This window comes from Arachis hypogaea, chromosome 19 (genome assembly GCF_003086295.3).
Source record: "Arachis hypogaea cultivar Tifrunner chromosome 19, arahy.Tifrunner.gnm2.J5K5, whole genome shotgun sequence".
Lineage (NCBI taxonomy): Eukaryota > Viridiplantae > Streptophyta > Magnoliopsida > Fabales > Fabaceae > Arachis > Arachis hypogaea.
Genome location: NC_092054.1, coordinates 123443953 through 123516041, shown reverse-complemented (window position 1 = coordinate 123516041; position 72089 = coordinate 123443953). Strand labels below are relative to the sequence as shown.

Sequence of the window (72089 nt, the reverse complement as noted above, 5' to 3'; positions counted from 1 at the left end):
CACAACTTCGCACAACTGACCAGCAAGTGCACTGGGTCGTCCAAGTAATACCTTACGTGAGTAAGGGTCGAATTCCACGGAGATTGTTGGTATGAAGCAAGCTATGGTCACCTTGTAGATCTCAGTCAGGCAGATATAAAATAGTAATGGAGTTTTCGTAAATAAGTAATAAAAGAAGGATAGAAATACTTATGTAAATCATTGGTGAGAATTTTAGATAAGCGCATAGAGATGCTTTCGTTCCTCTGAACCTCTGCTTTCCTGCTATCTTCATTCAATCAATCTTACTCCTTTCTATGGCTAGCTTTATGTAAGGATGTCACCGGTTCCAATGGCTACTTTCGATCTCTCTCGGGAAAATGATCCAAATGCTCTGTCACAGCACGGTTAATCGTCTGGAGGCATCACCTTTGTCGTTGGTTGCATCCTATTCCTCCCTGTGAAAATGGTCCGATACGCTGTCACTGCATGGCTAATCATCTGGAGGTTCTCGATCATACTAGAATAGGATTTACTATCCTTTTGCGTCTGTAACTACGCCCAGCACTCGCGAGTTTGAAGCTCGTCACAGTCATTCAATCCCAGAATCCTACTCGGAATACCACGGACAAGGTTTAGACTTTCCGGATTCTCATGAATGCCGCCATCAATCTAGCTTATAGCACGAAGATCCCAATATCTCGGACTCGGTCCCCTGTATTAGTAATCTAAGAGATACTCGTTCAATCGAAGGTAGAACGGGAGTGGTTGTCAGGCACGCGTTCATAGGGAATGATGATGATTGTCACGTTCATCACATTCAGGTTGAATTGCGAATGAATATCTTAGAAGTGGAATAAGTTGAATTGAATAGAAAACAGTAGTACTTTGCATTAATCTTTGAGGAACAGCAGAGCTCCACACCTTAATCTATGGAGTGTAGAAGCTCTACCGTTGAAAATACATAAGTGAAGGTCCAGGCATGGCCGAGAGGCCAGCCCTCAAAACGTGATCAATAGTCTCCTAAGATGAACAATGGATTAAAACTGAGACCAAAGATCCTAATACAATAGTAAAAGGTCCTATTTATAATAAACTAGCTACTAGGGTTTACAGAAGTAAGTAATTGATGCATAAATCCACTTCCGGGATCCACTTAGTGTGTGCTTGGGCTGAGCTTGAGTGTTTCACGTATAGAGGTCCTTCTTGGAGTGGAACGCCAGCTTTTGTGCCAGTTTGGGTGTTGAACTCCACTTTGCAGCTTGTTTCTGGCGCTGGACGCCAGAATTGGGCAGAGAACTGGCGTTGAACGCCAGTTTGCGTCATCTAAACTTGGGCAAAGTATGGACTATTATATATTGCTGGAAAGCCCTGGATGTCTACTTTCCAACGCAATTAGAAGCGCGCCATTTCGAGTTCTGTAGCTCCAGAAAATCCACTTTGAGTATAGGGAGGTCAGAATCCAACAGCATCAGCAGTCCTTCTTCAACCTCTGAATCTGATTTTTGCTCAAGTCCCTCAATTTCAGCCAGAAAATACCTGAAATCATAGAAAAATACACAAACTCATAGTAAAGTCCAAAAATGTAAATTTAACATAAAAACTAATAAAAACATCCCTAAAAGTAACTAGATTCCACTGAAAACATACTAAAAACAATGCCAAAAAGCGTATAAATTATCCGCTCATCACAATACCAAACTTAAATTGTTGCTTGTCCCCAAGCAACTAAAAATCAAATAGGATAAAAAGAAGAGAATATACTATAAATTCCAAACTATCAATGAAACATGGCTTCAATCAAATGAGCGGGACTTATAGCTTTTTGCCTCTTGAATAGTTTTGGCATCTCACTTTATCCATTGAGGTTCAGAATGATTGGCATCTATAGGAACTCAGAGTTCAGAGAGTGTTATTGATTTTCCTAGTTCAGTATGATGATTCTTGAACACAGCTATTTTATGAGTCTTGGCCGTGGCCCTAAGCACTTTGTTTTCCAGTATTACCACCGGATACATAAATGCCACAGACACATAATTGGGTGAACCTTTTCAGATTGTGACTCAGCTTTGCTAGAGCCCCCAATTAGAGGTGTCCAGGGTTCTTAAGCACACTCTTTTTTTGCTTTGGACCTTGACTTTAACCGCTCAGTCTCAAGTTTTCACTTGACACCTACACGCCACAAGCACATGGTTAGGGACAGCTTGGTTTAGCCGCTTAGACTAGGATTTTATTCCTTTAGGCCCTCCTATCCACTGATGCTCAAAGCCTTGGGATCCTTTTTATTTGCCCTTGCCTTTTGGTTTTAAGGGTTATTGGCTTTTTGCTCATGCCTCTTGGTTTTAAGAGCTTTTGGCTTTTTCTGCTTGCTTTTTCTTTTTCTTTCTATTTTTTTTTCGCCTATTTTTTTATATTTTTTTCTGCAAGCTTTATTCTTTGCTGCTTTTTCTTGCTTCAAGAATCATTTTTATGATTTTTCAGATTATCAAATAACATGTTTCCTAGTCATCATTCTTTCAAGAGCCAACATATTTAACATTCTTATACAACTTCAAAAGACATATGCACTGTTCAAGCATACATTTAGAAAACAAGAAGCATTGTCACCACATCAATATAATTAAAGTAAGTTCAAGGATAAATTCGAAACTCATGTACTTCTTGTTCTTTTGAATTAAAATATTTTTCATTTAAGAGAGGTGATGGATTCATAGGACATTCATAACTTTAAGACATAGTTACTAATTACTAATGATCATGTAATGAAGACACGAACATAGATAAGCACATAACATAGAAAACGAAAAACAGAAGAAATAAGAACAAGGAATGAATCCACCTTAGTGATGGTGGCGTTTCCTTCTTGAGGAACCAATGATGTCCTTGAGCTCTTCTATGTCTCTTCCTTGTCTTTGTTGCTCCTCCTTCATTGCTTTTTGATCTTCTCTTATTTCATGAAGGATGATGGAGTGCTCTTGATGTTCCACCCTTAGTTGTCCCATATTGGAACTCAATTCTCCTAGGGAGGTGTTGATTTGCTCCCAATAGTTTTGTGGAGGAAAATGCATTTGAGGCATCTCCGGGATCTCATGGTGATGAGCTTCATACGCCTCTTGAGCTCCATGAATGGGCTCTCTTGCTTGCTCCATCTTTTTCTTAGTGATGGGCTTCTCTTCCTTAATAGGAATGTCTCCTTCTATGAAAGCTCCAGCTGAGTAACATAGATGGCAAATAAGATGAGGAAAAGCTAGCCTTGCCATGGGGGATGACTTTTCGGCTATTTTGTAGAGTTCATTAGAGATGACTTCATGAACTTCTATTTCCTCTCCAATCATGATGCTATGAATCATGATGGCCCGATCCACAGTAACTTCAGATCGGTTGCTAGTGGGGATGATGGAGCATTGGATGAATTCCAACCATCCTCTAGCCACAGGCTTGAGGTCCAATCTTCTTAGTTGAACCGGCTTGCCTTTGGAGTCAATCTTCCATTGAGCTCCTTCCACACATATGTCCATGAGGACTTGGTCCAACCTTTGATTAAAGTTGACCCTTCTAGTGTAGGGGCGTTCATCTTCTTGCATCATAGGCATGTTAAATGCCAACCTCACATTTTCCGGACTAAAATCCAAATATTTCCCCCGAACCATTGTAACATAGTTCTTTGGATCCGGGTTCTTACTTTGATCATGGTTCTTGGTGATCCATGCATTGGCATAGAACTCTTGAACGATTAGGATGCCGACTTGTTGGATGGGATTTGTTAGAACTTCCCAACCTCTTCTTTGAATTTCATGTCGGATCTCCGGATACTCATTTCTTTTGAGTTTGAAAGGGACCTCAGGGATCACCTTCTTCTTGGCTACAACATCATAGAAGTGGTCTTGATGGGCTTTGGAGATGAACCTTTCCATCTCCCATGACTCGGAGGTGGAAGCTTTTGTCTTCTCTTTTCCTTTTCTAGATGATTCTCCGATCTTAGGTGCCATCAATGGTAATGGAAAAACAAAAATCTTATGCTTTTACCACACCAAACTTAGAAGTTTGCTCGCCCTCGAGCAAGAGAAGAAAGAATAAATGAAGAAGAAGAAGAAATGGAGGAGAGAGAGAGGGGGTTGTGTTTCGGCCAAGAAGAGAAGAGAGGGTTGTGTTGTGTGAAAATGAGGAAGAATGGAGGGTTATATATAGGGGTGGGAGGGGGGTAAGGGTTCGGCCATTTAGGGTGGGTTTGGGTGGGAAATTGATTTTGAATTTTGAAGGTAGGTGGAGTTTATGAGGTAGGTTTATGGGGAAGAGTGGATGGATGTGAGTGGTGAAGAGGTGATGGGGAAGAGAGATTGAGGTGATTGGTGAATGGTTTTGGGGAAGAGTGTTTATGGGATTTTGTGAAAGAGGGGTAAGAAGAAGTGAGTGGAGGTAGGTGGGGATCCTGTGGGGTCCACAGGTACTGAGATGATCTTGTGGGGTCCACAGATCCTGAGGTGTTCAAGGATTTACAACTTTGCACCAAATTAGGCATGTAAAATGCCCTTGCACAAAACTCTGGGCGTTCAGCGCCAGGTTGGTGCCCATTTTGGGCGTTCAACGGCCATTTGTTGCCCATTTCTGGCGTTGAACGCCAGAACCATGCTTGTTCTGGGCGTTCAGCGCCAGCAACTCTCCAGGGTGCAATTCTGGCGTTCAGCGCCCAGATGATGCCCATTTTGGGCGTTCAGCGCCCAGATACTGCCCATTTTGGGCATTCAGCGCCAGAACCATGCTCTGTTCTGGCGTTGAACACTAGGCAGATGCTTCCTCCAGGGTGTGATTTTTCGTCTGTTGTTTTTGATTCTGTTTTCAATTTTTATATTTATTTTATGACTCCACATGATCATGAACCTATAAAGACATATAACTAAGAAAAATATAGTTAGATAAAAATTGGGTTGCCTCCCAACAAGCGCTTCTTTAATGTCAATAGCTTGACAGTGGGCTCTCATGGAGCCTCACAGATGTTCAGAGTATTGTTGAGACTCTCCAACACCAAACTTAGAGTTTGGATATGGGGGTTCAACACCAAACTTAGAGTTTGGTTGTGGCCTCCCAACACTAAACTTAGAGTTTGACTGTGGGGGCTTTGTTTGACTCTGCTTTGAGAGAAGCTTTTTCTGCTTCCTTTCCATGGATGCAGAGAGAGATCCTTGAGTTATAAACATAAGGTTGTCCTTATTTAATTGAAGGATCAATTCTCCTCTGTCCACATCAATCACAGCTCTTGCTGTGGCCAGGAAAGGTCTTCCCAGGATGATGGATTCATCCTCTTCCTTTTCAGTATCTAGGACTATGAAATCAGCAGGGATGTAAAGGCCTTCAACCTTTACTAACACGTCCTCTACTTGTCCATAAGCCTGTTTTCTTGAATTGTCTGCCATCTCTAATGAGATTTTAGCAGCTTGCATCCCATAGATTCCCAGTTTCTCTATTACAGAGAGGGGCATGAGGTTTATCCCTGAACCAAGGTCACACAGAGCCTTAAAGATCATGGTGCCTATGGTACAAGGTATTATGAACTTTCCAGGATCCTGTCTCTTCTGAGGCAATGTCAGTTGATCCAGATCACTTAGTTCATTGGTGAACAAGGGAGGTTCATCTTCCCAAGTTTCAATGCCAAATAATTTGGCATTCAGCTTCATGATTGCATCAAGGAACTTGGCAGCTTGCTCTTCAGTAACATCCTCATTCTCTTCAGAAGAGGAATACTCATCAGAGCTCATGAATGGCATAAGGAGGTTCAATGGAATCTTTATGGTCTCTAGATGAGCCTCAGAGTCCTTTGGTTCCTCAGAGGGAAGCTCCTTATTGATCACTGGACGTCCAAGGAGGTCTTCCTCCTTGGGATTCACGTCCTCTCATTCTCTTACAGGTTCGGCCATAGTGCTTATGTCAATGGCCTTGCACTCTCTTTTTGGATTCTCTTCTGTATTGCTTGGGAGAGTACTAGGAGGGATTTCAGTGATCCTTTTACTCAGCTGGCCCACTTGTGCTTCCAAATTTCTAATGGAAGACCTTGTTTGATTCATGAAACTTACAGTGGCCTTGCACAGATCAGAGACTAAGTTTGCTAAGCTAGATGGATTCTGCTCAGAATTCTCTGTCTGTTGCTGAGTGGATGATGGAAAAGGCTTGCTATTGCTAAACCTGTTTCTTCCACCATTATTAAAGCCTTGTTAAGGCTTTTGATCCTTCCATGAGAAATTTGGATGATTTCTCCATGATGAGTTATAGGTGTTTCCATAAGGTTCACCCAAGTAATTCACCTCTGCTATTGCAGGGTTCTCAGGATCATAAGCTTCTTCTGCATAAGAAGCCTCTTGAGTACTGTTGGATGCAGCTTGCATTCCATTCAGACTCTGAGAAATCATATTGACTTGCTGAGTCAATATTTTATTCTGAGCCAATATGGCATTCAGAGTATCAACTTCAAGAACTCCCTTCTTCATAGGCGTCCCATCACTCACAGGATTCCTCTCAGAAGTGTACATGAACTGGTAATTAGCAACCATGTCAATGAGTTCTTGAGCTTCTGCAGGCGTTTTCTTTAGGTGAATGGATCCACCTGCAGAAGTATCCAATGACATCTTTGATAGCTCAGATAAACCATCATAGAAGATATCCAGGATGGTCCATTCTGAAAGCATGTCAGAAGGACACTTTTTGGTCAGCTGCTTGTATCTTTCCCAAGCTTCATAGAGGGATTCACCTTCTTTCTGTCTGAAGGTTTGAACATCAGCTCTAAGCTTGCTCAGCTTTTGAGGAGGAAAGAACTTGGCTAAGAAAGCCGTGACCAGCTTATCCCAAGAGTTCAGGCTGTCTTTGAGTTGAGAGTCCAACCATATTCTAGCTCTGTCTCTTATAGCAAAAGGGAAAAGCATGAGCCTGTAGACTTCAGGATCTACTCCATTAGTCTTAACAGTATCACAGATCTGCAAGAATTCAGTTAAGAACTGAAAAGGATCTTCAGATGGAAGTCCATGAAACTTGCAGTTCTGCTGCATCAGAGAAACTAGCTGAGGTTTCAGCTCAAAATTGTTTGCTCTAATGGTAGGAATGGAGATGCTTCTTCCATGTAAATTGGAATTAGGTGCAGTAAATTCACCAAGCATCCTCCTTGTATTATTGTTGTTGGGTTCGGCTGCCATCTCCTTTACTTGTTCGAAATTTTCAATAAGGTTGTCTCTGGATTGTTGTAATTTAGCTTCTCTTAGTTTTCTCTTCAGAGTCCTTTCAGGTTCTGGATCAGCTTCAACAAGAATGTCTTTTTCTTTATCCCTGCTCATAAGAAAGAGAAGAGAAAAAGAAAAGAAGAGGAATCCTCTATGTCACAGTAAAGAGGTTCCTTATTGTTAGTAGAAGAAGAGAAGAAAAAAAAATTCGAACACAGATAGAAGAGGGGGTTCGAATTTGGTGAGTGATGTGAGGAAGAGATGTTAGTAGATAAATAAATAAATAGAATAATATGAGAGAGGGAGAGGATTTTCGAAAATAATTTTTGAAAAAGAGTTGGTGATTTTCGAAAATGGTTTTTGAAAAAGGTTAGTAATTTTTCGAAAATTAAAATCAAAAATTAAAATAATTAGTTAATTAAAAAGAAATTTTGAAAAAGAGGGAAGATATTTTCGAAAATTAGAGAGAGAGAGAGAGTTAGTTAGGTAGTTTTGAAAAAGATGAGAAACAAACAAAAAGTTCGTTAGTTAGTTGAAACAAATTTTGAAAATCAATTTTGAAAAGATAAGAAGATAGGAAGTTAGAAAAGATATTTTAAAATCATATTTTGAAAAAGATAAGATAAGGAAGATATTTTTGAAAAACTATGATTGAAATTAGTTTTGAAAAAGGATTTGATTTTTAAAATCACAATTAATGACTTGATTCACAAGAAATCATAAGATATGATTCTAGAACTTAAAGTTTGAATCTTTCTTAACAAGTAAGTAACAAACTTGAAATTTTTGAATCAAAACATTAATTGATGATGTTATTTTCGAAAATTTGATATAAAAATAAGAAAAAAGATTTTTGAAAAATATTTTTGGAATTTTCGAAAATAACTAAGAAAGTTGAAAAAGATTTGATTTTTGAAAAAGATTTTGAAAAAGATAAGATTTTCAAATTGAAGATTTGATTTGACTCATAAGAAACAACTTGATTTTAAAAATTTTTGAAAAATTCAATCCAAATTTTCGAATTTGATGAGAGAAAAAGGGAGAGATATTTTTTTATTTTTGAATTTTTATGATGAGAGAGAAAAACAAGAAAAATGATGCAATGCATGAAAGTTATGGATCAAAACAATGAATGCATGCAAGAATGCTATGAATGTCAAGATGAACACCAAGAACACTATGAAGATCATGATGAACATCAAGAACATAATTTTGAAAATTTTTTAATGCAAAGAAAACATGCAAGACACCAAACTTAGAATTCTTTAATGCTTAGGCACTAAGAATTCAGGAATGCATATGAAAAACAAGAAAAGACACAAAACATGCAAATGCAAAGATCAAACAAGAGGACTTACCAAGAATAACTTGAAGATCATGAAGAACACTATGAATGCATGAATTTTTGAAAAATGCAAGATGAACATGCAATTGACACCAAACTTATAACATGATACATGATTCAAACAAGAAACATGAGATATTTTTTATTTTTTTTATGATTTTATGATTTTTTTGTATTTTCTTTAATTTTTTTCGAAAATCATTTTGAAAAAGAAAAATAAGGATTCCAAAATTTTTAATATGAATTCCAGGAATCTTATGCTCTTTAGTCTAAAGCTCCAATCAAAGGGTCAAGCATGGCTTAATAGCCAGCCAAGCTTTAGTATGTAACTCAGACATGACACGCCTGACATACCCTACAGAGGAATTAGACATGGCTTTACAGCCAGCCAGGCTTCAACATGCTTCATGAAACTCTAGAATTCATTCTTAAAAATTCTGAAGAAAAATATATTTTTGAAAACATTTTTATTTAAAATTTTTTTTTTCGAAAACAAAGGAGAAATTTTTTTTGAAAGATTTTTGAAAAATTTTTGAAAATAAAACAAAAAGAAAATGACCTAATCTGAGCAACAAGATGAACCGTCAGTTATTCAAACTCGAACAATCCCCGGCAACGGCGCCAAAAAACTTGGTGGACGAAATTGTGATTACACTTTGATTATGTAAAATTCATTGCTCTTTCTTTCCCTGACAATGGCACCAAAAACATGATGCCAATACCATGGTTCACAACTTCGCACAACTGACCAGCAAGTGCACTGGGTCGTCCAAGTAATACCTTACGTGAGTAAGGGTCGAATCCCACGGAGATTGTTGGTATGAAGCAAGTTATGGTCACCTTGTAGATCTCAGTCAGGCAGATATAAAATAGTAATGGAGTTTTCGAAAATAAGTAATAAAAGAAGGATAGAAATACTTATGTAAATCATTGGTGAGAATTTCAGATAAGCGCATAGAGATGCTTTCGTTCCTCTAAACCTCTGCTTTCCTGCTATCTTCATCCAATCAATCTTACTCCTTTCTATGGCTAGCTTTATGTAAGGATGTCACCGGTGCCAATGGCTACTTTCGATCTCTCTCGGGAAAATGATCCAAATGCTTTGTCACAGCACGGCTAATCGTCTGGAGGCATCACCTTTGTCGTTGGTTGCATCCTATTCCTCCCTGTGAAAATGGTCCGATGCGCTGTCACTGCATGACTAATCATCTGGAGGTTCTCGATCATATTGGAATAGGATTTACTATCCTTTTGCGTCTGTCACTACGCCCAGCACTCGCGAGTTTGAAGCTCGTCACAGTTATTCAATCCCAGAATCCTACTCGGAATACCACGGACAAGGTTTAGACTTTCCGGATTCTCATGAATGCCGCCATCAATCTAGCTTATACCACGAAGATCCCAATATCTCGGACTCGGTCCCCTGTATTAGTAATCTAAGAGATACTCGTTCAATTGAAGGTAGAACGGGAGTGGTTGTCAGGCACGCGTTCATAGGGAATGATGATGATTGTCACATTCATCACATTCAGGTTGAATTGCGAATGAATATCTTAGAAGTGGAATAAGTTGAATTGAATAGAAAACAGTAGTACTTGACATTAATCTTTGAGGAACAGCAGAGCTCCACACCTTAATCTATGGAGTGTAGAAGCTCTACCGTTGAAAATACATAAGTGAAGGTCCAGGCATGGCCGAGAGGCCAGCCCTCAAAACGTGATCAATAGTCTCCTAAGATGAACAATGGATTAAAACTGAGACCAAAGATCCTAATACAATAGTAAAAGGTCCTATTTATAATAAACTAGCTACTAGGGTTTACAGAAGCAAGTAATTGATGCATAAATCCACTTCCGGGGCCCACTTGGTGTGTGCTTGGGCTGAGCTTGAGTGTTGCACGTGTAGAGGTCCTTCTTGGAGTGGAACGCCAGCTTTTGTGCCAGTTTGGGCGTTGAACTCCACTTTGCAGCTTGTTTCTGGCGCTGGACGCCAGAATTGGGCAGAGAACTGGCGTTGAACGCCAGTTTGCGTCGTCTAAACTTTGACAAAGTATGGACTATTATACATTGCTGAAAAGTCCTGAATGTCTACTTTCCAACGCAATTGAAAGCGCACCATTTCGAGTTCTATAGCTCCAAAAAATCCACTTTGAGTGCAGGGAGGTCAGAATCCAACAACATCAGCAGTCATTCTTCAACCTCTGAATCTGATTTTTGCTCAAGTCCCTCAATTTCAGCCAGAAAATACCTGAAATCACAGAAAAACACACAAACTCATAGTAAAGTCCAGAAATATGAATTTAACATAAAAACTAATAAAAACATCCCTAAAAGTAACTAGATTGCACTAAAAACATACTAAAAACAATGCCAAAAAGCGTATAAATTATCCGCTCATCAGAGTGCCTTGATTTCATGAGCTTAGGTGAGAGACTATGTGGCTAACGGCAGCCAACATCGCCTCTAACCCCTTATGCTCTTCTTCTTGCTTTTGAAGGCGAGAATAGAGATCTTTTTGTTCTTGCATTAGGGGTTTGAGAGATTTGTCCATTGAAGGCGGTAGTGGAAGAGAGGGTTCATTGTTTGGAGGGAAGGTATCATAGTTGGAAGGTGGTTCATCTTGGTGAAAGCATGTAGGTGGTGTGTATGAAAGTGGTGGTCTTTGTGAGTATTCGTATTGAAATGGTGGTGACTCTAAATATGGCTCATATGGTTGTTGGTATGGTGGGTACGGATTAGGATCGTATGGAGGTGATTGGTGGTATGGGACTTGTGAGTAAGGTTGTTGAGGGCTATATTGAGAGAAAGAACTATATGCATATGGTGGTTGTGGTTGACAACCACAATTAGGGTCACCACATCCATTAGATTGGTGAGCATTAGGAGTTGGATTATACCCATAAGAAATCGGAGGAAGGTGTCGCCAAGAAGGTTGTCTATATGCTTGAGGCTCCTCCCACCTTTAATTTCCAAATCCTTGATGCAAACCTCCATTGAAGCTTTTACTTCTATTTCCTACAACATAGTTTGAACCAAACTCAAAGCCAAAGGATGAGAATTCATAGTGAAAAAGAAAAACAAAAACAAAACTATTAAGAGATAAAGAAACAAGAGCAAACCTATTCACACTATCAACATATATACAATAACCAATAACAAGCACACTGATGAGCGGATATTTTATACGCTTTTTGGGGTTAATTTCATATAGTTTTTAGTATGTTTTAGTTAGTTTTTAGTTTATTTTCATTAGTTTCTAGGAAAAATTCATATTTCTGGACTTTACTATGAGTTGTATGTTTTTCTGTAATTTCAGGTATTTTTCTGGCTGAAATTGAGGGAGCTGAGCAAAAATCTGATTCAGGCTGAAAAAGGACTGCTGATGCTGTTAGATTCTGACCTCTCTGCACTCAAAGTGGATTTTTTGGAGCTACAGAACTCGAAATGGCGTGCTTCCAATTGCGTTGGAAAGTAGACATCCAGGGCTTTCCAGCAATATATAATAGTCCATACTTTGTGCAAGGATAGACGACGTAAACTGGCGTTGAACGCCAGTTTTCTGCCCAATTCTGGCGTCCAGCGCCAGAAAAGGATTAAAAGTTGGAGTTCAACGCTAGAAATGGATCCAAACCTGACGTTGAATGCCCAAAATGGCGTTATACACGTGAATTGCTTAAGTCTCAGCCCCAGCACACACCAAGTGGGCCCCAGAAGTGGATCTCTATACCATCTGTTATAGTTTACTCAATTTCTGTAAACCTAGGCTACTAGTTTAGTATTTAAAACAACTTTTAGAGACTTATTTGGTATCTCATGACATTTTTAGATCTAAACTTTGTACTCTTTGATGGCATGAGTCTCTAAACTCCATTGTTGGGGGTGAGGAGCTCTACTGTGTCTCAATGGATTAATGCAAGTATTTCTGTTTTCTATTCAAACATGCGTGTTCCTATCTAAGATATCCATTCGCGCCTAACTATGGAGAAGGTGATGATCAGTGACACTCATCACCTTCCTCAATCCATGAACGTGTGTCTGACAACCACCTCCGTTCTACATCAGATTGAATGAATATCTCTTAGATTCCTTAATCAGGATCTCCGTGGTATAAGCTAGATTGATGGTGGCATTCATGAGAATCCGGAAAGTCTAAACCTTGTCTGTGGTATTCTGAGTAGGATTCAGGGATTGAATGACTGTGATGAGCTTCAAACTCGCGAGTGCTGGGCGTAGTGACAGACGCAAAAGGAGGGTGAATCCTATTCCAGCATGATCGGGAACCTCAGATGATTAGCCGTGCTATGACAGAGCATTTGGACCATTTTCACAAGAGGAGGGGATGTAACCATTGACAACGGTGATGCCCCAACACACAGCTTGCCATAGAAGGACGTGCGTGCATGAATCAGAGAACAGAGGAAAGCAGAGATTCAGAAGACAAAGCATCTCCAAAACTCCAACATATTCTCTATTACTGCATAACAAGTAACTTTTAACCCATGCTCTCTTGTTCATTCGCAATTCAACTGATAAATATAATTGACTTCCTGACTAAGAATTTCAAGATAACCATAGATTGCTTCAAACCAACAATCTCCGTGGGATTCGACCCTTACTCACGTAAGGTATTACTTGGACGACCCAGTGCACTTGCTGGTTAGTGGTACGAGTTGTGAAAAGTGTGATTCACAGTTCGTGCACCAAGTTTTTGGCGCCATTGCCGGGGATTGTTCGTGTTTGAACAACTGAAGGTTTATTTTGTTTCTTAGATTAGGAAAGTTTTTCTTTTTGGTTTAGAGTCTCTTATTATTGTCGTGTTAAAATTTTAGAATCCTTATTTTCTTTTTAAAATCTTTTTCAAAAATAATTTTTCTATTAAATCCTGTGCCAAACTTTAAGTTTGGTGTCTTCTTGTTGCTTTTTCTGTGTTTTTCGAAAATTTTAAGTTTGGTGTTCTTTGGTGTTTTTCAAAGTGTTCTTGAGTTTTCCTTGTGTCTTGATCTTAAAATTTTTAAGTTTGGTGTTCCTTGGTGTTTTTCTCTTTCCTCACTAAATTCAAAAATATATTTTCTCTCTAATTTTAAAACAAATTTTCGAAAATCAATTTCAAAAAAAAATATAATTTTCAGATTTTTTAAAAAATTTAAAATCTTTTCCAAATCATATCTTTTTCAAAACTTCCTTACCACTTTCTCTCTCCTCATTTTTTCGAAAATCTTCACCTATTTTTATTTATTTTATTTTAATTTATTTTATTTTCGAAATAAATAAATAAATAAATAAATAAAAATAAAAATATTTTTTTTACATCATCTCCCTTTTTCCATCATGGACCTAAGTGGAAATGAACAGTCCAGGAGGACTCTGGGGTCATATTCTAACCCCTCCACTGCTTCATATGGGAGTAGCATCTGCATACCCTCCATTGGAGTCAGTAGCTTTGAGTTGAATCCTCAGCTCATTATCATGGTGCAGCAAAATTGCCAGTATTCCGGTCTTCCACAGGAAGAACCTACAGAGTTTCTGGCACAGTTTCTACAGATTGCTGACACAGTACATGATAAAGAAATCGATCAGGATGTCTACAGACTATTACTGTTTCCATTTGCTGTAAAAGATCAAGCTAAGAGGTGGTTGAATAACCAACCTAAGGCCAGCATAAGGACATGGAAACAGCTAACAGAAAAATTCCTGAATCAATACTTTCCCCCAAAACGGATGACACAGCTAAGGCTGGACATCCAAGGCTTCAAACAAGGAGATAATGAATCCCTTTATGATGCCTGGGAGAGATACAGAGAGATGCTATGAAAATGCCCCTCTGAAATGTTTTCAGATTGGGTTCAGTTAGACATCTTCTATTATGGGCTTGCTGAAGGAGCTCAGATGTCTCTAGATTACTCAGCTGGTGGATCTATCCACATGAGAAAGACAATTGAAGAGGCTCAAGAGCTCATTGATACAGTTGCCAGGAATCAGCATCTGTACCTAAGCAGTAACCCTTCCATGAAAGAAGAGGTTAAAACAGCAACTGCTGAACTCAGTCCTATAAAACAAGCTGCTGAATTCAATCAGCAATTGGACTTTCTAACAAAGCAGTTAGCCGAATTCAAAGATAGACTACAAGAGACAAGGATGGCTAAAATACATATGGACAAACAGTTTAAGCAAACAAAGCAGCAGCTATCAAGGCAAATAACAGAAGAATGCCAAGCAGTTCAACTAAGAAGTGGGAAAACATTAAATACCCCACCTCAAGGTAGCAAAAGGCTAAGAAATGAGCAAACCACCCAAAATTCACCTGAGGACAGTAAGAGCCCAGGGAAAAATAATTCTGGCACTAAAACGCCAGAAAATTGGTGGAAGGCTGGTGCTGAACGCCCAGACCATGGCCAAAACTGGCGTTCAATGCGAAAAACAAAGCAGGATTGGCGTTCAACGCCAGAAATGGGCAAGGATCTGGCGTTGAACGCCCAAAATGGGCAAGATCTGGCGCTGAACGCCCAAAATGGGCACAATTCTGGCGTTCAGACGCCAGGAATAGACAAGGAGTTGGCATCTAACGTCACTCCAGTTTCTAACTCTGGTACTCAATTGCCAGTGAGGGATCAGACACACACAAATGCTGATAACAACCCCTCTAAAAAGGCTTCTTCAACCACTTCTGTTGGCAGTAAATCTACAGCAACTAAGGTTGAAGAATATAAAGCCAAGATACCTTATCCTCAAAAACTCCAGAAAGAGGAGCAGGATAAGCAATTTGCTCGCTTTGCAGATTATCTCAGGACTCTTGAAATAAAGATTCCATTTGCAGAAGCACTTGAGCAAATACCTTCTTATGCCAAGTTCATGAAAGAGATCTTGAGTCATAAAAAGGATTGGAGAGAAACAGAAAGAGTTCTCCTCACTGAAGAATGCAGTGCAGTCATTCTGAAAAGCTTTCCTGAGAAGCTCAAAGATCCTGGGAGTTTTCTGATACCATGCATATTAGAAGGTCAATGCACCAAGACAGCTTTATGCGATCTTGGGGCAAGCATCAACCTAATACCTGCATCCACTATCAGAAAGCTTGGCTTAATTGAAGAAGTTAAACCAACCAGGATATGTCTCCAACTTGCTGATGGCTCCACTAAATATCCATCAGGCGTGATTGAAGAAATGATTGTCAGAGTTGGGTCATTCGCCTTTCCCACTGACTTTGTTGTGTTGGAAATGGAGGAGCACAAGAGTGCTACTCTCATTCTAGAAAGACCCTTCCTAGCAACTGGACGATCCCTCATTGACGTCCAACAGGGGGAAATAACCCTGAGAGTCAATGATGATGAGTTTAAGTTGAACGCTGTCAAAGCCATGCAGCATCCTGACACATCAAAAGACTGCATGAAAGTTGATCTTATTGACTCTTTGGTAGAAGAGATCAACATGGCTGAGAATCTCGAATCAGAGTTGGAAAACATCTTTAAAGATGTTCAGCCTGATTTAGAGGATTCAGAGGACATGAAAGAGCCTCTGAAAATTTTTCTGGAAGAAGAAAAACCTCCTAAACCTGAGCTCAAGCCATTACCACCATCCTTGAAATATGCATTTCTGGGAGAAGGTGACACTTTTCCAGTGATCATAAGCTCTGCCTTAAATTCACAGGAAGAGGAAGAACTTATTCAAGTGCTAAGGACACACAAGACAGCTCTTGGGTGGTCCATAGGTGACCTTAAAGGCATAAGCCTAGCTAGATGCATGCACAAAATCCTATTGGAGGATAATGCCAAACCAGTGGTTCAACCACAGAGGCGGCTAAATCCAGCCATGAAAGAAGTGGTGCAGAAAGAGGCCACCAAATTACTAGAAGTTGGGATTATCTATCCTATTTCTGATAGCCCCTGGGTGAGCCCTGTCCAAGTCGTCCCAAAGAAGGGAGGCATGACAGTGATTCATAATGAAAAAAATGAACTGGTTCCTATAAGAACAGTTACAGGGTGGCGCATGTGTATTGACTACAGAAGGCTCAATACAGCCACCAGAAAGGATCATTTTCCTTTACCATTCATAGACCAGATGCTAGAAAGACTAGCAGGTCATGATTATTACTGCTTTTTGGATGGCTACTCAGGCTATAACCAGATTGCAGTAGATCCCCAGGATCAAGAGAAAACAGCATTCACATGTCCATCTGGAGTGTTTGCTTATAGAAGGATGCCATTTGGGCTATGTAATGCGCCTGCAACCTTCCAGAGATGCATGCTCTCTATTTTCTCTGATATGGTGGAAAATTTTCTGGAAGTCTTCATGGATGACTTCTCAGTATATGGAGACTCATTCAGCTCCTGTCTTGATCACCTGAAACTTGTTCTGAAAAGATGCCAAGAGACCAACCTAGTGTTAAACTGGAAAAAATGTCACTTCATGGTGACTGAAGGGATTGTTCTTGGGCATAAAATTTCAAACAAGGGAATAGAGGTGGATCAAGCAAAAATAGAGGTAATTGAAAAATTACCACCACCTGCCAATGTTAAGGCAATCAGAAGCTTTCTGGGGCACGCAGGATTCTATAGGAGGTTTATAAAGGATTTTTCAAAAATCGCAAAACCTCTAAGCAATCTGCTAGCTGCTGACACGCCATTTGTGTTTGACACAGAGTGCCTGCAGGCATTTGAAACGCTGAAAGCTAAGCTGGTCACAGCACCAGTCATTTCTGCACCAGACTGGACATTACCATTTGAGCTAATGTGTGATGCCAGTGATCACGCCATTGGTGCAGTGTTGGGACAGAGGCATGATAAGCTTCTACACGTCATTTATTACGCCAGTCGCGTTCTAAATGATGCCCAGAAGAATTACACAACCACAGAAAAAGAATTACTTGCAGTGGTTTACGCCATTGACAAGTTCAGATCATACTTAGTAGGATCAAAAGTGATTGTGTATACTGATCATGCTGCTCTTAAATATCTACTCACAAAGCAGGATTCAAAACCCAGGCTCATCAGATGGGTGTTGCCTCTGCAAGTGTTTGATATAGAAATAAGAGACAGAAAAGGGACAGAGAACCAAATGGCTGATCATCTGTCCCGGATAGAGCCAGTAGAAGGGACGCCCCTCCCCTCTCTTGAGATCTCTGAGACTTTTCCGGATGAGCATTTATTTGCCATTCAGGAAACACCATGGTTTGCCGATATTGAAAACTATAAAGCTGCAAGGTTCATACCCAAGAAGTACAATAGGATACAAAAGAAGAAATTAATTACTGATGCAAAGTACTACTTGTGGGATGAACCCTATGTCTTTAAGAGATGTGCGGACAGAATAATCCGTAGGTGTATGCCTAGAGAAGAAGCATAGAGGATCCTATGGCATTGCCATGGATCACAATATGGAGGCCATTTCGGAGGTGAGCGAACAGCCACCAATGTCCTCCAATGTGGCTTCTATTGGCCCACACTCTATAAAGATTCCCGAGAGTTTGTACGTAACTGTGACAGTTGCCAAAGAGCTGGCAATCTGCCTCATGGTTACGCCATGCCTCAACAAGGAATCTTGGAGATTGAATTGTTTGACGTATGGGGAATTGACTTCATGGGACCTTTCCCACCATCATACTCAAACACTTATATTCTGGTGGCAGTTGATTATGTATCAAAATGGGTTGAGGCCATTGCCACACCCACCAATGATACTAAAACGGTGTTGAAGTTCCTCCAGAAACATATCTTTAGTAGGTTCGGTGTCCCTAGAGTACTAATCAGTGATGGGGGCACTCACTTCTGCAATAAACAGCTTTACTCTGCCATGGTTTGGTATGGGATTCACCACAAGGTGGCTACTCCATATCATCCACAAACTAATGGGCAAGCTGAAGTCTCTAACAGAGAATTAAAGAGAATCCTGGAACGGACAGTAAATACCCGTAGAAAGGATTGGGCACGAAGCTTGGATGATGCTCTGTGGGCTTACAGAACAGCATTCAAGACCCCTATAGGGACCTCTCCATACCAACTCGTGTATGGTAAGGCATGTCACCTGCCCGTGGAACTGGAACATAAGGCCTACTGGGCAACCAGATTCCTAAACTTTGATGCCAAATTAGCAGGAGAAAAACGATTGCTCCAGCTAAATGAGCTAGAGGAATTCAGATTCACAGCTTTCGAAAATGCCAAGCTTTATAAAGAGAAATAAAAAAAGTGGCATGATAGAAAGCTGTCATCTAGAATCTTTGAACCAGGACAGAAGGTTCTGTTGTTTAACTCTAGACTCAGGCTATTCCCCGGAAAACTGAAATCCCGGTGGAGGGGACCATACGTGATTACAAGTGTATCACCATATGGTTATGTGGAGCTTCAAGATATTGATTCTGATAAGAAGTTCATTATCAATGGACAGAGAATCAAGCACTATCTTGAAGGCAACATTGAGCAAGAGTGCTCAAGGCTGAAGCTAGATTAAAAGCTCAGCAAGGTCCAGCTAAAGCCAATAAAGAAGCGCTTGCTGGGAGGCAACACAGCCATGGGGCAACAATCCTCTAAGCATTTTGTCCTATTTTTATTTTTATTTATTTATATAAAGTTCACTGACACTGAGGTGAGGAATCATTTGTATATGCCCACGAGTTATAGAAGGACTCGGCACACAAAACAGAGAAAAAGAGCTCATTGGCAAGAAAACGCCAGTAATGGTAGCAATCTGGGCGTTCAACGCCAGAAATGGGCACCCACTGGGCGTTGAACGCCAGTAATGGCAGCAACTGGGCGTTGAACGCCTAGGAGAGCAGCATTTGGGCGTTGAACGCCCAAAACAGGCAGTGTTTGGGCGTTCAAACGCCAGGATGGCATGGAGGAGACAAAACTCATTTTTCTTCAAATTTTTTCATTCTAAATCTTGATTTTCATACTTCAATTCATGATTTCTTACATAAACATGTTAAGAACCCTGATTTCTAAAATCCCTAATTTCTAAAACCCTACCTTAAAAATATCAAATGTATTTTAATCCATAAGTACCAGGCCTCTTTGCAAATTCAATCCAACTCTTTTCAAAACCTTTTTTTTTACAAATCTATCTTTTCAACTCATCAATATCTTTTTCAAAACCTCCACTTTATCTTTTTCAAAATCTAAATCTATCTTTTTCAAAAATCTTTCATATCCTCTCAATTTTAAACTATATCTTCTCTTATCATATCTTCTATCTTATCTTTTCCAAATCAATCTTTTTATCATATCTTTATCTCTTTTTTTTGAAAACCCACCCTCCCTCCCTATAAATTTGAGTTCGGCCTCCCTCCCCTCCCATCAACAATTGCACCTAGCTCTCCTTCTATCCCTCTCCTTTCTTTTCTTTTGCTTGAGGACAAGCAAACCTCTAAGTTTGGTGTGTTTATCCGCGATCACTAAGATCATGGCTCCCAAAGGAAAACAACCCACCCCAAGAGGGAGGAAAGAGAGCGTTCCAAAACCACTTTGGAATCAAGGGAAGTTCTTATCTAAAGAACATTCAGACCATTATAACAAAATAATGGGTCTGAGATCAGTGATCCCGGAAGTTAGATTTGATCTGAAAGAAGATGAATATCCGGAGATCCAGGAGCAAATTCGAATTAGGAACTGGGAAGTCCTAGCTAATCCTGAAACGAAAGTGGGAAGGAATATGATCCAGGAGTTCTATGCTAATATGTGGCAGACTGACAAGCAAAAACTATCTGGAACTGCTTTCTATGAATATCGGACCATGGTCAGAGGAAAGATTGTTCATACCACCCCTGACAAGATCAGAGAGATCTTAAAGCTACCTCAGCTGAAAGATGATCCAGATTCCTTCAACAGGAGAATGATGAGAACAGACAAGGGTCTGGATAAGATTCTAGAGGACATATGTATCCCTGGAGCCAGGTGGACCACCAACACAAAGGGTGTCCCAAATCAACTCAAGAGAGAAGATCTCAAACCAGTCGCCAGAGGATGGCTGGACCTCATTGGGCATTCTCTGTTGCCTACTAGCAACCGTTCTGAAGTCACTGTTAAAAGGGCAGTGATGATCCATTGCATCATGATGGGAAAAGAAGTGGAAGTTCATCAGCTGATCTCAGCTGAACTCTACAAAATTGCTAACAAAAATTCTAAAGAGGCCAGGTTGGCTTATCCAAGCGTGATATCGCTGCTCTGCAAGGATGCTGGAGTAAGGATGGGAATAACTGAGTACATCTCAGTTGAGAAGCCAATCACCAAGGCATCAATAGAAAAACAACAAGCACAGGATGATCCCATCAAAAAGAAAACGCAGGAATTCCTCCCAGAAATCCCTCAATCTGAATATTGAGAGTATCTTGAGATGTCTGTTACCAAGATACGGGAAGCTATGGAACAAATCATAAAAGAACAAAAGGAACACAGTCAAATTCTTACCTATATGTTTAAAGAACAAGAGGAGCAAGGGCATGACTTAAGGGACTTGAAGCGCCAGAAGTTATCTCTTGCAGGACCAAGCACCCCAAAGATCAGAGGAACCCCCATTCTCCCAGAATAAAGGTTGTTAATTTCCAATTTCTGCCTTAATTCTGTGATAGTGTCCTTATAGAAGTTTACCTTAGGAGTCATATAGTAGTAATTAGTGTCTATTTTGATTTTATCTCCAATTAAGCTATAGTTTATTTTTCTCATCATCAGCAAACATGAATAAAATAGTAGATCTTTTGAATAAGAGGCAATAAAATTTCGAGTTTCAATAAGAGAAATTCTAATTAGTTAAATGTGGTGGCAATGCTTTCTGTCTTCTGAATGAATGCTTGAACAGTGCATATGTCTTTTGAGTTTGTTGCTTAAGACTGTTAAATATGTTGGCTCTTGAAAGAATGATGAACATGAGACATGTTATTGATAATCTGAAAAATCATAAAAATGATTCTTGAAGCAAGAAAAAGCAGCAAAAAAAAAAAAGAAGAAAAAGCCAATAGCCCTTAAAACCAAAAGGCAAGGGTAATAAAAAGGATCCCAAGGCTTTGAGCATCAGTGGATAGGAGGGCCTAAGGGAATAAAATCCTGGCCTAAGCGGCTAAACCGAGCTGTCCCTAACCATGTGCTTGTGGCGTGAAGGTGTCAAGTGAAAACTTGAGACTGAGCGGTTAAAGTCAAGGTCCAAAGCAGAAAGAAGAGTGTGCTTAAGAACTCTGGACACCTCTAATTGGGGACTTTAGCAAAGCTGAGTCACAATCCAAAGGGTTCACCCAATTATGTGTCTGTGGCATTTATATATCCGGTGGTAATACTGGAAAACAAAGTGCTTAGGGCCACGGCCAAGACTCATGAAATAGCTGTGTTCAAGAATCATCATACTGAAATAGGAGAATCAATAACACTATCTGAATTCTAAGTTCTTATAGATGCCAATCACTCTGAGCTTCAATGGATAAAGTGAGATGCCAAAACTGTTCGGAAGCAAAAAGCTGCTAGTCCCGCTCATCTAATTAGAATCTGAGCTTCACTCAAAAACTCTGAGATATTATTGCTTCTCAACCTATTAGTCTTCTATTTTATTTGTCTAGTTGCTTGAGGACAAGCAACAGTTTAAGTTTGGTGTTGTGATGAGCGGATATTTTATACGCTTTTTGGGGTTAATTTCATATAGTTTTTAGTATGTTTAGTTAGTTTTTAGTTTATTTGCATTAGTTTCTAGGAAAAATTCATATTTCTGGACTTTACTATGAGTTGTGTGTTTTCTGTAATTTCAGGTATTTTTCTGGCTGAAATTGAGGGAGCTGAGCAAAAATCTGATTCAGGCTGAAAAAGGACTGCTGATGCTGTTAGATTCTGACCTCTCTGCACTCAAAGTGGATTTTCTGGAGCTACAGAACTCGAAATGGCGTGCTTCTAATTGCGTTGGAAAGTAGACATCCAGGACTTTCCAGAAATATATAATAGTCCATACTTTACTCAAGGATAGATGATGTAAACTGGCGTTCAACGCCAATTTTCTGCCCAATTCTGGCGTCCAGCGCCAGAAAAGGATTAAAAGTTGGAGTTCAACGCCAGAAATGGATCCAAACCTGGCGTTGAATGCCCAAAATGGCCTTATGCACGTAAATTGCTTAAGTCTCAGCCCCAGCACACACCAAGTGGGCTCCAGAAGTGGATCTCTATACCATCTGTTATAGTTTACTCAATTTCTGTAAACCTAGGCTACTAGTTTAGTATTTAAAACAACTTTTAGAGACTTATTTGGTATCTCATGATATTTTTAGATCTAAACTTTGTACTCTTTGACGGCATGAGTCTCTAAACTCCATTGTTGGGGGTGAGGAGCTCTGCTGTGTCTCAATGGATTAATGTAAGTATTTCTGTTTTCTATTCAAACATGCGTGTTCCTATCTAAGATATCCATTCGCGCCTAACTATGGAGAAGGTGATGATCAGTGACACTCATCACCTTCCTCAATCCATGAACGTGTGTCTGACAACCACCTCCGTTCTACATCAGATTGAATGAATATCTCTTAGATTCCTTAATCAGGATCTCCGTGGTATAAGCTAGATTGATGGCGGCATTCATGAGAATCCGGAAAGTCTAAACCTTGTCTGTGGTATTTCGAGTAGGATTCAGGGATTGAATGACTGTGACGAGCTTCAAACTCGCGAGTGCTGGGCGTAGTGATAGACGCAAAAGGAGGGTGAATCCTATTCCAGCATGATCGGGAACCTCAAATGATTAGCCGTGCTGTGACAGAGCATTTGGACCATTTTCACAAGAGGAGGGGATGTAACCATTGACAACAGTGATGCCCCAACACACAGCTTGCCATAGAAGGACGTGCGTGCATGAATCAGAGAACAGAGGAAAGCAGAGATTCAGAAGACAAAGCATCTCCAAAACTCCAACATATTCTCTATTACTGCATAACAAGTAACTTTTAACCCATGCTCTCTTGTTCATTCGCAATTCAACTGATAAATATAATTGACTTCCTGACTAAGAATTTCAAGATAACCATAGATTGCTTCAAACCAACAATCTCTGTGGGATTCGACCCTTACTCACGTAAGGTATTACTTGGACGACCCAGTGCACTTGCTGGTTAGTGGTACGAGTTGTGAAAAGTGTGATTCACAGTTCGTGCACCACACACATTGCAACATCCCCGGCAACGGTGCCAAAAACTTGATGTGAGGATTTATACCGGTTCAAAATTTAACAAAATAATTTCGTTGTGAGCATAGCCCAAACTAACAATCGATCCTCAAATCAAAGTTTAATTTTTAGTTGTCACAAGTCCAACCCAATAAAAGTAACCGAGAGTATTAGTCCCGGGTCATTCTCCCTAGGAATCGCAATCGAATGCTCAATTATTGGTTATGAGTTTCACGGGGTGTTGGGTTGATAAGGCAAGAAATATAAATCAAACAACTAAATATAACAAGTACTAAAAAGAGGCATTCATGGCAAGGATTGAGAATTAAGGCTTTCTATCCTAGTCATTAATTATCATACAATGATTAACAAGAGCTAATCCTATTTAGTCATCTCCAATATAGGAAGAAGGTATAATGTTATCTTCACATTGAGAGAAAGTCAATTAGGACTAGTTAATCTCAATCCAAAAGTCCTAATCAACTTACTAATTAAATTAGCAAGAGATTAGAGTCAATGAAAATAATATTAACTAACAACTCTAGATCACCAATCTAAATTAGATATTGATGACTCAAGATTACCTAATTTCTCTTTCCAAGCCAAAAATGCTCAAAAAACTACTCTATCATCCAACCAAATATTTTGTCAAACACTTGGTAGACATAAAAGGAAAGCATCATAAAATTACAAGAATAATAAAATCTATTACTACCCAATGCAAGAAATTAACAACAACAACTAAAGAAAGCAAAATTAACATGAAATACCTCAAATTGCATTAAAAGAAATTAAAATTGACAAGAGTGTTCATAACATAAAAATAGGCATAAAAGAGAAATTAACAAGAGGAACTAAGGAAATTAAAGTAAATTAACAAGGGAAAGTAAAGGAAACTAAATCAAAACAAATAATTAAATCTAAATCTAAGATGAAAATAAAGTAAGAACCCTAATTTCTAGAGAGAAGATGGAGCTTTTCTCTCTAGAACTAATCTAAGGCATGCTTCCTACACTAACTAATTGATCCCCCTTGACCTATCTTGAGTTCTGCATCAAATAGCCTCAGAAATGAGTTGGACTTAGGCCTGGAAAGCTCAGAAATCGACCCCAGCAAATTCACTTCAAGTGAGTCACGTGCCGCTCGTCACGCGTGCGCGTGGATGATGCGTACGCGTCACTGGCAATTTCCACCTCACACGTACGCGTGGGTGACGCGTGAGCGTGGCCATGAATCTCCTTTTCATGCGTATGTGTGGGTGACGCGTGCGTGTGGCCTTCAATTCTCCAAATGCTCATTTCTTCATGTATTCTCCACTTTGCATGCTTTTCTCTTCACTTCTTCCATCCAATACTTGCCTTATGAACCTGAAATCACTCAACAAACATATCAAGGCATTGAATGGAATTAAAGTGAATTAAATTTAGCTATTTAAAGGTCTAAAAATCATGTTTCACTCTTAAGCACCAAATTAGGGAGAATTACAAAACCATGCTATTTCAATGAATAAATGTGAGATAAGTTAATAAAATTTCCTAAATTAAGCACAAGATAAACCCCAAAATTGGGGTTTATCAATCATCATTGTTTGCATTTACAAAATCCTTGATTCGCAAATATGAGGAAGAAAACCGTACTTCAAAAGGGTCCTCGTGCCAAAATCTACAAACTCCCAGATAAACTAAGGACTTCACCTCGTTCCAAAAATCCAACCTTTACACCTTCTCCTTCTCTGCCAGTCTCTCCTCCACGCATCGATCCAATGGCTCGTACCAAAACTACTCCAAGGTATCCTTCATCTTCCAAGACAATGGCTCCACCCAGTGGTCAGTCTCGTCCAAGTACATCGAAGGGGAAGGGTCCTGCTGTAGAGGAACCCGCGCCTGAACCGTCAAGACCTAAGCCTAGGTCAGTTGCTCAACGTCCTCAAAGAGGTAACCTCGTATCCGTCTTAAATCTGTTAGGAAACCTTCCATTGTTCTTTTTGAACACAAATCACAGTTTATAACCTCTCACTCCAACTACAACCGTCACCGTTTTCGTTCGGCTATGAACCATGATTTTTATGAGGGTGTTGTCATTCATTGTCCTATTTGTCCCACTTTTCTGGCTGATTTACCAACCCTGAAAAAGAAAGGTTTTGTTTTTGCTGATAATCTTGAGTTTTTGGACTGGCACCATATTTTCAAAATCAAAAAGCCTGTTTATCCTGTCTTAGTTAGAGAGTTCTATGCAACTATGACCTACCATGAGGGCAGTGTAAATCCCGCAAAATTAATAAATAATTAGTCAATAAACTAATTATTATTAAAAAAATTAGAAAATTAAATTTTATAGTTTAGGGAAATAAAAATATTAAAAATACGAATTTTGACACTAATTTTAAATATTTTGGCCCAAAATTAGACCGACAAACCCAAACCGGACCTAAGGCCCAACCTATAAAACCACTAAACGAGCCTTATTCACCTTCATAAAGGAACACATGTTGAAGAAGAAGGATTTACCACCGAAGAACCCTAAACCCTCGTCAAATATTTCAATTCCATGTAACTTTCAATCCGGAGCTCCGATTGATGAGCCGTCAGTGGCCACATGTTCATTTTAGAATTCTCTTCAATTATATCTGAACAAAGTGATAATATACTTTCATTTCTCACCTAGTTCTTCCTCTCCTCAATTTCGTGGGTTTTGAGTTTGGATATTGAGGAATTGAATGATTTTTATGGTTTAGGTGAACTCTAGCAGTGGATAATCACTGGGTTTTGTCCAATTGATCCATGGGTAAGGTAAGAAACTATTAAACCCTTATGAATCATTGAATTAGTGAATTCTATGATGATTATAGTGATATTATGTGAATTAGAATGTGTTCTTGTTGATTTAGAATTCAGTTGAGTGGTTTGAAACGAAATCTAGGTGATTAAGTTTGAGGAATTGATGTTTGAAAGCTTTGAGCTTGTGAAAGGAGAGGTTTTTGAGGAGTTCCGAGCTTAGGAAGAAATCGGCCAAGGTATGTGACGGAGGAAAATTGTCGGTAAAGAATTTCACAAAAATGTCGCGTTGCAAGTATAGTCCTAAACCAACAAATTATCCTCGGTCAACGTTTAAATTGTTTGTCACTTAAGCAAACCCAATAAAATATACCGAAGTATTTAAACCTCGGGTTGTCTCTCAAAAGAATTGCAGGGAAGTGTGGTTTATTATTGGCTATGAAAAAGTATATCTTTGGGTTTTGTAATAAGAAACAAGAAAGTAAAATGGCAAGAAAATAAACTAATAACTAAGAAAGCTCTTAGCAAGGAAAGAGAATTAGAAGTTCTATCCTCATTATCATCGTCAATTGTGATGGTAAATGTAAATTGCTTTCACTTAGTTATCCTCTAACAAATGAAGAAAAGTCAAGCGAGCAAAATCGACTTAAGTTCACAAGTCCTAATCAAAGACTAGATTTAGTGAGGCTCAAGCCAACTAGCAACTTTCAATCACCAATCAACAAAAGAAGTTTGATAACTCAAGAGTCTCTAATTAATCAATCCAAATCAAGAACATAAAAATCTAAATTAAAATCCACCCAAGTACTTTATCAAACACTTGGAAGTCACAAAATAAAAGTATAGAAAAGTAATAAGAGAATGTAAAATCTAAGAGTAACAATTGCAAGGAATCAATAACAACAAATGAAGAAAGAAGCAATAAACATGAAATACCTCTAATTGCATTAAAAGGAAAGTGAATCTAACAAGAAGAGTTCATAAACTAAATTGGAAAAATAAAGAAATCAACAAGAGAAGATAAATTAAGATGCTACAATAATAAAAGTTAGAGGAGAAACTAAATTAAAGCAAGATGAAAATCTAAAATTGAGAAGAAATAAAACTAAAAGAAACCCTAAAACCTAGAGAGAGGAGAGAGCCTCTCTCTCTCTCTAGAAACCTACATCTAAAACCTCTAGTGTGAATGAATGAAAAGTGAATGAATGAAACTTCCAGCTTCACTCTGCAGCCTATTGTCCTCATTTTCGGGCCTAAAACTGGGTCAAAAGTAGCCCAGAAATTGCCCCAGCGTTTTCTCGTAAATAAGACACGTGACGCTTGTCACGCGTACGCGTCAGCCACGCGTACACGTTGCTTAATGATAAACCACTATTTTATGGTTTATCTTGTGCTCAATTGAGTGGTTTTTATCTACTCTTTACCCACTTATTCATACTATTTGCATGGTTTTACATTTGCCTTCCTAATTACGTGCTTTAATTGAAAACATGTTTCTTTGGACTTATCTTTGCTAATATTAATCCTCTCTTATTACCATTAGATGCCTTGATATGTGTGTTAAGTGCTTTCAGAGATTACAGGGCAGGAATGGCTCAGAGGATGGAAAGGAAGCATACAAAAGTGGAAGGAATACAAGAAGTTGAAGGAACTGCAAATCTGTCAGCCTGACCCTCTCGCATTCAAAGATCTATAACTTTAGCTATAGAATTCCAAACGACGCGGTTCTAGTTGCGTTGGAAAGCTAACATCTGGGGCTTCGATTTGGTGTATAATATGCTATAGTTGCCCTGAAGCTAGGCGACGCGACCGCGTGCTCCATGCGGCCACGTCGCAGTGATGAAAAATCAGCGTGGCAGATTTCACAACCAGCAATTTCTGGGCTGTTTCTGACCCAGTTTGCGGCCCAGAAAACACAGATTAGAGGCTATAAAGTGGGGGAATGCATCCATTCAAGAGGAAGTTTTTCACATTCACAATTTTAGGAGTAGATGTAGTTTTTAGAGAGAGAGGTTTTCTCCTCTCTCTTAGGATTAGGATTAGGATTTCTCTTAGTTTTAGGAGTGACTCTCGATCCCAGGTTCAATGTTCTTTTTATTTATTTTCTCAATTTAATTTATGAACATCTATGCCAGATTTAATTTCTTTTGTTAATGCAATTCGAGGTATTTTCATATTTAAGATTACTTTGCTTTATTTATATTGATTCTTTTAATTTAATTTAGATATTTTTCTCCCTTTTGGCTTTGGTCAAGTGATTAGTAGTACTTGAGTTATCAAACTCAGCAAGTGATTGAAATTGGCAGATTCTGCTTGGGCTAGGATTGCTCTAATACTAGTCTCTCCATAGGAGTTGACTAGGACTTGAAAATCAAGCTAATCAGTCCACTTAACCTTCCTTTGTTTAATAAAGGCTGACCAAGTGAGAAAAATCCAATTCTCATCACAATTGATAAGGATAACTAGGATAGGAATTCCAATTCTTATACCTTGCCAAGAGATATTATTATTATTATTTTATTTTTCTTGTCATATAACATATTCTCTCCTTACTTCTAAAACCCCAATTTACAAACTCATAACCAATAATAAGAACATACCTCCCTGCAATTCCTTGAGAAGACGACCCGAGGTTTAAATACTCGATTATCAATTTTAAAAGGGTTTGTTACTGGTGACAACCAAAACGTTTGTACGAAGGGATTTCTGTTGGTTTAGAGACTATATCTACAACGTGACTGTTTTTATAAAATTGTTTACTGGCAAAAATCCTAACATCAAAATGGCGCCGTTGTCGGGGAATTGCAAATGTGTGCCTTATTATTGGTTATTGTAAATATTTGCTTTTTACTTGTTTTTATTTTTGTTTTTATTTTTGCTTTTTCGTAAATTAAGAGGTTATTGGTTTTATTTTAAAATTTTTATCTTATCTTATCTTATTTCAAAAATCAAATTTCAAAAATTTAAAATTCAAATTTCAAAATTTAAAATTCAAAAATTTAAAATTCAAAATTTCAAAATTTAATTTTCAAAATTCAAAATTTAAATAACCTTTTAATTTAATTTTGTTTTTATTTTTTTAATTTTTATTTGCTACTATGAACTCTCACCCCTTTGGCTATGAGTCTGGTTACAATTATGTTGCAGGAAGAAGAAATTACAATGAGAACAGGCATCAAAGTTGGAACAATCAAAGATGGGAGGAGCCACAATGATTTGATCAACCCTCATGGCAACAACCACCTCCAATGGACTATCAACAACCACCACCATATGCCTATAAACCCTCTCCTCAACATGACTTTAGACCACCATACTCACAAGCCCCTCACCACCAAACACCACCATATGACCCTAACCCGTATCCACCATACCAACCACCCTATGAACCAAATGAACCCTCCTATCCACCCCAAACCTCCATGGAGAAAGCACTTGCCGATCTAAACTCTACTATACAAGATCTCTTTGCCCAAATCAGACCACCAAATACCTTCAACAATCAACCCTCAAGCTCTAGTGCACTTCCTTGTCAACCACAGAATGATCTCTCTATCCCATCACCACCATCCATGGAAGAGCACCCACATCAATCAATCCAAGAGCAACATGATCTCAATAATGCTATTGACATGGAACAAGAGAGAAGGGATCATCTTCGCGAATCCATACTTCATAAGGAGCTAGAGGAGGCCCTAAAGGTGAAGGTAGTAAAAACCCTTGAAGTCAAAGGAGTGGTTGAAGAATTAGTGAAGGAAGAATCAAGGGATCATCTCAAGGAAGCAGCGGATCGATTTCATGCAACTCTATATCAACTAAATCAAGCGATAAGTCAATTAGGTTCCCGACGCTCAGACACTCAAAGTGATCCCATGGCTTCATGTGGGCAATCTAATGAAGAACGTAGCATGAAGGAGATATTAGAAACTCCAGTGGACAGTACGGAGCATGACTTTGTACTGGAACAAGTGGAGGAAGCTGTAATTATCGAAGAAGAAGAAGAAGTGGTTGCAGACTTAGGAGATGCTGAACCTCCATGGGAAAGTCAGGTTATAGAACCTCCTTCCAAGGCGATTGAAATTGATGCTGAGGAGGGTGTACAACCTCCAAGGCATATCATGATTAAGAACTTGGAAGAGGTCGATCAAGAGATGGAGATTAAAGAAGAAGAAGCACAGCCTCCCATGCCCTCGGTAAGCAATGAAGAAGAGATTGAATTGGAAGAAAGCTACCAAGAGGAAGAGGTTAAAATTGAAGAAGCTTGCAAAGAGGTGGAAGTTGTCAAAGAGCACAAGGGAGTGGAGCTTGGAATCACCTTGCCAAAGTTATTGGAGACCCCTACCCCTAAGTTGCCATCATCCTTCACAACATTCAAGTGAGTAAAATTCATATTCCTTAGCTTTCTAATTCCACTTGAATATGGGCTACTGGAGACGGATGGTCAACTTAGAGCTCTTTGTAACATTAAGAGTAAGAGGAAGATGGCCAGTGGTAAGAATTGTCCTGCAAGGTTCATCATGGTTGGAAGCTTTAAGTTTAAATGCAAAGGTTGGTGTAAAGCTCAACTGAATGGGTCTAGGAAGCTGTTTGGTAGCTGCAGTGAGAATTCAAATTACTTATCACCCAGTTGGAAAAATACAGATCCCGACAAAGATGGGTGTAAAAGTAAGATTTGGGATCCTGGAATCTGCTCTGACACTTGTTACCCCGGGAACCTAAGAATCTGTTTGAAGCTTCTTAAGGGATTTACATGCTTAGTTAGGGACCCCGGAGGTTACTGGAGATACAAACATTGGTGGAGATTCCTGGATGAGTTCAAACACAAGCCACCATAACAGGGAGCTCACCAAATGTCCAACTTAAGGACTTTAACAAAAAGTGTTAGGTGGGAGACAACCCACCATGGTATAATCATTCCTTTCTCAATTTTAATTTTATTTCGTTTTGTTTGTTTTTTATTTTATTTTATTCTATTTTTATTGAACCTGGAATTAGTCATAACATCCATATCAACACTGCATTTGCATCTGCATAATGCATAAAAAAAAAAAACACGCACGCGACGCGGCAGCGTCGCTGACGCGTCCGCGTCACTAGTGCGTTGGGGAGAAAAGAATTGAACAGAGAGTCAGGCGAAAGCGTGGCTGGAGGCGCGCCTTTAGCATAATTTGACCCCACGCGACCGCGTCATGTAGGAACTTTGGCCTCCCACGCGACCGCATCACCCACGCGGCCGCGTGCCATGAAAATCGACGTAACAAGGGTGTATGGTCGAAAGTTGAGCTGGAATTGGGCTGGACTCGTGCTGGAAGCCCAAGCCCTCCGACGCGAACGCGTGCCCCACGCGGCCGCGTCGTTTTCCGAAAAATGGCCATCCACGCGATCGCGTCACCCACGTGATCGCATCACCCAAAATGTTGGCAAAATAAGATTTTGAACAGAGAGTTGTGCGAGCGCGAAGCTGCCCTCGCGCCAGTAGCACAAAACGTGTCACGCAACCGCGTGACCGACGCGACCGCGTCGATTAACTTAAAAGCGCAAGACACGCGACCGCGTGCCCCACGCGTCCGCGTCGCTTGTGCCGCACAGCTCAACCTAAATTGCCAAAATATCTTATCTTTCTCTTCCCCAAATCCTATTTTCTCTTTTCCCTCCTTATTTCTTCCTTACATCTTCTTCCCTTCTTTCCCTTCTCATTCTTCTTATTTATCTTTTTATTTTATTTTAATTTATTTGCATACTTTCATTCATTACATATTTTTATTTTTCTAAATTTATTATTTTACCATTGGTGTTCAAATGTTCTTATTCAACTATTACATCTTTTCTGGTATTTTCTTGGTGCTTAATGACTTGTTTAATTCTGATTGAGTAATATTATTTAAATCAATGCCAATCTTTTATATCTGTATTACTTTTGCATTGACATAAATTTATATTATCTCTCATTTTCCACTCTCTTCCCCATTGTTGTACATTTTGTACCACTGGCATGCCATGGCTTCTATTGTTTTCTCACTTACATGTTGTAGCTACCATGTAATTGAGACCCCCATTATTTGGCATTAACCCACCCATACTGTATTTATTTTCCTATCTTTATTTCTGGGTTACTCTTCTTCCCTTTTTCTTTCAGGATGGCCATCCGGAAGAGAACCGGAAGATGTTTACATGGGGAGACAGGAAAGTCAATCTACACAATCTATAGAGAAAAGCATCAGTTGAAGCCACCCGTCCACTTGCACATCTTAGCATGCACCGAGGACGGTGCAATCTTTAAGTGTGGGGAGGTCGATACCGATCTCCATGGGTTAGTACCTTTCTGTTTCAACACCAATGTTTAAATTTTCTTTGTTAAATTAGTTATTGCATTTGCATATTTGTTTGATTTTATGCATTTAGTTACTACTTGGTTAAAGTAATAAAATTCTTTTTAAGACCCTATCTTTGAAAATTTTCACTAATTTAAATTGAAAATTTTTTTATGTTAAAACTTGTTTGAAGTTGTATGTGGAACATGATTTTTGAGCCAAAGAACACACAACCTGTGAGATTTTGAGCTTATTTATATGGTTACATTATTTAACCATAAATATTTTATTCTTGTGTATTTTTTTCTCTTTAATTGCAATCTTTGCTTTGTTCCATTCTATATGTCCATTATTTAGTGTGTTACATGCTTGCATATGATTGAGGCAATTGTTTGATTTTAGCTCACTTATCCCAAATAAGCCTACCCTTTAAATCACCCTTGTCAGCCACTTTGAGCCTCTTAATCCCCATTTGTTCTATTTTATAACCACATTACTAGCCTTAAGCAGAAAAACAAATTAAAAATCCCAAGTTGAATCCTTGGTTAGCTTAAGATAGATATTGTGTATAATTTAAGTATGGAAAATTTTATGGGAACATAGGATGATAAAATAAATATAAAAAAAAAAGAAAATTAAATTGAATAAGTTATTTGAAATTTTGGGAACATGCTCATGTGAAATCAAAATTATTAAATTACCATGTGCATTGAAAAAAAAAATATTAAGTAATTAAATAAGGGGATACAAAAAAAAAGAAAAAAAAAATAATATTACCCCAAATGCAAAATAAAAAGAATCAATGCACATGGGACAAGATTTAAAAATAAGTTTGATACATGAGCATGTAATACAAAAGTGGGAAAATTCGGGTAGCTACGTAAAGTATTTTAAAATTATATAAAGTATGTATATGTTAGGTGAGATCTTAAACTAATCAAGGATTTACTTTATAAAGCTCACTTGGCCATACATATATCCTTATACCCTTTACCTTAGCCCCATTACAACCTTGAAAAGACCTCATGATGTTTGCATTGATATACTAAATATTTGTTGATTGGTTAGATGAAGAACAAAGTTTAGAAAGCATGATTAGAGAAGAGTAGAGTGATTGACCCTAGACACTTGAGAGTTAGAGTGATATACACTACCAGTAAGGGTTCAGTGCTAAATTCTATGTTCCCTGCTTTCATGAGCTATCTTCTTACAAGTTTACTTGTACCTTATTTTTTATGATTTGAATTAGTAGAATCTGATTTATATTTGTCTTGGAGAATTTATTTATTTTTAACCAAGTAGGTAGAAACATTTTGCATGTAGTTGCATTTATATAGATAGGTTGCATTTCATATATTCTTACTTTCCTCTTCATTCCCTTATAGCTTCTCTTGAGCTTAGCATGAGGACATGCTAATGTTTAAGTGTGGAGAGGTTGATAAACCACTATTTTATGGTTTATCTTGTGTTCAATTGAGTGGTTTTTATCTACTCTTTACCCACTTATTCATACTATTTGCATGGTTTTACATTTGCCTTCCTAATTATGTGCTTTAATTGAACACATGTTTCTTTGGACTTATCTTTGCTAATATTAATCCTCTCTTATTACCATTAGATTCCTTGATATGTGTGTTAAGTGCTTTCAAAGATTACAGGGCAGTAATGGCTCAGAGGATGGAAAGGAAGCATACAAAAGTGGAAGGAATACAAGAAGTTGAAGGAACTGCAAAGCTGTCAGCCTGACTCTCTCGCACTCAAACGGCTATAACTTTAGCTACAGAGGTTCAAACGACGCGGTTCCAGTTGTGTTGGAAAGCTAACGTCCGGGGCTTCGATTTGATATATAATATGCTATGGTTGCTCTGACGCTAGGTGACGCGACCGCGTACTCCATGCGGCCGCGTCGCAGTGACGAAAAACCAGCGTGGCAGATTTCACAACCAGCGATTTCTGGGCTATTTCTGACCCAGTTTGCAGCTCAGAAAACACAGATTAGAGGCTATAAAGTGGGGGAATGCATCTATTCAAGAGGAAGTTTTTCACATTCACAATTTTAGGAGTAGATGTAGTTTTTAGAGAGAGAGGTTCTCTCCTCTCTCTTAGGATTAGGATTAGGATTTCTCTTAGTTTTAGGAGTGACTCTCGATCCCAGGTTCAATTTTCTTTTTATTTATTTTCTCAATTTAATTTATGAACATCTATGCCAGATTTAATTTCTTTTGTTAATGCAATTCGAGGTATTTTCAGATTTAAGATTACTTTGCTTTATTTATATTGATGCTTTTAATTTAATTTAGATATTTTTCTCCCTTTTGGCTTTGGTCAAGTGATTGGTAGTACTTGAGTTATCAAACTCAGCAAGTGATTGAAATTGGCAGATTCTGCTTGAGCTAGGATTGCTCTAATACTAGTCTCTCCACAGGAGTTGACTAGGACTTGAGAATCAAGCTAATCAGTCCACTTAACCTTCCTTTGTTTAATAAAGGCTGACCAAGTGGGAAAAATCCAATTCTCATCACAATTGATAAGGATAACTAGGATAGGAATTCCAATTCTTATACCTTGCCAAGAGATATTATTATTATTATTATTATTATTTTATTTTACTTGTCATATAACATATTCCCTCCTTACTTCTAAAACCCCAATTTACAAACTCATAACCAATAATAAGAACATACCTCCCTGCAATTCCTTGAGAAAACGACCCGAGGTTTAAATACTCAGTTATCAATTTTAAAGGGGTTTGTTACTGGTGACAACTAAAATATTTGTACGAAGGGATTTCTGTTGGTTTAGAGACTATATCTACAACGTGACTATTTTTATAAAATTCTTTACTGGCAAAAATCCTAACGTCACTTAACTATGCGCAAGGTCACGCGTACACGTCGCTTAACTATGTGCAAGGTCACGCGTACGCATCAGCCATACGTACGTGTCATTGGAAGACGCTCCTGGTCACGCATACGCGTCATCCATGCGTGCACGACAAGGCCAGCTTCTCAAAACTTCAATTTCTTGTGTTCCTTCCACTTTTTTCCATCCTCTAAGCCATTCCTGCTCTATAGACCCTGTAATCACTTAATGCACATATCATGACATCGAATGGTAATAAGAGAAGATTATAAATTAGCAATTTTAAGGCCAAAGAAGCATGTTTTCAATCATAGCACAAAATTAGGAAGGAAACTTAAAAACATGCAATTTATATGGATAAGTGTGAGAATAATTGACAAAATCCACTCAACTCAATACAAAATAAACCATAAAATAGTGGTTTATCAGTATGGTTTTGGTTTCTCATAGTTAATGTTTAATGTCACGTAAAATCTTAGGCTAGAAAACCTTAAGATAGGAATGAACTAAATGAATTATTGATGGATTATGTATATGGTATATGATGTGTGTATAAAGGTTGAATGAATTTGTATGTATTGGATTATATCTTTGATAAGTATAAAAAAAATAATGAAGATTGTTGATGTATTGAGGATCAATGGTGAGTTTGTGAAATTTAATTGAATGGGTTGGTTGAGAAATGTATGGTTTGATTTTGTAAGCGATTTGTTATTGGAGTTGGTTGATTTTGGGGAAAGATTTAATTTTAGAATTGGTTTGATTTTAAAATAATTTGATACTGAAAATGATTTGAATGACTCAGAGGTATTTGGTTTGGTGGTTGGGACCCTTGAAGGGTGGCAGGAGTTTGAGTTTTAGAGGAGATGCTGTCGAAATTTCTATAAAAATTGAAGATTTAATTTGAAATGTTATTTTAAAAATAAAAGAGATTATTATGTGGCTTGTATATTTTGAGATTAACTGTTGACCCTCTATCGCAAGATGTGACCGGGCACTTTAACTCCCCGGATTCCCCATGGGCATGCATATATATAAATTTGAACTTGGGATTTTTTCAATGAATATTATTGAGCTTAGAGTTTGACTCCATGGAATTATATTATTGAGGTTGGAGTTTGACTCCATGGAATATTATTGAGCTTGGAGTTTGACTCCATGGAATATTATATTTGAGCTTGGAGTTTAACTCGATGGATATTATTTTTGAGCTTGGGGATGCACGCCCAGAGGGATTGTCCAATGGTTAGCTACCAGGACATGTAGGGTTCGCTGTATAACCGACAGATGAGACTCCTCAGCAATAGGACAGGCATATATCATGTGCATTTGTATATTTTACTTGAGTATGCATTGTTTTGGTTTGCTTAATTTCTTAACTCTACTTATCTGCTACTTGTTCTGCTTGCTGTAATTGCACCTCTATATGTGTTTTCCTTACTTGAATTGTATGTGTATGTTTTCTGAGAGACCCTTTTTGGCGAGGTGTGAGGGGGGGTGTTCCACCGGTGATTCAGAGGATTGCAGAAGACAGAAAGTGAAGTGTTAAGTTAAAGTTAGATTTAGAACTTGAATACATTAGATAATTTACTTAATTTCTGGTTTAGTTGGATCATTAAGTTGAAATCTAAGAGTCAAAGTTCTAGGAATGCCTCTGACTTTCCCGGGACCTTTCATATTAACTATGTGGGAACCTTTACTATGCTAAGAACTCCCGATTCTCATTCCATACATATTTCTGTTGTTTTTCAGATGCAGGTCAAGAGGCATCTCGTTGAGCATCTGGAGACCCTCCTTACAAGCGAAGAACTATCTTTTGGCTATTATATTTTTTTAGGCTATGTATATTTGTATATAGAATCTTCGCATTTATATTTTGTATTTTATCCCTCCTAGAGGTTGACTTGGAGAAATAGGTGTTTATTCTGTAGTTTGAGTTTCATTTTGGGTTGTATTTATAAATATAATTGCATACTCTAGCTGGCCTTTGCTTCACAGGTCGAGTCTGGAGGTTGATATTTTTATTTTAGAATTCCGATCTGTATATTATATTTTTAGGCTTCTTTTGATCCCATCTATCCATTTTACGATTAATCTTGCGAGTGTGACACGATTTTCTATTTTCGCTTTTGCTTAACTTTTTCTTCAAGGCTCCTAATTATAAATTCTTTTATCAATATTTATGTATGTATTTTATTTTTAGAGGTCGTAATACCTCGCCAACTCTGCTTTATGACTTAAGCATAAGACTCTGTGTGGTAGGGTCTTACAGGCAGTATTCATTCATATGTCAAAGGCCGTGATCTTGTTTTGAATAATGAATCCATTAGTGACTCTCTTAAATATACTGATGTTGGTGCTTGTACTTATACCTCTGGTAAGTGGGATGAGAGGTTAGGTGTTTCCTATAAGGATGCTCTAGCTCATGTGTGTGAAAATATCTCTATGATTGATGACCTCACACCAACTCACAAAGCCCTTGGTCATCTTCATGCTCATTTGCACCGTATAGTGAACCACATTATTCTTCCTCAAAGCGGTTCATATCAAAGGGTGTCTTTCTGTGATACTTTGGTTTTATATGCTATCCTCACAAAATCTGAAATTTCTTTTGTGTAAACCCCGCTAAATTAGTAAATAATTATTCAATAAATTAAGTTTTAAAAAGGAAAATTAAAAATGTGAATATTTTATTAAATTAGGATAGAGCTCATTAAAACGAAAATTTTAACACTAATTTTAAAGAATTTGGCCCAAGATTAGGCCGAACGGACCGAACCGGTTAGACTGGACCTAAAATGGGCCCAAGGCCCAACCTACCAGCCCAATTACATATTGGAAAAGCCAATTCTCTTCTTCCCTTCAGCCAGGAACGTTGAAACACAACACAAGGGGGAAGAAGAACATAGCAAATCCCAAACCCTTATTCCAAATTCAAATCTCCATATCTCTTCACTCCGAGCTCTGATCGCTGCACCGTTTGCGACCACATGTTCACCGTGTCGAGCTCTACGATTCCATTAGAACAATTTCATAGGGAGGTCACTCTATCACCCCAGCCTCTTTATTCCTCAATTTTCAAAATTAAAGAGAATCTAAGTTGAGAATTTGTTGATTTTGGTTCTCTAGGTTCAAATTAGCTTGTGGAGCTTGTGGGATTTGGCTCTCTTGGTCCGTGGATAAGGTGAGGTCTCTAGCCCTAGCCAATTATTGGTTTTGAATATGTAATTTCGGAATTTTGAAGTATATATATATATAAGTATTAGAATTGAATTGTGGATATTGGGAGGCTTGGTAGAGGATTGGTGCCAAGGTTTTAGTGATTTTGGAATTTGTGGGGCTGTGTGTGTGTGGCTTAAGTGGTTTCCTTGGACCAAACGTGAAAATTGGCCAAGGTATGGTTTAGGTTTCACGTATATAATATATAATGTTCTGTGAAGACTTAGGCTAGTTGACTTTAAGATTTTAATGAATGTATGAGCATGTAAACTGGTTAGTACTTAATGATAAATGATGAGTTTTTGCTTGACTGTTGATGTTGGAATTGGGCTATCAAATGATGACTTATTGGTGCTTGTGAGGTAGGAAAAGGAATGAACATGAGTTTGTGGTGGTATGTTGGTGTATGTTGTGACTAAAGTCATGAGAATTAGGTATGAAACTAGGTACATATTGATTGAAGCAGGTTGTGAATGAATTTGGTAAAATAAATGGTATGTGGCTATGCCAATTATATGTAATGGAAGTGTGACTTGAGTTTGGGTTAATGAAAATTGAGGTTTGGAGCTTTTGTGAAAGTTTAATTTTTGGCCGAACTTCGGCGAAGCATAACTTAGCTTCTAGACCCCCAAATGATTTCAAATTTATTTTATATGAAAATTGGGTCTGTGAAGTTTATGCCGCTCAAAGAACAGAAGAAAAAGGATTGGAAACGAAAAAGTTATGCACATCGGAAGTTTAGGGTCCCAAAATGAAATTCTGCAGTTTTTTTGATTCAGCAAGACTTTTGGAAAAAACGTACTTCCACGCGTACGCATGGCCCACGCGTACGCGTGACCTGGGGTTTGCGTACGCGTCTAGCTGCTCGCGACGCGACTAACCCTTTCAGGTTAGGATTCACGCATACGCGAGTAGGGGCTTGCGTACAAGAGCAAAGATTTTTCACGCCCACGCGTATGCGTGGCCCCTGTTTTAGCAAATTTGGTTTTTTGAATTTTAAACCTAATTTTAAACTTCTAAACCTCTATTTTCATTCCTTTGGTCCTAGATTTTGTTAGTAAGCCTAGTGATGAGATGGAACTAGGAAAGAGTGGTAACTTAGGGGTGAAGCAAGGTTGAAAAGTGATGAATTATGTATGAAAAATACAAAGAACTGAAGTATATATGATGCCATAGTTGTAAAGGATGATTATGCATTGGTTATAGATGATTATGAATGAATTATAATGATAATGAAATTGAAATTGATTGTGATGTGTGATAAACCATTATTTTATGATTTATATTATTTTTAATTGAGTGGTTTTATCAAGTCTTTACCTACTTATTCATATAGATTGCATGAATTTTATAATTCCTTCCTAGTATTGTTTATGGTTGAAAACTTACTTCCTAGAAACCTTTAAATAGTACATTTTAATTCTCCTTTATACCATTTAATGCCGTGATCCGTGTGTTAAGTGTTTCAGGCTTCATAAGGCAGGAATGGCTCAGAGAATGGAGAGCAAGCTTGCAAAATTAGAAGGAACACAAGAAACCAAGGAGATGACCAGCGAACACTGACGCGATCGCATGGCTCATGCGAGCGCGCGAAATGAAGAAATCGCAGTGACGCGAACGCGTGCCTGATGCAAACACGTGGATTGGAGTCTGCACGAATGACACAAACACGTGGACGACGCGAACGCGTGACAAGGAAAATCGCTGAATGACGCGAACGCGTGGACGATGCGTACGCGTGACCTGCGCGATCTGCAGAAATAATAGAATACGCTGGGGGCGATTTTGGGTCGTGTTTTGACCCAGTTTTCGGCCCAAAAACACATACTAAAGCTAGGTAACATGCAGAGACTCAACACGCATCCACACACATTCAGATACATTGATATTAGGATTACTTTTAGTTTTAAATCAGAATCTAGATTAACTTTACATTGATAGTTTATGCTTTTGCTTTGGATTTTGGATGATGAAGAGTCATTACCTCCGTGAAGACATCACTTTAGTTTGTTTCCCTATTCCTTTACTCTTATTAGTTGCTCATTGACCCTATTCAAATAAGTATGTTGCATTTTAGATTTATTAATGTATAGAGTTACTTTTACTTTTAATTAATTATAAATTCTCTATTTTATTTTATTTAATTTATTATGTCTTCTTATATTTTTATGAGTATTAATTCCATGTCAATGGAGTAGTTTTTCTACTTGACATGGGGGTTGATTAAGAGAAGACACTTGAGTTGGAATGCTCAAGTGCTAGTTAAATTGGACGTTGTTGGCTAATTCTGTACCTACTAACGCTCGACTTTCCCAAGGGAGAGGACTAGGATTTGCGATTAAGAGTTAGCTCAACCACTTGACTTTCCTTTATTTAGTAACGGTTAACTAAGTGAAAACAACCACCTCTTTACACTACATTTGAGAAGATTCCAACAAGGATAGAACTTCCAATTAATCATTCTCCCCAGTCAAGGCTTTTTATTTAGAATATCAATAATTATTCTTAGTTTATTTTTATTGTTTTAATTTACAATTAATTTTACTCATTATCAAAACTTAACTTTTCTGGAAAACTTCTAGTTAATAAAATAGCACGCTTTCCTGCAACTCGTTGGGAGACGACCTGGGACTCATACTCCCAGTATTTTTTAATTCTAAAATTTGTGACAACCCTTTTTAAATTGGTGAGGCAGACTTTAGCTGGTTAAGGGATATACTTGCAACGCATTTCTCTTATTAAGATTCTCTTAATTGGTCTAACTTCTGCCACGCATCAATGTGCCTCCGGGTAAGACGCAGTAGTGTTAACCACTTGCTCCAGGTAAGATGCGAGATTGTCGGGTAAGATGCAGTGCTGTATCCACTTGCTTCGGATTTGAATTGAGAATGAATAGATGAATGAATGAATAGTAATGATAATAAGAGTGTGTTTCTGTACGTGACTCCAGGTAAGATGCAGTGGTGTTATCCACTTGCTCCGTGTAAGAGTCAATAAGCCGGGTAAGATGCAGTGGTGTTATCCACTTGCTCCGGGAAAATTCAAGGCTTCGGGTAAGACGCAAGGGTTGTGTTCTGTTGCCGCTTGCTCCGGGCCGAGAATGTAACACTGCCTGGGTAAGAGGCAGGGTGAAGTTGTCCCCTGCTCTGGGTACACGGGTAAGATGCAAGGGTTGAGGCGTTGTCCCACTTGCTCCGTGTTTAGTGTTCTGTCCATGGTTAGCTACTAGAACATGTCGAGCTGGCTAAGTAACCGGCAGTTGATATCAACAGCCATAGGATAGGCATGCATCATAAGCATATTTCTTGAATTGCTTATGCATGCTCTAATTGGGAATGCCTATGTGACTTTCATATGCTTACTTGTATACGTGCTACTTGCATTACTTTTATCCTAATTGTGTTTGTTATTGTCTGCTTGCTTGTTTGTGTGATTATATTGGTGATGGAAGTTTTAGAGGAAAGAGGATGATGGAGGATTAGGTTAAAGTATTTGGTTAAGTTTAGGAATCCTTAGAAAACCACCCTTATTTATGGTTTCAGTTTTAATTCTTAAGTTTTATAATCTGAATGTTGGCATTTTAGGATTGCCTCTGGCATTCCTAGGACCTTATATCTTATGTGTGTGGTACCTTTACCATGCTGAGAACCTCTGGTTCTCATTCCATACTGTGTTGTCATTTTTCAGATGCAGGTCGAGAGGCACGTCGGTAGGCGTCTGGAGTTTCTGCAGCGAAGTGGTTTACTTTGAGGTTTCCTTTTGTTATTTTGATATTATTATGTATAAATTTATAATTTCTCCTCTTGTGTATAAGAATGCTTTGTTTATGTACCTCTTAGAGGTTTTATAGAGAACTAGGGTTTATGTATGTGCATTTTGGGACTTAGCTTCGTAGGCTGAGTTGGGAGCTTGTTATTTTGTACTCTTGATCTTCTACTCTTATCTTTTGTATAATTATGTTAGTGGACTTTAGATTTCTTCGTATGCAAGTAACCACATTTTCTGAATGTTGCGCTTTTATATTTTGTGATTTTTGCTTTACATTTTCATCAAGGCTCCTCATATATTAAATCCTTTCAATTATTATACTATATATATATATATATTATTTTAGAGGTCGTAGGACCTCGCCACCTCTGTTTTACATCCTAGGTGTAAAGCTCTGTGTGGTAGGGTGTTACATTTTGCATACTTAATGGTGAGGCATATGTTTGACTGCATAAGGAGTGAAAAAGATATAGCTCTTCCTTATGGAATGTTCTTAACTTGTATTTTTGAACAATTTGGTGTTGACTTGTCAAATGAGTCATATGAAAATAGATACTCATATCTAAAAAGACGTGGTTCAGTGAAACAACAGAAAAAGGGGCCTACTCAAACTAAAAAGATGGTCCTTGATGATGATGATGATGACTATGATCCTGATGAATCTCATCCTTCCTCTGCCTCGGGGACTTCTGGTTCCACTAGTCATAAATCACTTCTATATGGAGTTGTGAAGGATGTTGTCTAAGAGTTCATCTCTGAATTGAACCATCTGATTCTCTGAGCAAAGAACAGAGGAAACTTGAAGTCAAGCATGAAAACTTTCTCAGAAAGTCCAGAGACAGAGTGGCAGTTCTTATGAAATTCATTGACAACATCCATGAGGATGACACCATGGCCACTGACCAAGAAGAACCTGTTGATTCTGAGGAGGATGGTTCGGATGCTTGAGAATGTCTCTTGTTGCTGATATATGCATTTGGATATTTTGTCTCTTAGAAAATTTGTAGTTTGTTTAAAACTCTATTTTATCCTTGGATGGCTGTAAACAATTAACTACTCTTTTACTTTGTTTTGGTGTTATCTAGTTTATAATGAAACTTGAACCCTAACTAAATCTATTGCAGGTCCGTGGCTGACTCCATTGTCTCTCTTAATGACAAAAGGGGGAGTAACAGTAGCATGTGAGATCTGGCATGTGATGATCTTGTTTTGATGACTTTTGATTGAAAATCCCTTATCTGGATGCATATAAAATGATTAGGCATACTCTGTTTTTGAGCTCAAAATAATTTTTTTGACATGCTCTATTTCAAGTACATACTCTATTTTGGAACTCTTGAAGGATTGCTCAATTCCAATCTATACTTTGTGCATACATATTGAAGGTGCTTGGTTTTATTGGTTAAAATTATTATACAAGATTGTTTATGCTGTGAATAGTTGTGCTATTTTTATGTAAATATATAAACAGGAAATCAAAGAAGAGCACAAACTCAGGAGGGAGCAACCCTTAGAAAAGAAAAGGGGAGAAAATAAAAAATCAATAAAATCATCAAAGGGAAGCGTTTTAAATCACGTCTGTTTAAATATCTTTGATTATACTCCTTTTAAAAATGTTTGTCATTAAGAAAGAAATTGTTAAGTTGAGAATTCAATTAATTTAATGATGATGACAAATATTGGTTTAATGGGTTAAACACCCAAATGGTTTTGATTGCTTGTGATAGTGATGCAGGCCCAAAAGTAAAGAAGCTATAGCCCAAACAATTGGAACAAAGAAATAAAGATTGCTAGAGAATGCTTTGATCCACAAACAAAGCCCAAAGGAAAGGAACAAGGAAATCGAATAGGCTAAACAGAATATCTAATCCTAACCGAGCCCAAATTGTTTCAAGCATCAGTAAATCAATCCTAGGTTAAGCTTCTCAAGCTCACCTTGGACAAACACGAGAGAGAGAGAGAGAGAGAGAGAGAGAGAGAGAGAGAGAGAGAGAGAGAGAGAGAGAGAGAGAGAGAGAGAGCTTCTTCTTCGAGCTCTATCACAAGAGAAGAAAGAAAGAGAAAGTCAATCAAGAAAAGCAATGTCCAATCACACTAATAAGAGGCATGTTAAGCTAGGTCATAAATTAAAGGTTATTTATTTCTATTTGCATGCAAGTTGATTTTTTCACTTTTTCACCAACTCTCTGTAATGCCAATTTGGGATAAATTGAGAAAGTAGCTTCTAATTATCCCTACTGTGAATCAAAGGCTCAAGTTGTTACTTGGGGCCAAAGCACATTTTTAAGGGTCTAGATTTGGGATTATCAATGAGGAATATCATCTCTGCTGCTCTGTTGCCCTTGGTCAAGCAAATAAATCAGATTTGAAATCCCTAATTTAGAGGTTGATTAAAGAAAAAGAAGGGCTGATTGATCAAAGCTCAAAATCCAAGAAGTTTACTCAAGAGGAACCCCAATCGTGGCTCAACCTAAGGTACAAAAGAAAAATTGGGATCTGTTTGATAGAGAAAGAGAGAGAACCCAAATTGAGAGAAGAGAGAAACCTTACAATAGAGTTTAAAGTCTTGGAAACATTGCACCTACACTAAAGGGAGCACTTTGCCAAGATAAAGAACAAAGTTATGAGTTTAGATGCTGGGTTTAGTGCATAAAGTTAAAGCTGTGATTCATCAATCTCCTTCATGTTTTACTGTTTTATATTTCTATTTCAATGTATATCTTTCTTAGTTTTCTTTGTGAGGTAAAAGCAAGAAAGAGAGGCAATGAGAAAAAGCCATAAAGAAAAAAAGGCTGAGAGATACACTTGAGAAAAAAGTCAATAGTGATTTCAGATTTCTATCGGTTGTATTTTCTGTCTTGTGTTATATACCTGAGAAGTATCCCTTGCTAAGTTAGGTAAGCACTTAGTGTAGTGAGTCTAGGTATTAGCATAGCCAAGTCAGGTTTATGTTGAAGCTTGTGTGCCCAGATAGGATTGAGTTGAGTCCTAGGAAATTGTTATATGTAATACTTGGATTATAGTGAAAATTCCACCAATGTTGTGGTGGAGACTGGATGTAGGTTGCATTGCACAAAGAAACTAAACTAGGATATATGGTTGTGTCATCTTCTTCTTCTTCTTCCTCTTCTCTGTTTTAGTTCTGTTTTCTGGTTTTATAAGACAAAAAAAATAAAATTGTCTCCTGATTAGTCCGCTGCGTAGATCAACAGAAATCAGGTTTAAAGTTCTATCTTTAAGGCTTAAAAATTAAAAGTTAAAGAATGCCATAGATTCAACCCCCCTTCTCTAAGCCTTCTGGAACCTTCACACTAAAACTCTGTTTTAACTGTTTGACCTTCCCGGCAAGCTTGTAAACCTCCAAAACTACTGTTTTATTGAAAATTCACAAATTTTCAACTATCAATCATTCTTCTAGCATTTTTAGACCTCTGTAACTTCTATTTAAGACCCAAATGCTAGTTGTTAGATTACGGAAGAAGAGTTATATTATAGAGAAGACTAAATTGAAGTGGAAGGAAGTTTATGAAGAGTGTGAAGAGTTGAAAATGTAGAATGAGATATGATTGATGGTGATGATGGGATTGATTTTAATTATGATTTTTCTTGATTGAATTGAAATTATATTGAGAATGAATTTTGAAATGAGATACCTGGGCAGTAGCAAGGGTTGTGGTTCATTCCACTTGCTCCGGGTTTGTGATGAGACACCTGGGCAGTAGCAGCAGTAGTGGTTTATTCCACTTGTTCCGGGTTAAATTCTTAAACACCCGCCTGGGTGGTAGCAACAGTAGTGGTTTATTCCACTTGCTCTAGGTTAAGTGGGTAGTAGTCATGGCTTATTCCTACTTGCTATAACGGGTATTTATACTCTAGCCTATCTTAGTTTCGTAGGTTGAGTATGGAGCTTGGATATCTGTATCTTTTGGAATTCTGTTCTTTATATTTATATGCTATCATTTCCGTTCGATCGTTGTTATCCTTTTTATGCTTACCAGACATGAGTGACGCAATTTTCTGTTATACTTTTGTTTAGCTTCTCCTTCAAGGCTTCTAGTTACAATTTCTTTCAATTAGACTTATATATGCTTTTTGCTTTTAGAGTTCGTAATACCTTGCTACCTCTGATTTACAACTTAAGCGTAAATCTCTGTGTGGTAGGGTATTACAGGGGTTCAGCAACTTTTAGTGGTTTTGGTCATCATTTGACCAGCACAAATACTAAATTATTTTTAACAAATAAATTTTATTAATTCATGTGTGCAAATTTTAAAAAACGTGGGTGTAAATTGTATTAATTTTTGTGTGCAAAATTTTGGTAAATATAGGTGCAAATTTATATGCTTCTTGTATATAAAATATCTATAAATATGGGCTCAAATTATTTCTGACAAAAAATAATAATGCTAGTCATGTAGTATTGCTCTTTAATACATATTATGCTAATATTAAAGTTTATACAGGTATTTATAAAAAATTTTATCAAATACATCCCTTACTAAATATATATAGTGAATTTCAACCCAATATTAATATTTAGGGTTAAGTACGATTTTGGTCCCTAAAGTAGGGACTGAAAATTTTTTTCGTCCTGAACTTTTTTTTTTTATTTACAAAATCGTTCCTAAGGTTTAACTTGATTTTAAAATTACTCTTTGGACCAAAATGTCCTTCCCCTTCTTCCCCAAAATTCTCATTTTCTATTCTTCCTTTTCTTTTTCTCCATCACAGAAGCGCAGAATCAGAAGCAACCCAAAGCAGATAAACAAGACAAAAAGCAGAAGTAGAAGCAATACACATGAATAATGAAAGCAGGTAAACAAGGCAATCAGAAGATAAATAAGACAATACACATTGAGAACCAGAAGACAACAAAGCAGAGTCTTGCCTTCCTCTCCAACAAAAGAAACAAAAGCAAAAGAAACCAAAAGCATCAACAACAACAATGGAATAAAAAAAGAATAAACAGAAGCAACCAGAACAACAACAACAATGGAATAAACAGAACCAAAACACCTTCCTTTAAATCTGAAAAATTAAAGAAAAAAGGAATTAAAAATTGAAACAGCACTACAGGGACCTCGAGGGAGAGTAGGTGATCTGCGAATCGCGAGAGGAAGGGTTGCACGGGAGGGGGGTAGGGGCTGCGGCGGTGAACTGCGAATCGCGAAGGGAGGAGAGTTGCAGCGGTGGTGGCGGATCGTGTGGAAAGGGCTGCAGCAGTGGTTGCGACGCTGCAAATTGCGACAAGGAGGACACTGTGGTGGTTGGCAGTGCTGCGAATCGCGACAAGAACGGTTTTGCGGTAGTCGGCGGCGCTGCGAATCACGAGAGAGGCACTGCGACGGTGCAAATCGCGAGGGATGACGACACTCTTGAGGGCTGGCGGCGGATTTCCTTCCCCGTCTTTCTTCCCTGAACACTTCCACCCCCTTCCCCCTATCCCTTTAACCCATTTTTTTTTCTTTTTTCTTTTATATTTTTTTAGTTAGGGGTAATTTGGTAATAAAAATTAAAATTTTGGTAAAAATGACGGTTTTAAAATTATGTTAAACTTTAGGGACGATTTTATAAGTAAAAAAAAAAAGATTAGGAACGAAAAAAATTTTCAACCCCTATCTTAAGAACTAAAATCGTACTTAACTCTAATATTTATCGTAAGTAATTTCATACCTAAACTTATTCTCAATTTCTTTCTTGGGTCATAGATTTATTTAAAATTATTTTCAGGTTATTATTACCAAAATGTGATTTAAACATATTTTTTGACAGTTTTAGGTGTTATGTATATCTTCTTGTTAATAATTTTTTTTCCAAAATACATTATAAGAACAAATAAACAAAACGTATAAACATTTAAAAATGTTATAGAAAATATGTATAAATAATATCTTTTTGTAATTTTTTGACAAGGAAAAATAAAAAAATAAAAAATAATTATTTTGTATTTTAAGGATATATTTTAATAATATAATCATAAAATTTTAAAATACATTAAAAATGTAAAAAAAAATTCAATAATATTTAATAAAACAATTTTATTTGTAGTGTTTTTAAATGTGCTCTTACACATGTTAGCAAGACTTCAAAAAACAACAATAAAAACACAAAAGCTCTTCTAAGTTGAAAAAAGAAAAGAAAGGAAAAAATTCAACGGTAACATAAATTAAAAATAGACGTTAGAGCATTCAACGGCTACATCTTGGTTGAACAATTTCAAAAACCCTTTCTTCTCCAATTGCTCCGTTTTCTTCACCATCCATTATCATCATCTCGATTTCGCATTTCTTGAACATTTTGCTCTCTGTTTCTCATCTAAGGTTGCAATTAAACCCCGAAGTTTCAATCTTTCTTCTCAATTTCTCTCTGGGTATTCTCGCTCTCTGTCTCCTCTTCTTCTTGTTCTTCTTCTTCTTCATCAATGGCTCCAACCCCTTCTCCCAAACCAAACCATTACTCCACCCAGTTGAAAACCCCTCACTCCAAGCACCGCCTCAACTTCAATGCCCCCAAAACCCCATTACAACAACAACAACAACAGCCACACCCTTCTCCGAATCCCAACAATCTCAACAACAAGGAACTCCCACCGGAGCACCCTGTTGAAGTAATTGCAAGAATCCGTGACTACCCTGATAGAAAGGACAAGCCTTTACCCGTTATTCAAACCAGTTCAAGCTCCAAGAGTATCCGCGTTAAAGCTGATTTCGGGTACCGAGACTTCACCCTTGATGGAGTTTCTGTGTCTGAGGAAGAAGGTCTTGATGAATTCTACAAGAAGTTTGTGGAATCAAGAATCAGTGCGGTGAAGCTTGGGGAGAAGTGCACAATTATGATGTATGGGCCGACCGGTTCCGGAAAGAGTCACACTATGTTTGGGTGCTCAAAGGAGCCAGGGATTGTGTATAGATCTTTGAGGGACATTCTTGGAGATGAGGGTGGGGATGGAAACGGTGGTGGTCTTGGGTTTGGGAATTTTGTTCAGGTTACTGTTTTGGAGATCTACAATGAAGAGATTTATGATCTTTTGTCCACCAATGGTGGCGGCGGAGCAGGGTTTGGATTGGGATGGCCTAAGGGAAGTGGTTCCAAGGTAATATGATCTGTCTTTGTGGATTATTTTATCTGTTTTCTCTGCTTCAATTGGATTAATCTGTAGGATTGTTATGTAATTCAGTTAAATTCTGTTGTATACTTGCATGTATAATATAACAAATGAAAATTATTTCCTTATTTTGTGGGTTCCAACTACTAAATTATTGAAAATATGCAATGAAAAAAAGAAGTGAATTCAAAGCTGCAGAGAGGAAAATTGTATATTCATTTAATGCACCATTGCAAGAGTATGTAACTATGTATAGAGCAATCTTGTTACTCAGTAGAGCGAAAACAAGAAGCTTTGTGAGGAAGGGGAAAATTCAAAATTGAGAATATGCCCAACTTATTTTCATTTGCTTGGCTTTGTTTAAAACATTATGATAGGATAGTGAGTAGCTGCTTGTATGTGTAGTATGGAAACTTTAATGGATGAAATAAGCAAGAGATTATTTGAGTTCTCTATAGTTATATAGAGTAGCTCTTCCCAATATTTTGCTAGAATGGAAGTATTGACTGAACAATTATATTTTAATCAATCAATCAATTTTTAGTTTCTAGTTTCTAGTTTCTTACTTAGGTTGTTTTGCTTGTAGGCAAAACTTGAAGTGATGGGGAAAAAGGCAAAGAATGCAACATATATATCTGGAAACGAAGCAGGGAAGATCTCAAAAGAAATTCAGAAAGTGGAGAAGCGAAGGATTGTTAAAAGCACACTCTGCAATGACAGGAGTTCTAGAAGTCACTGCATGGTAAGGTTACTTCAGAAGGTGATTAGTTCTGATAATAATTTATTCAGTTTACTTGGTTATTGATAACCACCATATGTTCCACTTTACACAGGTAATCCTTGATGTCCCAACTGTCGGAGGACGGCTAATGCTTGTAGATATGGCCGGATCAGAAAATATTGAGCAAGCCGGCCAAACTGGCTTTGAGGCCAAAATGCAGGTAATATTTTCACCTTGACTGTGTTCTTTTTTCTCGGATCATGTAGTAGTTCTCTGCTGAGCATCATGTTTTCAATGGAATTATAGACTGCCAAAATCAATCAAGGAAATATAGCCCTAAAGAGAGTGGTTGAGTCCATTGCAAATGGCGATTCTCACGTGCCCTTTAGGGACAGCAAACTTACCATGCTTCTGCAGGTAATTCTAGCCATTAGTTCTGTCCATTATATGGTGTCCTGTTCTATTTTTTTTTATAGTATTAATTCATTAAAGTATCTTTTTTTTTTTTTTTTCGGTAAAGGATTCGTTTGAAGATGACAAGTCGAAAATCTTAATGATACTCTGTGCCAGTCCCGATCCTAAGGAAATACACAAGACAATCTCCACACTTGAATATGGTGCAAAAGCAAAGTGCATAGTCCGCGGCCCTCATACCCCGGGCAAGGAGGAGGAATCCTCTTCCGCTGTCATTTTGGGCTCGAGAATTGCTGCAATGGATGAATTTATCTTGAAGCTGCAAATGGAAAACAAGCTCAGAGAGAAAGAGCGAAATGAAGCGCACAAAAAGCTTCTAAAGAAAGAAGAAGAGATTGCTGCATTAAGAGCTAGACTGGAGATCACAGAAGCTAAAGGAACTTCCGAAAGCGAGGAGGAGATTAACTTGAAGGTAAATGAACGAACTCTGCTTATGAGACAGGAGTTAGAGAAGAAGCTGGAGGAGTGCCAAAGAATGACCAATGAGTTTGTTGAATTGGAGAAAAGGAGAATGGAAGAAAGGTTATTGCAGCAGGAGGAGGAAGTTGAACTTCTGAGAAAGCGACTCGAGGAAATAGAAATAGAATTGAAGCTGGCTCACTCCAGTGAGGGATGTAAAGAGGTAAATGTATCAAAGGAAATGGAGTCAAATGGTTTTATGAGAAGGTTGTTGCGAATATACAAAAGCGAGGAGGATCCGGGGATGGTGAAATCAATGGATTTGGACATGGATGATCAGGAACAGCCACTTCCCCGCGAAGTAAAAATCGTCGGCTTATCTAAGAGTGATTACAATGTTATGCAAGACATTTCAAATCAACCTTTCACAAATCCTTTGAATGAGGTACAAGATGGCACTGTTTGTACACCATTCTTTGGAAAAGGACTATGTCTTAGTACAGTTTTCGAAGACGAAGAAGAAGAACATGATCATGAAGATGAAGGCAGGGAAGTCGAGAAAGAAGTAATAGAGGAGAAGAGAGTATGCACTGTTGTTGACAGCAACAAGTCCTCTAGTGTTGCTGCAGATTCATTGGAAAGCTCAGAGGAATGTGATGATAGATTAATGAGAATTCAAAACATATTCACTCTCTGTGGAAACCAAAGAGAGCTTTCACGGCATAATGAAACACCCAAACCACCAGCAAAGAAGTGTTCTGATGATGATGATACATTTGGTCTCAGGTTTTCGCCTGTAATGAAGACAGGTGACAAAGATTGTGTTATAAAAACTTGCAACAAGGAAAATATGCACCCAAACAATGTTGTAGGATTAGGAAACTAGATTCCATTTCTGGTGTGTACTACAAAATGAAAAAAAAAAAAAAAAAGAAGATATTTCTGTGACCAATGGTGTGTAAAGAGAAACATGTGTGTTTCCCTTTTGAAAACTGCAAAGTTATGTGGTATATTTCGTCATAAACCTCCGTATGAGTTTTTTCAATATAGGGACTCCCTATTGAAGGTGACCATATGGCATGGTTATTCAAAATGACCCCTATAAATGGTAAGCTTTTTGTCTGTCTTTATAAAATTCTTTTAATTACTTTTTAAAATCTGCACCGTTTTAGTCTGCCAGTTAACGGGCCAACATATTTCCTTCTATTTTTTATTTTATATTATTATTTCTTTTTACTTATAATATTATGAGTTGTATCTAAATATAAAAGAAAATAGTTTAATTCTCACATGCTCGTTGCCTAAAGAAAAATTTAGAAAAGTTGTTAGATTGCGAGCTCAACCCATTTAACCTGTAAATTAAAGATTAAAAAGCCCGCTAAAAATGCACATACAAAAATGACGAATTTAAATGCTGTGAATTACAGTTTAAACGAGTTGGCATGCCCAACTCTAGTAGTAATCAAACATTATCATAACAAGAAATTAATTAGCCAAAAGCAATTGTAATTTGTCTCCCTGAAAACTCTCTCTCTTTTTCTGTGTCTCTAAAGACATTTTTCTGTCAAACTAAAAACTTAGTAACAAGTAATAACCTTCTGGACCCCTACGACTCATTTTCTCTAATTGGTAGTGGTACCCATTTCATGTTAGGATTCAGGTTCTGGTTCAACGTCGCGCAAAGATTCACTCAGCTCTTCCTTCGAAGAACTCTTATTACTTTTCGACGATCTCCTTGAAGAGCCTTCCTTTTCCTCAGACGATGATGTTTTTGACTTTCTCCTATGCGAGCTTTTGCTTGTTGAGGATGTTGGTGGTTTCTCTTCTTCTGTTCCAGATTCACGGTGATGCCTTCTAGAAGTTTCCGTTGAATCTGATTGGAACTTGTCTTCTTCTGTTCCGGATTCACGGCGACGATGCCTTCTAGAAGTTTCTGTGGAATCTGATTGCAGCTTCTCTTCGTCTGTTCCAGATTCACGGCGACGATGGTGATGCTTTCTAGAAGTTTCCGTAGAATCTGATTGGAACTTCTCTTCTTCTGTTCCAGATTCCCGGTGATGCCTTCTAGAAGTTTCCGTTGAATCTGAATGGAACTTCTCTTCTTCTGTTCCGGATTCACGGCGACGATGCCTTCTAGAAGTTTCTATGGAATCTGATTGTAGCTTCTCTTCGTCTGTTCCAGATTCACGGCGACGATGGTGATGCTTTCTAGAAGTTTCCGTGGAATCTGATTGGAACTTCTCTTCTTCTGTTCCAGATTCACGACGACGATGATTATGCTTTCTAGTAGTTTCTGTGGAATCTGATTGGAGCTTCTCTTCTTCTGTCCCAGATTCAGGGCGACGTTGATGATGCTTTCTAGAAGTTTCTGTGGAATCTGATTGGAGCTTCTCTTCTTCTGTCCTAGATTCACGGGGACGATGATGATGCTTTCTAGAAGTTTCCGTGGAATCTGATTGGAACTTCTCTTCTTCTGTTCCAGATTCACGATGACGATGAAGATGCTTTCTAGAAGTTTCCGTGGAATCTGATTGAAACTTCTCTTCTTCTGTTCCAGATTCACGACGACGATGCCTTCTAGAAGTTTCCGTTGAATCTGTTTGTATCTTCTCTTCTTCTGTTCCTGATTCACGGCGATGATGCCTTCTGGAAGGTTCTGTAGAATCTGATTGCAACTTCTCTTCTTCTGACCTGTGGTGACGATGTTTTCTAGTAGATTCTTTGGAATCTGATGATGGTGGCTTCACTTCTTCCGTTTGCTTCTTAGGAGATTCTATGGATTCCGATGACAGCAGCACCTTAGAAGATTCTGTGGATTCCGAAGACTGCGACTTCACTTCTTCTGTTCCCTTTTGCTTTCTATAAGATTCTGTTGATTCTGATGATGGTGACTTCACCTCTTCTGTTCCCTGGTGGCGATTGTGTTTTCGAGAAGATTCTGACTTCTCTTCCTCTGATTTATGGCGACGCCTTCTAGAAGATTCTTTGGACTCTGACTTCTCTTCCTCTTGCTTTCTAGAAGATTCCGTGGAATTTGACAATGGTGGCTTCTCTTCTTCTGATCCATGATGATGCTCACGGTCACGGTCACGGCGATGCCTTCTAGAAGTTTCTGTGGAATCAGACGACGGTGTCTTCTCTTCTTCTGATCTATGGTGCCGGTGCTTCCCAGGAGTTTCGGAGGTTTCTGATAGCTTTGGGTCCTCAGATTTGTGACGACGATGCTTTCTAGCTGGGTCTGATGGATCCGAAGATCGATTCCTTCTTGGTGGCTTGGATGCTTCGGAACTTTGATCCATGCACGACATCTCAGAACTGCTTGTCATCGAATTCGCTCGAGGCTCTGCAGGAGGGAGCTTCGCCTTTCGGTTATCTGCAAAAATATCATGTTACTCAAACTCCACACTTATCGAATACACTTTACAAACACTTGGACTCAATCATAATTATTTGTTCAAGAACTAACATGGGTTATGCATGCAACAATATTGGTGAGCATACAAATATTCTTTCAACTTTATTCTTATATCGATATAAAAAAGTTACTGCATAATTGATATTTTTAAAATTTGAATCCAAAACCTTAAGCCATTTATCATCTCAAGTAATTCCATTTTACTATGTTTACACACGTTTAAAAAATAAGAGTCTTTATCATCTCAAGTAATTTACCTTCAGTTGGTTTGGCAGATTTTGCGGCTTTTGGTTTTTCTGGTGAAGGTGGATCTTCTGCCTCTTTAAACTCAGTCATCTGCAGAGTGTTTTTTATGTTTCATATTACAAAATGAGTAAGGTTAGGAAATTAATTTTTTCTAACCAACATTAGTCAAAATTTTTAAAATTATTTATTTATTTTAAATTCTAAATTATAAATTATAAATTTTTTTATTTTAAATTTTAAATTGTAAACCTTGAATTCTCAAAAAAGAGAATTTTTAGAATTGAAAAGATAAATTAACTAATGTTAACTAATTAAAAATTAGTTCTCTTAAAAAATTATCAAATCTCATGACACCATGAATTATTAAGGAGAAAGAGAAACCATAGTGTTTTACCCAGCTTGGTTTATTTGCAGCGTTATCATCACATCCAATATGTGCCAGATGCTTCACATCAGTTGGGAACCCAATCTGAATCTCATTTTCTTCTTCTTCCTCTACAAAATTATTATTATTATTTATTAGTGATATGCAACTTAAAAGATTCTTTTTTTTTTTTCTTTTCAAAAAATTATGCACATTATTATCAACGAAGAAAAGAAGAAACAAATCATGAGTTCCAAATTTATGCCAAATATTTTTGTAAAGGAAACAAATATTGTAAACCCAACCAAAAAAGAGCACACAAATATGGTCACCCTTGCCAAATATGTTAAGGAAACTATATATTATTTTCAAAAATTGGTCTGTACATGTAGGAAATTGGACTTACCAAAGATTTGGGATATGTATCTAAGCCCTTTAAGGAGGCCTTTAACCTGGCCTTTTGCTGCTGGTGCTGGTGTTGCCATTAATGTTTATGTTGTATTTCCACCAAACACCTTTTTCTGGTGTTTTCAACTTAAATGGATGCACTACAAATTTCTGAAAGATATATTTTAAAAAATAAAATCAGATTTGATAAAAAAAAACAAATAATCTTTGTATCGTTAGTCAGTTGTCCTCAATTCCTTAACCAACCAAAATATAATCTCATCAAAGAGGCATTCTTCAATATAATCCATTTAGCAATATTTTTTAATCAACCTACATGAACTGATGAACATAAAAAATGCCACTTTATAAAAATATATAGTGTTTATAAAAAAAAATTATTCTACCGTAAAAAATTAATTATTCTTTTGTTACAGGCTTAATTATTTAGCTATCATACATTTGTTTATTCTAGTTGACTGATTTTTGTATTTATAAAGTATTTTTATAACCATGCTATTTATCACCAAAATTTAATTATCAAATCAATCAATTATAAAAAAATATATACTAAAATACAAAATACACGTTAAAATGTGTAAAACAACACACAGAAACATAACAGCTGTTTTTTTTTTATACATTTAACATTTTACTTTGTTTTCTTTTTTAAATGATAGTCACTCCTATTTTTATAATATAATTCCTCAAATAATTTTTTCGTATTATATTTTATATGAATTTATAGAATAAAAAATATGACACTATCAAAACAGAAGTGACATTATCATTTTTTTCCCTCAGTGTTTCAGAAAAGTGAGGTGCTACTTAGAAAAAGATATTAAAATAAAAAAAAAAGTGTTGAAGATAGATAGGATGATAAATTAGCCAAATAAATTAGTAAAACGATAGAAATCATAAAATTAATAACAGTCAAAATTTAAGAGAGAAATAAAATATATAAAATATATTTTTTTTCTTTTTACGTAAATGACATTCAATATAGAAAAAATTCAATCAAAATGAAAAGAAAAATTGTACATTTCCAATTTTCATTTAGAAATAATAAGAAACCCAAAAGAATAATAAGAAGGCAATAAAAACACTAACCAGGTGACACCTTGAAGAACAAATGTTCAAACAAGCATGAGATGACTTTGTTGTCAAATCACAAAGAACAAATACTAATAACAAGCTTGGTTGGAATGATCCAAGCAATTAATCAAAATAAAAGTGAGAGTTTCAGGGTTGAAAATGTTGAATCTTGAACTGGATTTTGATGCACTGCCCCACCCTAGCGGTGGCTAAAGGCAAAAATCAAAAACCAGCGACAAAATAATGGTTTTCGGGGGTGGAAATACAGATTGATCCAACTGTAATTTTCAATGTTCAAGTCCTATATTTAGCAAATCAATTTCATCAACACAAACATTTTTAGTTGGTCAAAGTTCCTACAAAAGAGGTTTGATCAGTTTAACTATGTGGATTTAATTAGCTTAAGTATAAACAAAAATAGAACACTTAAAAATATATTTATAAGGACTCAATGTTGCATGTGCATGTGCCTATTTCAACAAATTATAATTGATCCGTCACCAAGTATTTAAGAATAACCTAAGAAACGACAAGAAAAGAAAAGAAAAGAAAAAAAAACTAATTGGTTTTTTTTTTTTTGGTGACTAAAAAAAAAAAAAACTAATTGATTAAAGCGGTTAATTTAGATTGTCTTTTGTTAGTTTGTGGTCTCAGGTGGGTCAGGAACGGTGGCTATATTTTAAGCAACAATATATCTTACCGAAAAAGGAAAAAGAATAGGCAAAAGGGAATTAAAAATGGAGATTTTTTACTTAAATTGCATAAATATGATATAATTATAATTTATACCAGATGAAAAGTATAAAATAAATGTTGCTATTAAATACGAATTATGAAAATTACTATGTCACATCGAAAAATGAGCAAATTATTGAAAATCCCATGTCACATCGAAAAATGAGCAAATTATTGAAAATCCCATGAAACATAGATACTTTATCGAATTATCGAATCCACATGTCGGATACATTTCATATATAACATTCATCCGACGTTTGTCCAATAAATGTGTTTTCTATGTCTAATTATTTTAATTAAAAAAAACTTTCTTTCGACATATTTAGATTTATACCTAAATATCATCACGTACCAGCGTGTCAAACCTTATTCTTAAAATAAACTTGGGGATACTAAATAATTCAAAACATTTTTGATGATTAACCCTAAATAAAATTAGAGCATTGCATTACATTATTGCATACTATATCAATCAGAGTATATGGATTAGCAAACCTGGAGAGAACCATGTCAAAAAAAAGTAGAAGAAAAGAATATGGGGATAAAGCACAATCAGATTCAGCTTAAATTAAAAATACCAGACATATTCAAATCGACAAATTCTTTCTGTAACTCAGTAATCCTATCTTTTATATAACCAGTTAGCCACATGCTATAAACTGGAGTTCAAACAACTGTTATCCAAATTGTATATAATGTGAAGACTTTACACCAACAAGCACAACATGATCCAATATGCCGAACATGATTATATATTCTCACTGTTTATCATGCTAAATTGCAAATTGATATGAATCCATAGAGGAAAAGTGATAGGAGTCTATAGATTCAAAAACAAATGACAATGAGAATGGAAGAGCCACTCATTTGGAGTATTCTGATCACAAATCCATGCTTCATGATGCCTTCATTTCATCCAAGCCAAAACGAGCCTATGCCAAAAGTACAAGTCTAGTAAATACTCGAACAATTTTATATTTTAAAAAGGATTTAACTTGTTTTGCATACACTACTATTTAAGAGAGATTTAATCATGTATTGTCACTTCAAGAAAAGTATTTGACTCAACGACTCATCATCTTTGTAATCTTATAAACACACATGTATGATAATCAAACTCTTCTAAAATTATTAATTTGAATTAACAGTAAATTACCATTTTTATCTATAGAAATTCAAAACACTAACAAATTTAACCATAAATGAAGGAAACTAGCTTTGTACCCATGAAAATGGTGTCTATATAGCAAACCCATACGTTAATTTTGTTCATGAGTAGATTTGTCGACATTCTGAACATTCCTAGGTAAAAATGGTAATTTAATCATCTCTAAAAGGTACAAAGTTAGTTTCGTTTATTTATAGATAGATTTATCAATATTCTGAACTTTTATGTGTAGAAATGGTAGTTTACTTTTTGGATTAACATTGGTACATAGTTCTAAAACAGTAAAACTTTGACAAACCAATGTATGCATGTGGGGGTGCGTGTGTACATACAGGAATATGGCTTGATCCAGAATTTGATGATTCATATAGTTCAATGTCTTACTTAAGGGCAATTTAGTCATTAAGAATCAAGAACTATAAGCTAAAGAATTATAAGATATTTTACCAGAAACTTGTGATTCTCTTCAAGGAGAGGAGAGAAGTTTGTACAAAAGCTCTCTATGTCAGCGGTGATATCACCAGAACCTGATATCACATCCATGAATTTCTTCCTATCAGGAGCCAGCTTCATTGCTAGCTGTACATAAAATGTTTAGTACATTGCAAAAGCACATTGGGATCTATATAATGCATTGCCCCACCCTAAACGTAAAAAGGAGAGAGTGTTTTTTTCTAACACAACAATACATTCATTTCAATTGAGTGATTTGTGTCCTTATATGAAAAACGTGTAGTATTACTATTTTAACAGACAGACCATGTTAAAACCCATCATGCATTCTTCTCAGAACTTCATAGTTTCAGACTAAGATTATTGTCCAGATCATTTAACCTGGACGTATGTATTACATCTCTAAATTACTGGAAGTTAGGATAAGCGAAATAGCAACATGAATAGATGAATGCATTTCCCACTGAATTATTATATTATACATGAAATATTCAGATCCTAGACAGCAAAGATTGTAGAAAACAAACAGCATAATAGTAAACTTGCATTCGCTATAAGATTTTATGATGCAGCATATAAGAATTATGAGATTTCTTATGAGAAAGACTTGGGTTATTATGAAGCATGACTTTTCAATATATATACATAGTGTGTGTGTGTGTGTGTGTGTTTCTATCACTGAATTAGAAGAAAAAGGACGCATGTAAAAGAACATTACCGTGAAGCTTGAACTAGCAAGCCAGCCATGCCACTTCTTTAAAGTCTTGTTATATGAATCTGTACATGCTTGTGACATTGACCAATCTTCATGCTCGATTAAGTTTCGGAACAATGCCACCAAGAAATCCATTGCCCTGAAGATTTCAAAGGTCAGGAAATAAATTTGTATTAAAATACATTAACCAATAATACAAAGGTGACCAAACCATTTGCTTCGGAGAAGAAATGGTGGGGGGTCTGACCAACAAATAAAAATTAGTTAACCACATTAGATTTTCCCTAACACCTTAAGAAAGGTAAGCCCAACTAGCAGAAGCTTCGTAAGTCATAATCTCAAATGCAATCAATCCGAGTAAATCGTCATAACTGAGGTTTCTACCTTTCAGCTGATACTTATTATAATGGTTTGAATTCTCCCTATGACCTTGAGAAAGTGACTCAACCAAAACAAGCAAGAAAATGAGTTTGGCTTTTTATAGCTTAAAAGAATGAGCCAGGTTTGACTCTGCTCATCATCATTGCATAATAGCCATTCTTGCATGGGTGCACACATTACTACTACTATACTATATGTCCCTATGTGTTATGGTTTGTTTCCTTTGATCACAATGATTGGAAAGCACATGTTCCATAACACAACATACTATTATACTAGTATTGTTTTTTTTTTTTTTTTTTTTTTTGAGCATTACTTTACCCTTAGAAAAGATACTCTGCCAATCAAGCATAACAAATTAAAGGAAGAGTTACATATAATACAAAATCTAAGAATGACATACCAAATATGAATTATAAGTTATTTGACAAATGCTTCTTTATTCTTTACCTTGTAAGCCAAAGAAGTCCATTGGTACAACTGGATGATGACTTAGCCGTGTTACTTTCAACTTCTGTTTGTACCAAACTGTACAGATGGTTGAATCCGGATGGATTGGTGGAATATTTAGATTCCAATCTCTGTCCAACGCAGTATAGAGTGAGAACATATATCACTTAAAAGTTTTGAACCCAATAATATTAAAGTTGTGATACATAGTAATAGGACATGCAAGCCGGTTTCCAAAGTATTAGACATAAAACCATGCCATATGCTTGAAGGTATGGTAAGACATATAACCATAACATTTCACTTTATTGAAAAACATATTCCATCTAAAGCTGCAACATGCATAAAGTGATACACTGGTTTATGTACCAGAAAAGATATGTAGGAGTGAGAAGACATAGCAGGTGACAAAAACATACCGATATGTTACCACCTATGTCAGATTTTACAAGGGCCATGGCTGCTCCAAATTTATCTGGCACAATAAATCAAAAAATTAGTTCGCTGAACAGTATTTTTCTGCATTTTGCTAAAAGAGATAACACAAATGCCAAAGAAGAAATCAAGTGTATAAAATACCATAAAGCAATTAAAGAATCAAACAGCAAATTCATTGAGGATAAGTGAACAACAATATCACACAATGCAAATAGCCAAAGGAACAGGCCACATAAGAAAATAGAGTAGATATTCTCTTTTCTTTAGAAGTTCATCCACAGGGTTTTCCAGTCACATCATCAAATCAGTCCCATCATGGTTTGGTCACACAATGGGGTAATGGAACTATGGAAGGGACTAGTTCTCCTTGGTTGAGTCTATAATTAATGGAGGTGGAAGTAATGTGGAGGGAAATCATCTCCCTTCAAGCTTCAGCTTTATATTTAAATTATGAGTTTTGCTTTTATGGATAGGGATATCGGTTGCTTGAACTTTTACTATAGCTTATATTTCACTGATGAAATCCCTATTTAGTCACAACTGTCTTAGACAAAGTTCTAACTGGAATTGAAAAATCTAGTTTAAGATAGATGTAAATATATCCATTGAGTTTATTCGAGCAAATTCAATTCATGGGTCTTTGGGAACACAAGCCTATCTTATGTTGACAAAATCACTAACAAGTTGCATCCATTTTTATCAAAGAGAGAAAAATCCATTAAGATCTAACACGAGTGAAAGAACATGCACCTATAACAGGCAGTATTTGCTTGCATACATCCAAGAAAGGCTGGGACAGGATTTCTCCTTGTTCAGACTTTACAACCTTCATTCCTTCCAACGCAGCGGCAAAAACAGTCCCCTCCATCTTTGTGCTTTTGCTGCAGATAACAATGCCGCATCCCAATGAAAAAGATTGATAAGTACATGTTAACAGATATCGGATCTACATTTCATCTACCATCAACAAACCATGCAAATGTACCTTCCTTTTTTAACTCTAGCTAAAAATTTTATAATGTGGAATCAAGGGAAGAACAAAAGAAAGAAAATTCAGAACTTTCATCAACAGTTCAGCACCAGAGGAAGAAGACTTTATAGTTCAAGTGGGAAATATCAAAATAACCACTCAAGTCTTTCTAGTAAAAGGTGTTCAAAGCAAGCAAATTTGAAGTTAAATACACCAAAAACAAATCAAAAACTTAGAAATAATCAAATAACTTGAGGAGAGTGTTCTCCATTTTCCACAATGCTTAGATCTTTATGCATCTAAGTAGCATCTGATCAACGATCATCACAACTAATCTTCCAACATAACTGAAGTCCACTTTTGCTCATAACCAGGTGAAAATGGAAGGCAAAAACCAGATACCCATTGAGATTAAAGGGCAAGGTCAAAAAACACACATGAACTTGAATTTCTTTTAAATAAAATAAAATAAAAATAAAAATAAAAAACTTTACTGAACCAATACATGAAATGAACAAGTCAGAGTCAGATCTCTTTCCCTAAAGCCATGAATAAAGAGCTAGAAGATGCAAAATATGAATTGAGCTCAAAAGCGTGTATATCAACTAAATTCAGCAGAGAAGCATGCTCATCAACTAAACTTTTCTGCAAAATTCATCATTATATTTTCCACTGGTTTCTCGGGAAACAAACAATAGAAAGAGAAAAGAAACATTGATCAAAAGAACAAAGCAAAGAGATTGGAATTGAGAGAGACATACATGAAATGTGACACAGACTTGAACTGGGGAAGACTCCACGGTGATCTTCGACTCCGAACAAATCGCAGCGTTAAAAACGCAACAATATATATTTACGCAACAAGTTGTGTTTTGGAATTTTTGGTTACAAGATTTTTTAAAAAATATTTTCTCCTAAAATGATTTTTTTTTTATTTGGTTTAGATATTTTTTATGTTTATGGCTTATGGATTTAAGATTAGAAATATTATCGGAATTTTTTATTTCTTTAACGTGATTATCTGAAATAATTGGATTGTAAAGTTTGTTTTCGAGTAGAAAAAAATTTATATTCTTAGAAATATTATATCAAAGTATTATTAAAAATATTTTTGATACTATAGTTAAGTCATTTTCAATATTTCTAAGAATAAATTACTAAAATATTTATTTTATTATACATTATACATATTTTTTAAAATCTATTTTAAATTTCTAAAATATCACCAATACTATTAGAAAGAAGAGATCATAGAAAAGAAATATATGAACTAGGGAAATAATAATTATTTTATATGTTAATTTTTATTATATGAGAATATCAAATACTCACTTTTAGCATGAAATAAGAATTAAAAATTTTAACAAAATAAATTTTCTTATGAATAACTTATTCTTGTCAGAATTAGATCTTAAAACTAGTCACCAAAAAAAAAAAAGATCTTAAAACTTTAAACAAATATGTTATATTTTCCTAAACAATTCACATGAATGAGTTAGAATTCTTTAAAAAAAATTCCAATAAAATTAAAATCTTACATCATAAAACAATTGTCTAATGTGTATATAAAAGAATAATTATCAATTCGTTGTTATTTATAAAAATATATATTTGACATCTTATTAAAAAAATTTATCATGTAATCGTAAATAATTTTAGTTGTTCGTTTATTGTACGTTATTATGTTTAATTATTTTATCATGATAATTTTAATTATCAGTTGAGTGATTATTTAATTAAATAAATAAAAATTATATAAATTAATATGTATAAATAATTAAATATCACAAATATATAATAGTTGATTTAATTATTAATTTTTAATGTACATAAAAAAAATCATCATAAAAAATAAAATAAATGTGGTTAACATACATTTCAAAAAATAATTTTGTCATTTCTAAAATTACTAATCACAATCTCATTTAACCATATTTTTATTAAATTTACTGATGCAACTTGGCGTTATTTTAGGAAAACCAAATAAAAGTTTGTATGGGGAAAATGGCAGTAATAATTTTGAAGTGACATTATCACCTTTATTTAGGGCTGACAAGTGACCATAGATAAAGTAGGGTAGAGTTTGAACTCTACTCTAATTTTATTTGCGGGTTGAAAATTTTTAAAAAATTCTATTCTACTTTATTCGTGGGTTGAGAATTTTTCAATCCTAACCCTATCATACCTTAAAGTTCTAAACTTTATCCTATCCGATGCAGAAAAATAAAAAAATTTTAAATAAATATAGAATTCAACAATTTCAAAATTCATACATATTAATAAAATAGAAAATAAAAAACTAAGTTCAAATTAAATTAAAAATAATAACATCTTAAAGAAATCTAACATAAAATTATAAATAATATGATCATTAACGAACTTTAGTGGTTATTTCAAGTTTTTATAAGAGGAAGATTGTCGCTTCAATATTCACTTTTTTTACTACATACATTATTTATATATATATATATATATATATATATATATATATATATATATATATATATATATATATATATTAGGGATACGGGTAGGGTATGACATGTTATACCCTGAACCCGTACCCTATCCGCAGATAAATCTGCACCACACCTTACCCTATTCGCAGTAGACCAGATAGACAACTCTATCCGAACGGATTGATCTGGATTAAATATCCGCGAATAAAATATAAATTGTCAACCCTACTTTTATTAAAAAAAATAAATACTTATTGTATTTCTTAAGTTTCTTTAGCTACAATCTACATTATTCCTCGGTTACTTGCTTACACGTTCAGATGAGATCACGAAACGTGCAATAAGCGTCTAAGCGAGTCACCAAATCGTACACTAGTATTAGTACACACCCCAAATAAAGTCTCATGACCAAGATTTACGAGAAATTGAAGAAATATACCAACGAAAAAGATAACCGAAAAAAGACAAATACGTCTCGATCCTTTATTTCGAAGATAAATACATTTTTGATTACTTAAAAAACATGTCTTTAGATATTTTGGAAATTTTAAATATTTTGTATTTTAAAAAATAAGAAACATTTTTATATTTTTAATTAATTAAAAATTTATGTATCTTCAAATTAAAAAATAAAAAATTTATGAGTAATTATCTAAATCAGTTTTTAAGGATTTTAAAAGCAAACATTTTAGTCTTTGAAAAAATTAGTACATAAATCAATTCCAAAGTTTTATTCTGGCAAGTCTCCAGTTTATTTTTCAGCAGAGTAATTACCCAGATCAGTCTCCAAAAATTTTAAAAGTAGACTTTTTAGTCCAAAAAAAAATTAATACACAAATCAATCCCCAACTTATTTTTTGTCAGACATAACAGTCTCGTCCATTTTACTTTTCCTATATGTCAACCTTTATTATTAATTTAGCTTTGTGCATGTGGATACGACGACACCAGCATATTAATACACGCTTTTCGTTAAAAACAAGTAAGGTAAATAATGATGCTTTGAAATGTAAATTAAAATATTTACTTTTAATACAAATATGTTTTTTTTAAAATAGGATATGTTTTGATTATATTAAATACAAAAATATCAAATAGTTTTAATCTTAAATTATATATATATATATATATATACTTTTTATATTATAAATACATACATAAGAATCTAATAAATAAATTTATTATTTTTTTTATTCAAAAAATACAAAAAAATTATGATGCAATATTATTGTGTAATTAATAATAATAATAATAATAATAATTTTATTTTTTTGGACGAAAAACTAATATGTCTGACAAAAAAAAATGTTGGAGATTTAATCTGTATGTTAATTTTTTTGGGCGACTAAAATGTCCACTTTTTAAATATTTTAAGACTGATCTGAGTAATTACTCTGTCGAAAAATAAACTAGAGACTGATTTGTCTGCCGGAGTAAAACCTTAGGAATTGATCTGTATATTAATTTTTTTTAGGGACTAAAATGTCCACTTTTAAAATCTTTAGAGACTAATTTAGATAATTACTTAAAATTTATTTTTTTCATGATAACATAATTTTTTAACTTTTTATCACAAATATTAATTAAATTATTTATTGAAACAAAAAACACAAATTTTTTTAATGATAGTTCAAGATTGGTACAAAAGAACTTATCTGTTTTTTATTTACAAAATTCAAAAACTTATTTATAATTAAATTTTGTAAATTTAGTAATAAAAAGTTAAGGAGTTATTTTTTCTTAAAATTACTCTATCATAGCATCTTATAACCATAAAAAAAAATGAAAACTTGAAACTAACATTTAATATTCATGAATTTATAACCTCCAAAATGGGTATGTAAAAACTTAAACTTTTTCTTTTATAATAAACATAAAGTTATTTGTACTTTGTAGCATCCAAAGATATCAATTATGATCTCTATTAACTAAAATCTATTGCAAAATAAATAAATAAAGAAGATATAAAATAAAAAATATAATTAAATAACTTTAATAGTAATATTCATCATAATTACTATATCAATATAATAGAGATGATTAATATATTTACTAATATTAAATATGAATAAATGACCATTTGTACCCATAAAAGATGAAAACGTTGACATATGTGCCCACACTAGATCGAAACTAAACTTGTACCCACGCAAGATGTCCTCCGTGTGACAAAAGTACCCTACGTGGCACTCCAACCTTCTAAAGACAAGGTACTTTTGTCACACAGAGGACATCTTGCGTGGGTACAAGTTTAGTTTCGATTTAGTGTGGGTACATATGTCAGCGTTTTCATCTTTTATGAATACAAATGATCATTAATTCTATTAAATATATTGCAACGTATACTCAAAGAGATAAAGAAAAGAGAGTTTATATTATATATATGAAAAAGAAGAATACTTTTATTGTTCATCAATTGTCTGAGATCTCCTCACTATTTATAGAGGTAAAATGTTTACTTTTTTAAACTTTATTTAAGTTCATTTTAACTTAGGAGCTTCATTCTTTCATAGAAAAAATCAGCCGCCCATATAATGAATGTGCATCAATATCATCATGTTTATCACAACACTCCCCCTTAGATGACTATTTAGGATTATACCTTGTTAAAATTTTACTAAAGAAAAATCCAATGGAAAAAAAATTTTAGTGAAGGAAAAAGAGTACAATATCCTTTGTGATAGGGACTGTCTCATTAAAAACCTTGTCAAGAAAAACCCAATGAAAAAAAAAATCTGACCAAGGGAAAAAGAGTACAGTCTCCCCCTCTTGTCGACATTATTTAATATCTTGAAATCTGCGCATCCCAATCTGATGAACTAATCTTTCAAAAAAGGATTTTAGGAGTGACTTTGTAAATAAATTTGCCAGATTATCACTTGAGCGGATCTGTTGGATATCAATTGTCTCTTGATTTTGAAAGTCATTAATGAAGAAGAATTTGGATGAAATATACTTTGTTCTATCACCTTTGATGTATCCACCCTTAAGTTGAGCAATGCATGCTGTATTATCTTCAAACAGGATAGTTTGAACTATCTTATGGTCAATCAGTCCACATGATGATAGAATATATTGAATCAAACTTCTAAGCCAAAAACACTCGCGACTTGCTTCATGTATCGCTAATATTTCAGTATGATTAGAGGATGTTGCTGCAATCGTCTGTTTCGTGGACCTCCATAATATAGCTGTACCACCATATGTGAACAGGTATCCTATTTGAGATCTCCCTTTGTATGGATCAGACAAGTATCCTGCATCTGCATAGCCAACTAGTTGTAACTTGGCCCATATGGATAAAACAATCCCAAGTCAACCTTTCCATGAAATATCGAAAGATTTGTTTGATTCCATTCTAATGTCTTCTGGTTGGAGAGGAACTATACCTTGCTAGTAAGTTCACAGCAAATGATATATCGAGTCGTGTATTATTAGCAAGATATATTAGCGCTCCAATGACACTAAGATATGGTACTTCAGGACCAATGATATCTTCATTTTCTTCTTTCGGACGGAATTGATCCTTTTCCACATCCAAAGATCTTACGATCATTTGGGTACTTAATGGATGTGCCTTATCCATATAAAATCTTTTTAAAATCTTTTCTATGTATGTTGTTTGATGAATAAAGATTCCATCTTTTGTATGCTCGATCTGCAGGCCGAGATAAAATTTAGTCTTTCTAAGATCTTTCATCTCAAACTCTTCTTTTAGAGCTTTTATAATTGTTGGAATCTCTTCAGAAATTCCAATGATATTTAAATCATCAACGTACACAGCAATTATAATGAAGCCAGATGCAGATTTCTTTATAAAAATACATGAGCAGATATCATCATTCTTGAATCCGTTTTTGGCCAGATACTCAGTAAGACGATTATAACACATTCGTTCAGATTGCTTTAGACCATATAAATTTATTTACAATTTGACCGAGTATAACCCCTGTGAATATTCCTTGGACGATTTAGATATCTTTAATCCTTCAAGGATTTTCATATAGATATCATGATCTAATGATCCGTGTAAGTAGGTTGTTATCACATCCATTAAATGCATATGTAGTTTATGGTATGCGGATAAACTGACCAAATGACGCAATGTTATTGCATCCACTACAGGGCAATATGTTTTTTCATAATCTATACCGGGCCTTGATTAAAAACCTTGTGCCACAAGTCGATTTTTGTAGCGTAGAACTTTATTTTTCTCATTTTGTTTTCTCACAAATACCATCTGTATCCAACAGGTTTTACATCTTCTGGCGTACAAACTACAAGTCCAAAGACTCCACGTGTTGCAAAATGAGTCTAACTCAGCCTTTATAGCTTCTTCCCATTTTGGCCAATCATTCCTTTGTCGACATTCTTCGATTGTTCTTGCCTCAAGATCCTTATTTTCATGCATGATATTTAATGTCACATTATATGCAAATATTTCATTGACAATTGTCTTATTTTAGTCCTAATTTTCTCCTATAAAGGCATAATTTATCGAGATCTTGTTATTTTCATAATTTTTAGGTACCTGAATGACTTCTGGAGTCAAAATTATATTAGAATTTTGGACAACTGCAGGTATTTTTACTATGCCTTCTTCAACAGGAACAGTATTTACCTCTTTTCTTTTTCGAGAATTTTTGTCTTTGTAACCGACAGGTCTACCACGCTTCTGATGTGAATTTGTTTTGATGGCTATTTGTCCAACTTGGACATCAATTTGAATTGGAGCATTTTCAGCTGGTATATAGGATTTAGTTATCCTTTTTGTATCAGAAAATGCATCAGGCAATTCATTTGCTATTCTTTATAAATGTATAATCTTTTGAACTTCTAGTTCACACTGCCCTGATCGAGGATCTAAATGCATTAAGGATGATGCATTCCAATTAAGTTCCTTTTCAGGAAACTTATTCTCTCCCCCTAATGTTAGAAATTTTGATTCATCAAAATGACAATCTACAAATCGGGCTTTAAATACATCTCCAGTTTGTATCTCAAGATATCTCACTATAGAAGGAGAATTATATCCAATATATATCTCCAATTTTCTTTGAGGTCCCATTTTGGTGCGAGAAGGTGGTGCAATGGGAACATATATCGCACACCCGAATATTCTTAAATGGGAAACATTTGGCTGCTGGCCAAAAGCTAATTGCATATGAGATAGATGGTAACTTGTTGGTTTCACACGAATAAGTGCTGTTGCATGTAAAATAGCATGCTTCAAGCCGAGGTTGAGAGATTTGTTCTCATAAGTAAGGGTCTAGTAATTAATTGGAGGCGTTTAATAAGTGATTCTGTTAACCCATTTTGTGTGTGAACATGAGCTACTGGATGTTCCACGCTTATTCCGTTAGCTATACAATAAGCATCAAAGGCTTGAGAAGTAAATTCACCAGCATTATCAAGGCGAATTGCTTTGATTGGATTTTCTGGAAACTGTATTTTTAATCGAATAATTTGAGCAAGTAATCTCGCAAACGCTAGGTTGCGAGAAGACAATAAGCACATATGTGACCATCTCGAAGATGCATCTATTAAGACCATAAAATATCTAAAATATTCATATGGTGGATGAATAGGTCCACATATATCGCCTTGAATCCTTTCTAGAAATTTAGGGGACTCAAATCCAATATTTACTGGTAATGGCCTTAAAATTAGCTTTCTTTGAGAACATGCAGCACAACAAAATTCACTAGATTTAAGAATCTTCTAGTTCTTTAGGAAATGTCCATGAGAGTTTTCAATAATTCTTTGCATCATGGTTGTTCCCGGATGATCCAATCGATCATGCCAAGTTATGAATTTATTTGGGCTAGTAAACTTCTGGTTTACAATGGCATGTGATTCAATTGCACTAATTTTGGTATAATATAACCTAGATGAAAGTGAGGGTAACTTTTTTAATATAACCTTTTTATTTAAATCATGAGTTGTGATATACAAATACTCATAATTTTCTCTCATTCATTGTTTCAATATGATATCCATTTCGACGAATATCTTTAAAACTCAATAAGTTTCTTAGAGACTTAGTAGACAATAGTGCATTATTTATTATGAATTTTGTTCCTCCGGAAAATAAAATTATAGCTCTTCCGGAGCCTTCTATCACATTGCCTGAGCCAATAATAGTATTAACATATTCTTCTTTTGGCACAAGATGGGTAAAATATATATTACTTTTGAGAATGGTGTGCAAACTTACACTTTCCGTAAGGCAAACATCTTCACTATATATCCTTGCCATTTTCTTCAAAGACAAATAATAATAAAATGAGTAGAAATATTTGCGCAATAAAATTATTTTCTTGATTGAAAATATTTTTCTAAGAAGTATAGTATATAAGAAAAGTTTTATTATTATTATCTTAGCACATTCAGTAATTTTGAAATTCATAAATATTTTATTAAACTTTATTCATATACATCGTACTTGAAATTTAAATGCATAGAAAATAAAACTTAAGAAGTTTTTTTACATTATTTATTTACATGAGTACTTAACAAACCCACATGTTAAACTTTTCCATCATTGATCAAATGACCAATATTTCCTTCAGGATCCTCAAAGAAATCAGATACTTCATAATGAGTGGTATAATTTTCAGCATCATTTGAAACAAAATTTGTCTCATTTCCTTTGTTGTCCTTTTTCAAAGATCTTTGATAAAAATCGACTAGGTGTCTTGGGGTACAACAGATACGCGACCAATGGCCCTTTCCACAACAACGGAAATATTTATCCTCTGTTGATTTATTTTGCCCATTGTTTCTTTCTTTATTCAATTTCTGGTGAGATTCTTTCTTATAAACATAATTTTTCTTTATTCCATAATTTTTCTTGTTATCAAAACCTTGTCAGCTGGGCGCATTTCATGATTTTTTAAAAGCAACTTATTGTTGCGTTCAACAACAAGAAGGCAAGAAATTAACTCAAAATAATTTTTAAATCATTTTTCTCAACACTGCTGCTGTAGGAGCACATTCGAGGCATGCAAGGTCGAGAAAGTTTTCTCTAACATATCATTATCAATTATCTTTTTCCCACATAATTTCATTCGTGAGGTGATTCGAAACATTGCTGAATTGTGAGATATTCATTTTTCAATCTTTCATCAAGATGACAATGAAATAATATCATGGCTTTGGCTTTATCCTTTTGGGATGCATTATTTTCAGCCTTAATGGTATCTCCAAGATCTATTAAATCAAGATAGATTTCAGTATCTAGTATTCATGATAAGTAGTTATTTTCAAATATATCAAGAGCATTAAATTCAAGATGAGAGAGTTTTGACATAATAAAAATTTGTTACTTGAGTCTTTTTAAAATTTGATCAGAGTCTCGTGCTGATAATGTGTTGTAAAATAAATAAATAAGGAAGATATAAAATAAAGAAGTATAATTAGATAACTCTAGTAGTAATATTTACCACAATTATTATCTCAATATAATAGAGATGATTAATATATTTACTAATATTATATATATTGCAACGTATACTCAGAGAGATAGAGAAAAGAGAGTTTAT

General features: G+C 36.0%; 3 protein-coding genes and 1 non-coding gene across 4 annotated transcripts; 2 read left to right on the top strand and 2 right to left on the bottom strand.

Annotated features, from left to right (window-relative positions):
* Positions 1–6650: 6650 nt before the first annotated feature.
* LOC112781006 (small nucleolar RNA R71) lies at positions 6651–6758 on the top strand. The gene has a single exon (XR_003191807.1). It is a non-coding gene; the product is annotated as a small nucleolar RNA R71 (small nucleolar RNA).
* A 41938-nt stretch (positions 6759–48696) lies between these two features.
* On the top strand, positions 48697–52401 carry LOC112777143 (kinesin-like protein KIN-10A). Its single transcript, XM_025821438.3, has 5 exons — positions 48697–49660; positions 50259–50414; positions 50506–50613; positions 50700–50810; positions 50914–52401. Exons 1-5 carry the CDS (start codon positions 48989–48991, stop codon positions 52150–52152), a joined length of 2286 nt encoding a protein of 761 aa, XP_025677223.1. The 5' UTR covers positions 48697–48988; the 3' UTR covers positions 52153–52401.
* A 264-nt stretch (positions 52402–52665) lies between these two features.
* Positions 52666–57015, bottom strand: LOC112777157 (uncharacterized). Its single transcript, XM_025821454.2, has 5 exons — positions 56789–57015; positions 55698–55849; positions 55322–55422; positions 54939–55017; positions 52666–54639 (listed from the first exon to the last, which is right to left on the bottom strand). The coding sequence occupies exons 2-5, from the start codon at positions 55774–55776 to the stop codon at positions 52916–52918; spliced, it is 1983 nt and encodes a 660-aa protein (XP_025677239.1). The 5' UTR covers positions 55777–55849; positions 56789–57015; the 3' UTR covers positions 52666–52915.
* Positions 57016–58114: 1099 nt separating this feature from the next.
* LOC112777139 (glycolipid transfer protein 1) lies at positions 58115–63123 on the bottom strand. The gene is made up of 7 exons (XM_025821430.3): positions 62848–63123; positions 61867–61997; positions 61098–61153; positions 60679–60809; positions 59851–59986; positions 59127–59258; positions 58115–58443 (listed from the first exon to the last, which is right to left on the bottom strand). The coding sequence occupies exons 2-7, from the start codon at positions 61982–61984 to the stop codon at positions 58408–58410; spliced, it is 609 nt and encodes a 202-aa protein (XP_025677215.1). The 5' UTR covers positions 61985–61997; positions 62848–63123; the 3' UTR covers positions 58115–58407.
* Between the last annotated feature and the right edge of the window lie 8966 nt (positions 63124–72089).

Bases quoted from the DNA above. Each gene is read 5' to 3' on its own strand.
- LOC112777143 (XM_025821438.3), top strand. From the start codon at position 48,989: ATGGCTCCAACCCCTTCTCCCAAACCAAACCATTACTCCACCCAGTTG. The intron at 49,661-50,258 runs GTAATATGATCT...TTTTGCTTGTAG, and splicing joins CTAAGGGAAGTGGTTCCAAG to GCAAAACTTGAAGTGATGGG. The intron at 50,811-50,913 runs GTAATTCTAGCC...TTTTCGGTAAAG, and splicing joins AACTTACCATGCTTCTGCAG to GATTCGTTTGAAGATGACAA.
- LOC112777157 (XM_025821454.2), bottom strand. From the start codon at position 55,776: ATGGCAACACCAGCACCAGCAGCAAAAGGCCAGGTTAAAGGCCTCCTT. The intron at 55,423-55,697 runs GTAAGTCCAATT...ATAATTTTGTAG, and splicing joins ATACATATCCCAAATCTTTG to AGGAAGAAGAAGAAAATGAG. The intron at 54,640-54,938 runs GTAAATTACTTG...ATATTTTTGCAG, and splicing joins ATCTGCCAAACCAACTGAAG to ATAACCGAAAGGCGAAGCTC.
- LOC112777139 (XM_025821430.3), bottom strand. From the start codon at position 61,984: ATGGAGGGGACTGTTTTTGCCGCTGCGTTGGAAGGAATGAAGGTTGTA. The intron at 60,810-61,097 runs GTATGTTTTTGT...TGCGTTGGACAG, and splicing joins ACATAGGTGGTAACATATCG to AGATTGGAATCTAAATATTC. The intron at 59,259-59,850 runs GTAATGTTCTTT...TTTTATGTACAG, and splicing joins TTGCTAGTTCAAGCTTCACG to CTAGCAATGAAGCTGGCTCC.